Source organism: Phaethon aethereus, assembly GCF_964289735.1.
Source record: "Phaethon aethereus genome assembly, chromosome: Z".
NCBI classification, from domain to species: domain Eukaryota; kingdom Metazoa; phylum Chordata; class Aves; order Phaethontiformes; family Phaethontidae; genus Phaethon; species Phaethon aethereus.
The window spans coordinates 51500200-51572288 of record NC_138577.1 but is presented as its reverse complement, the minus strand read 5'-3'; the positions used below and the strand labels follow the sequence as shown (position 1 = coordinate 51572288).

Here is a 72089-nt window from a genome sequence, read left to right as displayed (position 1 = left end):
CAAAAGATGTTCTTGGCTCCCACTTTTCAGCTATTAAATAGGTATAAGAGAACAACCTCACAGTTGTAGCTGGTCCCAGATACATTCTTCCTTAATGCATACAGCTTCAGGTGTTTGGTTTTCTGTGTTACCTACCAGCATTTCTTCAGGTTTCTACTCAGCTTAGCTGGCTGTTGCGGTTTGGTTTTACTAGCGGCTTGGTTTTCCTTTGTTTGTTAGACTTTTAACAATGTGGGTTTTCTCATTCAATATATGAAGGATTATTTTAATATATCTTAATATCTGGCTACAAAAGGTCAGAAATGATACAAACTGGTTCATTCGTAGCTGATGCCCAAGTAAGTCCTTGTTGTTTTTTTTCTTAATACGAAATCTTGCACTCATTACAACTTGCTAGAAGAAACATCACCTGTGAACAAGTAAATGAACCAAAAAGCAGATCATTGGGTACAATTTAGCAGAGTAGAAAGCCACGGAATAACTCTCAAAATGAAATGGCCAGTATGTTTTTGGTCCTGGAACAAACTATGGTTACTTCAGGTTTTATTTAATTAAGTAACACAGGAATATCTTGATATCGTGACCCTATTCTCCCATGTAATTATACCTTTATACATCTTTGTATTTGTCAAATTGTTTGCTTTTTAAAAAATCAAGTAGTATATGGTTTCTATTACACAGAATTATGTTAAAATGTAAAAAAAATTTAAAATAATTATGTGACACAGTGTTTCTGTCCTCAAACAACAAAAAAATTTCCATTTTAAACTAATAGCAACAACAACAATTACTTACAATGTTTATTTGGTTGAGAACAGCTTTACTAACACCATGCTAATTGATGCTTAATCCAACTCCTTTGAAGTATTTCAGATAAAGGCATTTGGAATGGACTCTGAAATACTAGTTCACATGTAGGAAGATGGTTATTTGACTTCTTTTTACCCTAAGGTTGATTGGACCTCCCTTTGACTGTAGGGTAAAAGAAGTTGGCATTCTTCAAAGAGTAGTTTCCATTTATTAAAATCTTCTGCAGTCAAAGAAACACAGCTTTCATTGTGCTTTATGCTATCTGACTCATGTGCTCAATGGATGATTGATCAACACTTAGTCAAGCCTGGACACGGTAAACTACAAAAGCAACATGATGAATGGAAGCTAAAATGTGTTTCAAAATATAGTTCCTTCCTTATGATCAAAACAAAGGAAAATATTCCACCAGCATCTCAAATCCAGGATAAAACTACCAAGGTAAACATGACAAAGTTTAATTTAAGATTGTGTTCTGACTGCCATGAAGACATTGAAGAGAAAAGTCAAACAGAAACAAGAGATCACCAAGTGGACAGATCTCAGTGTTACTCAAGCATCTTGGAAAACCAAAATACAAGTGACAGTATCTGACCACATTCCTGCACTAAACTAACTCTTCTCCTACCATCTACCTCAGTTCAGATCTTTAGGGACAGAAGAAGGAAGGAAGAAGGAAGGAGGGACATTCTGACTCCTTGAATGTCAAGTTCTCCACTGCTGTGATTTCCTCCTATCTCCAGCCTTCTTCTGCTTCAATTATTTTTTCCTTTAATTTTTATTTTAATTTTAATAATTGCTATTTCTTACAGCACCTGGAGATATGACCATATTCTTCTTCCTTTAGACTTTTTTTTTCCCAACTACTAACTTCATATCTCATACTCCTTTACAAGGTGACTACCTGCATTTACACGTAGAAATAGGATCAATTTATAGTGACCACACTTGTATAATTCATTATCTTTCCTTCAGTCCCATGTGTCTCCTTGTAGTTTTAGACTATAGGCTCTGTGGGATAATTCCTTTCCCAGAAAGTTAGGCAACATGATCTTGACTAGGTTGTTAAACATAATGACACAATAAATAATGAATAGCTTTGCTCCTATAGTAGCAAAGGTGCATTTCAGTGATGACAATTACCTGAAGTAGGGACAACAATATTTGGCAGTTACAATCGGGTAGCTACCAGTAAGTATCTATCTGCCTGATAGTAACAGCTTGTGATCAATGTCCCCAGGAGATGGCAGTTTCAAAATGTACCCAAGGCAGAAACCCCTTGGTTTCTTTAAAATATTTCTTCTGATCGATGAGTGCTACTAGCTTAGCACTGAGATGTGTGCTTCTTACCATCCATCATGTAAAACTTGGATGTACTTGTTGTTAGGTTGTGTGATTAATTGTGTGATTATGTGTGGCTCCTCAGCCTGACAGAGGAACCCAGCATGTCCTGGAGGGGGAGGAAACCCCAACAACCCTGTGAGAGACCTCAGCCCATCTCCCCTGGGCTGCTCCAGGAGCCAGCTACTGGAGGGATCCATATGGTGCATATATTTCCCACTAACAGACCATCATCCTGACCAGCCAGCGAGGGAACAAGACAAGGCTGTTGATAGTGTTTGTGTTTGTGCGAGGGCTGAGCGTGCCTGTATGTGTGGTTGTCCATGTGGGCATATATCTGTGCTCAGCCTCGCTACTGGTTGGACCAGGGAACGCGGAGTGGTGGCAGCTGGACCTCTATCAGGCCACCGGGTGTGTCAACCCCCAACTTTCGTAAATCCTCTACGCATCATTAGGATGCTGTTAACAATGAAAGTGACACAATGCAGCAATTACAAGCTGCTTCAGATGTTTTCAAAATAGCATGTCTGAAGGCTTAAAAAGCATATCATGTCCTTTTACTTGTTTGGTCAGAAATTATATTTTACTTTGCATGCATACAGTTACTGGAAGTATATACTCTTGTATCTTGATTAATAATAACTTCCTAAGTAACTGTGGTTTTAAATGAATAGCAATTGTTTCCCTTGGTGTGCGCTCACAGGAGACTTGTCAGAGTTTGTATAGGCTAACTTACCTTTCCTGTAACCCAAGATACATTTTAATGCAAGAAAATCCTTTGGTAGAGTTTAGGCGTGCATTATTTTGTTTGGTGGATACTGTTGCCCCCTGGAGGCCATTTCTCAATTATCACAACATTAGATTGGAACTTAAATTAAAACTTAGGAATGTTTGCTATTATAAACTAAATATTCCCTTTAGCAATTAAAAATATGGTGATTTTAATTAAAAGGGTTTATGAGCTTATCAGAGAAATAACTGATTTCTTACTATGCTAATTATTTTTCTACATTTGCTGTTTAGATTTGCAAATTACTAGACAGTAAAATTTAATTGCTTTTTAAGGGAGATGAATATTTAATTTGAATACAGTACTTGGGAAAAATAAGTATTTTGTCAATATGTGTGTTTGTGTGTTTTAAGAAGTACAGATAATCAAACTAGGCAGTGCAAGTGTCTCCACCTGCACAGTTTATATGCAGTGCTGCTATTGCTCATGTAAGTGCAAGAAAAAAGAAGGTGCAAGGCTGTGAGTAGAGGCAGCCCTGGATCATGTTCATGCTTTGTAGCTGCTCTATTGCCCCCAGTTGGAAACAGTGCTAAGGTCAAAGGCAGCTCACAGAGCTGAGTTTTCTTGGCTGTTGATAACAAGGGTTAAGGCGATGGCCAAGTAGGCAGGTGACTCGAACCTCACATCCAGCTCCTTTGCCACTGCATGGCCTTCTGGCCAGGGAGCCCCGCTGGGCTCCCTGCAGGGGCCATGCAGTCAGGGTCACACATGCAGGATGTCTCATAGGTATCCCAAAGTGGAAACTTGATTTCTGCACCTTTTCCTTCATTTCTGGATCTGCTAGAGACTCTGAGCTCATTACAACAGTTTGGTGGATGACTGTGTGCAACTGACATCCAACCTAGATAGCAATGACTGTTAGTCCTTGGCCATTGGCGTCAAATCTGAACTACAGAGACAATTGCATTGGTAATAATTAATTGAGCTTCCCCCACAGAAAGATATTTCTCTGTTTGCATAAGAATCTATTTCTAAATATTTAGTTCTTACAGGCATTGGTAATCACTATCACTACTGGTATAAATTAAGTATTAATTTATACATGTCTACTTGTTTAGCTTTTGGAATTAGTCCCTTGTCTACACTTGTAATTAGGCTGTTTTTTCTTCACAAACACTGTACCTCCCAGCCTTTTTCCTCTGTTGGTGCTCTGATTTCTGCTGCGTCCCCAGCCCCGTGAGGTGCTGGAGTCAGCTCTTGCTATTCTTCACTGACCTTCCTGCCCCAGCAAGCGCCAGTGTTTCGGGAGATGATAGCCATGCCGGCAAAGCAGCAACCCGGTACTAATGCAGGGAGGAACAGGGCTGTCTCTGAGGGAAACGGGACTGGGGCAATGCTTGGTACCACTTCTCATACGTATTGCCCAACACCACCAATGTTGCCGGTGGTTAATGAGCTGTGCACCATGACAGGCGTTCAGTTCTAGACCCATTCTCTGGATCTGGCTGGTGCTTCCCATCCTCACATCAACCCTGTGCTGCAGGAAGGCCAGCAGCTTTCTGGACAGGCGTACAGAGAGCATTCATTTCTCCTTGCAAACTCTTCTTTGTCTGAAGGCTGTAAGCGTCCCTTCTTCTCCAGGTCTTCATTTTCTTCTTCTCCCCACCACAGGTTTAGTGCTCCGTCTCGGAGTGCAATTCACCTTATGCCTTGTAACCTTTATGCAAAATGTGATCCAGCCTGTTGCACTGAGCTTCTTCAGTGCTTCAGGTAAGCTGAATGACAGTCTTAAAGCTGCTGAAAAGCACAGGGAAGGTGCCTGTTAAGGAATGCAACAACTGGGCTTGCACATGTTATTTTCTGTTAGTGATACCAGTACCACATGCGGTATGTTCAAGTGTTATAATACAGCAGGGTAATATCAGTTCAAATTATTATTGCTTTTTCTGGCTCGGGCATGAATAAAGATTTCATACAAGACGAGGTGCCAGGAATTTGTGGTTGAAGCTCGCTCGATATGCTCCCTAACTAATTAAAAGAATTAAAATTTCCTCCAGAGGAAATATTCAGTCCGTGACATAGCTCAACAGTGTTGATATACTGAAAAATACCTAAATTTTGAGGACAAACTGGTGGTCTGAGTCTCATCATATGAGATTATGTACATATACCTCTACCCGGTTTTCACCTATCTCCTGCATACATTAATGATAATGTTTAAACAGTTACATGTAAACCAACAGAAATAGTCTATTATGATTCCTTCCACAATTCTAGCTTTAGAAATAAAGACATGCACAGACAGAAAGCATTGAGGACACCCAGAAAAGTCCTTGTTCTCCTGCCTCTCTGCACGTTCCCTCCATTTCTTTCTGTAAGTTCCCTCCATAACTAATCCTCCAGCCAGGCTCCTCCTTATGTACTTTCAGCAAACTTTTTTTTTTTTCCTTCCTTATTCCAGTGTCTGAGTGGCCACACTTATGAAGAAAATATGGCTTACCCCCCCAGCTGCCTCCTGCCCTCCCGCTGGCACAGCCTGGGCAGACGGGGGTCCCGGCAGTACCCCCAGCCCGTGGGCTCTGAGTAGCTGCTTTCCAGGCAGAGGCAGGGGAGGAGACCGGTGGAGCAGAAGGACATGGTAGGGGAGGAAGGAGAGCACTGCAGAGATCTTCACCCTGTAAACAAACCAGCTCAGAGGCAGGCAGGATGTGCAGCTCATCCTTCAGGGAAGATCTGGCACAGTCCTGCCAAAATTGCCAGAGTAGGTCTGGTTGGTGGACCTTAGATCAGGGTGAAAAGGGGTTTTTGGGGCAGGGAAAGTTTCATTAGATTGAAAGTGGGTGAAATATCCATCTTCTATAATTTTGGAAAGGAAAAAACCCACTATCTGTGGATTATTCGGATTAAAATGGTGACAGAAAAATCAGTATTTTGCTTTTAAGATGTAGTTTTTTCCCTTGGTATGCTTGAGACTTTGCTTATGACAACACTTGAGAAGAAAAGCCTGCATGTGAAAGGAGGCCTGCTGTGAAAGGAAAGCGGCTCAGACTTAGGACTGAAGTTGGAGGAGGGTGACTAAGGTCAAGGCGGATCAACAGCACTGACTGTGAGAGTCTTCACCGTAATATCTAACACAACAGAGTGTTTTCCTATGCAACGCTTTGAGAAAACTGAACAGCCATTATGGGGAGGCTGAGGCACTGAAGAAAAATGAGGTGTCTCCCTACAAGGCAAAGGTGGTCTCCGAGATAAGTAAACCCGGTGTGCTGACTTCTGCTATATGTTACTTCTATTGGTTAAAAAGCAGGGGGGAAAAGGTAGATCTTGAAGCCATATTGCTTTGGAGAGCACAGGAAGTTAAAATGTCCACTTCTGTTTAAAATGTACCTCTTTTTCCTGTTAAAACCTCACTTTTAGGAATGGGGCTTTAATGGTGACCACAGGGAAGGTTTAGGCTAACCGTGGTAGTACTGACAGATAACACCACCTTCTGTTTCTGCTCTGACCACAAAATGCAAAACCTAACAGGCCCAAAGGCAGTGATGAGGTGAGGGGTGCCCTGTGCGCGTGCTGGGTGGTATTTACAGTTACAGGAATATGAATAAAGCATGCTCCAGAAAGGCGTTAATTGCCGTCAGTTACAAATACCACGGCAGGAAGGAGAACTAAACCCGGCACGCTGTTTCTCATGTTGGTGATGGAGGGCAACTATAGCCACAAACGGAAGATCTGAGAGAGAAAAAGGTATTTGTAAATAACAGTGAGGAAGAATTCTAAATTGGAGCAACCACATACCGACCGTAGCGTTGGCCCCGGGGCCATCCACACTGCCGGTGGGGCTGCGGCTTGGCTTTGTCGGCCACTGTGATCGGGTGGATGGATGGAGAATGTCACTGCTGCGAGAGTGTGCACGGAGCAGCTGGCCAAGGAGTTACAAAAATCGGCAGGACTTCCAGCACTTTTCTCCAAAGCAAAAGGGAAGGGGAAAAAACGAAAAATCAAAAGGACTTGCTGACAAAAAAACTTGTTGTGCATTGTGGTGCACCAATAACCCCATCCTTAAAACCCCTGAGAATCACTAGCTCAACTCAGGAGTATTGCTCTTGCTGGGCCTAAGTTACTCAGCCTGGCAGCCCTCAAGCCTCTGCACAGGTGTTCTGGTCTAAGTCAGTGTGACTGACTGGGGAAGAAAAACACACAAGACCTTTGGAAGGTCCCTTCCCATAAATTACTACCCGTGCATTATTTACAGTTTACATTATTGGCCACACCCTACACAATACTACTAAACTTTATGAGGGTTTGAATGAACAGCTGCATCTTACACAATATTTTTTCATCTTTACACGTAAAAGACTGGTTCTTTCCAGGCTGTTCACTAGACAAATAACATTATTTTTCTATTCAATCACAGGGCAAACTGCCATTACTTGTTTGAAAAATTGTGCCTCTCTTTATAGTGAAGTATTAACAGTGTTTCTTAAAAGCTAGCTTATTTTGGACTTAAGGTAAGGTGTGCGGGGGGCGGGAAATAGCTCTCTCAATAATTTAGAAAATTAGTTTATTTCACAGTTGTGGTTACAGCTACAACGCTACTGACTCATGCTATAGAAATATTTTCTGTGATACCTGTGATGGAGGAAACTCCCTATCTTCATTCTCATGCAAACATGAGGACTTTTGCAGCTGTTAGCGCAAAGGCTCCAGGAGCTGTCCCTGCTTAGGGGTTGGAGATGTTTTCAGCTTGGGCAAGTTTAGTCTGGTGGGGATATGGTGTTGAGGCTGAGTTTTGCTTATATGCAAACTGACACAACCCAAGGAGAGTTGGTACCTGGGGTGTGATAGGACTTAACAGGGCTTTTCATGTAGGACCTAAAGTAAGCAAAGGTCTTCTGCAAGGGATTTGGAAGGAGTCCTGTATCCCATAGCCACAGCTAGCTGAATGCAAAGACCGGTGAGGACAAAAGTAACTTCATATTCTTCTGTAATGCAAAGTGTGAGGATGTTAACCTGAATCCGTACGCATGGGTGCCCATGACGGGATGAAGTTGTCATGGCAGATGTACCTGGAACAGCTGTGTAGCAGCCACACTTGGGCATCTGCCAGGCTCTTAACCTCTCCCATCTTTCAAACCAAGAGACAGAGCCTGGCTGTTCCTTCACATCTCAAAACAGCTTCACAGCAGGAGGGATATGTCTATGTTCCACACCCTGGTCCCCTCCTTTTCCCTGAAGAGACTTGAGGCAAGGATTTCCAAACCAGAGGGTGGATCAAAAAAGGTGGTGATTCACTTGGGAGTGAGTGATGGACAGGGAGAGATGTGCATCCAGAACTAGGGCACTGTTAGCTGGCTTTTCCTGGACTGTCTTTCACATTTGTTGTTTGTTTTGAACTTATACGAAGGAGCAGCATCCAACTGTGTTTAGTAAATTGACAAATGACAAGAAATTGGGTGACTGTTCTGACTTCTGTTCCTTATAAGCAAGGCCTTCCCTCTCCCCTGCTGCTCAGCAGAAGTAAACAATATTCCCTGGGCCAAAATTTACCTTTCTTCTAGTTCATCATAATATCTAGCTTATGGCAGTTAATGCCATTAGTCAGATATCTCCAACTTAAGTGTCATAAAATACTAATTATAATAAGGCGTTTGATGTCTCTCCCCAGGTGTACCAGCTCAGAATGCTGCTGAAGTCGTATTGGGCAGGAGTTACTGGGACAGAATGAGAAAGATGTTTTGTCATGCTATGGAGGAGGTTAATTAGAAAACTTCTCAAAATATTGGTGAACCTAATTAATTTAATTACTTTAGAAGAGAGTCCTGATTACAACTGGAAAATAGCTGAAAACCCCAATAGCAAATTATGGGTAATTTGATACACCACCACTCAAGTTCATGGTTACATGGCAACAGCACATATTGCTGACTTTTGAGTATGAGTAATGACTAGGACCCGAGCAGAGAGAGCAGCACAGAATATCCACAGGGCAGAAAGAGCCTTCTTCTGGTTTCCTGGGAGGAAGTCCTGATGATTTCAGGGAGTAAAAGAGGATATTGCCTTGGAAGGAGAGTTACTGGTTGTTCCTCATTTCCACTAAGAAAATTATGTCTGGAGACCGTCTTCCCAAGGATACTATTTGTCAAAGCTTACTTGCTTGCCCTGTGTTTAAGCTCCACTACACAGCACTAACGGGCTACATTATTTATTCTCTCTGTGGGTTTATAAATACATAGTTCTTATCAGAGACGTTACACACGTAGACTTACGTGAACTCAAAGTTAATGTGGCTTTCAGCCACCCCTCTACACCTGCCCTTTGTGAAGATGTATTTCAAAAGCCCTTTTCCCGACAGCTGCTGAGCTGGTGATAGATGGGATTTCATTAGTCAGGCAGATAGATGCAAGCTGACATCCTGGTTGAATCAGTTATTGGAGCTGGGGGCTGCAGAAAACTCTTAGGGATGCATGTACAGGCATGTAAAACCACCAAGGGAAAGAGCAATATAAAGAAAGTCTTTATCTTTGTTATTGCTCAGAGCTGTAACTGTTGTCCCAAAGGTTAGGCTGGCTTTGGAACTAATGGCTGAATGTAGGAGAGAAACCCTCTTGAGTTAAATACATGCCTTTTATTTTGTTGTATCTCCTTCCTTATAACACATTTATTAACCTTTGCATATTAACATAATACATACACTCTTACATCTGGCTTGCTGCAGCCTGTTGCTAAGAGTGACTGGGAGGCTGGCAGAGGTTCCCAGGGATTTGCCAATGCTGGGAAGTCCCACTGAGGTTTTTGGGGTGTTACTCTGAGATGCTAAGCCCAGCCTGGGTTCTGGTAGCACCTCCCGACCTGGGGGAGCAGAGCCTCCTGGCCATGTGTTGCCCCATGCTGCTGGGACATGCAGCAGGGTGGTGGGCAGAAGGCTTGGGACTCCATATGTAACCGTGAGGTTGTATATGATCTTCTTAGCTGTCTCAAATGGTCATACAGGGGCGCTGAAATGAAAGGAAGGAAAAATGAAGATGAAGTCTTGCCCTCACTGGGGAGGGTTTTCTAGCACAGATTTCCAAGGGACTTCTGTTAAAACAACAGAGGAATTTTTTGTGTAAAGTAGTTCCTTTTGGCTGTGTTGGTGATTGTGACATTTTTGCCGAATGGATCTTGCATCTAGAGCTTTTGCCGTTGTAAGAGCATCAGGCAGGGAATGAAAAAGAAATCATAGCTGCACTGACAGTATCTTTCAACACTGATGAGGAATGCCTATGATCACACACAGAGATGGGAGATGAGTAAGAGACTCGAGGCCACGTTCTGCTCCAGCTATGCAGAGATGCTGAAGAACAATAAAGTGGAGCAGTTTGCTTAGGGAAGTCTCTCAGGGCTGTGGGATGTTGGATATGTGCCCCTATTCTTTTGGAAAGTAATAGCATTAAGTCATGGAGAAGAGAAAGGAAGACACATACCCTTCTGAAAAATGGCCTATTACATCTTTGTTTTTTCCCCTTTCAGTCCAGGGAAAATATTGTGTAATGCAGGTGTTGGATGTGTTGCATTTACAAAATCAAAAGATGAAAAGTCAGTTCTTGCAAAACTCAGACTCAAGATGGGATGCATAAGAGAACAGAACTGGCACTGCACGTGCTCTGATCATTAGTGGAAAGCTGTACATGTGCTTCTGCATTTCTATAGATCAGGAATTTGTAGCAGATTGTGTCCTGCCCCATCAAACTTTCATGCTGTTGGTAGAGTTAGGTGGTGTGAGATAATTTCTGTCAGGAGGCTTTGGCAAGCAGAGTGTGCCCAGCTGCTCCGGGCCTTACAGCATCAGCCTGAATGTTTGTGACAGGTATAAATTTGATCTACAGAATTGGAAGTGTTCAGGTTTGCACACAGGCTATGTCTACTTGGAGTTTTCCATGCCCTTTCTCACCAAAATATGAAAATTCTGATGCTGAAATCTTGCTTGTTATTGCCTTGCTGACAGAAATGTTTTTGTTTGCTCTCTCACACCAGATACTTGAAGAAAAAGGTATTAATCTTTTCAGAAGAGGCTTAAAACCATTTACCTGACTTATTTTCATCATTTAAGCCATTGTAATCAGTTTATGTCTGGGTATGATTTTTTTTTCTTCTCTGTAATTAGACCAGACTGCAAGTCTTATCTTTATGCCATAGTTTAAATCTTACGAGTAAAAGGGCAATAAAAGACAAATACCAAACCTTTTAATAATCATTATTACTATTTGTTGGGTATGTAATGTAAGTATTGTATAAATAAAGTCTGAAAAGGTTCTGCCCTGCTATCAAATCCATTTCTGTGGCAAAACTTATGGCACACTAATAACTGTCTCACATATATTGTAGTAATGCCATCTTAGACACAGTCTTTTCAATGCAGAACTAACACAACTGTAAAGCATAGGTTTTTTTCATTCAATTTCTAAAAACTCTGGCTGTTTTGTACCTACTGGCAAGCACTGAAGTGTTCATAATCATGCTGAGCTGAAGGCCTGCTTTCACAACTGTAATACGTTCATGAACGCATCCAAAAGAAGCTGAGCTCAGCGCGCATATGAATGGTTCACTTTCCCTTTAATGTGTAGCCAATGGAGAGTATTTCTGTAAACACAGAAGGAAACTAAGTATATAGATGTTTGGGGACAAGGCACTCAATTTATGGAAATCACTGCTACCCAGCAGAAGTCAGTGAAGCTACGGCAACTCATTCCTTGCAGCGGATCTGCCCTTTGGCTTCTGCAAATGTGTGTTTGTGTGGGTAATGTGGGACAAGCTGAATATGGCCATCCACGCTGAATATAGCCTTCCATGGGAATAGGACACCACTCTCAAAAACATTACTTTTGCAAACTCTGTGCTGCATTAGGAACCGGTTTCTTTCTGGCAATGCAACACAATGATGCTGCAGCCTGCACTCAGAAAGACTCTATTCCTTACTAATTATTACAAGCTCTCAAATTACATCAATGGTAAAACTCCTATTGCCTGAGAGGAACTATCTGGCCAAACCAGAACCCATCTAAAAACTTCAGCATATATTCTTACAGGTAAGAATATAAAATCTGCTCCTACCTTTCTAGGTGTCAGGACTGAAGACCCCAGCAGGTCTGCAGGTCTTGCTGATCCAGACCTCTAATACTATTAAATTGGTTCAGGAAAGATTTCAGTATTCCTGCCCATCTCCACATCTTTGCGATCTCTTTGCAGGGATTTAGTTACTGGTGGGTTTTCTGCAGCAGATCATTTTTCCAGCAATGAGCACGTGGAAATGAATTTGGCCCTAAAAAATGAAAAAGATAAGAAAAACAGTCCATAGTTGTAAGCCAGGACAAATTATGATGAACTTGTAAAGAAAAAACATTTGCCATCCCTTCTTCAAAATACAGTGTAATTTCTCTAAATTGATTCCTACTCATTTTCTTGTCCCTGGTGGATATGACATGAAGAAACAGACCCAAAGTAAGGGAAGAAACACTTAGGCAAGGTATTAAAAACAGAGATAGTGAAGCTCTGGGACTAATTGCCTGGAGAGGATGTGGAATCCCCATTACTTGTGTTTGATGTTTGTCTTACCTCGTCTAAGATAAGACAAGCATTTGTAGGGAATGACAGAGATGATAGTGTTTTTACCCTAAGAAAAAGAGTGGATGGCCTCTTGAAGTCTCTTCCAGATTCCTGCCATCCTCCCCTCTCGTTTCCCTGTGATTCATGTTTCCTTGAGGTTTCTGCCTGCCCTCTCCTATTTTCTTAACTGCGTATTATGGAGGACTTGCATATAATTCTTGGGTATTTGAGTGTAATAAGCCGTTTTTAGTTTTCTTTGATTTTCCAGCTACATTTTGTTTGTTACATATCTGAAATAGCATATGACCTCGTTAAACCACACTTCAGTAAAACGTAGTTCAGAGCAAAGAATGCAGTTTTGGATTTGGAGTCTGGCAGAGAACAAACAAATCTCATGCTGCCATCCTGACGAAGAAAGACATGGTACGCTTGAGGTGAAGATCCTCAGAGGCCAGTAAGCCATCTCCTCAGCCACAAACTATATGGATTGGATCATAGGGAGGGTATTAACCATATGATCATCTGGATGGTCTTCATCCCTCAGCCTGGCTGATTTGCAGACTATGCAAATCCTTACTCAGCAGATGAGCAAGGAAAGAGATGGAAGGGTGCTTCTTTCCATGGAAGGTAAACCACACATTTCACTCTGCCCTTCAGTCATGTTGTTTGAAGCCAAGCTTCTGTTGAGTCATAAAATCATAGAATCATTTAGGTTGGAAAAGACCTTTAAGATCATGAAGCCAAAGGGACCATCATGTCCCCCTGTGATGTTAAAAAGGTAAGACACATTCTCCAAAAAAATTGCTTTGCATGGAGACATTAAGATGCTTTTTCCTGAAGAATTTTACAAACTCCAGAGTAGAATTTGAGGGTTATTCTCTCTTTAATGTGTATATGCATTCATATGTGGGAATATGCCCACAGGTAAGTAATTCTCCAGGCCAGGGCTGGAGCTCTTACGCAGGTAGTTCTCTGACTTTGTTTTGAATATTTGCCACAGATAAAGCAAGAAGGCCTCAGGAAGACTTATAAATCTTGACCCTTGAGAGGGTCATGCTACCTTCTCATAGCCTCAAACAGCATTACTTCTGAATACAAAACATCTGTGTGTTTTATCTCACTGCAGGCACAAGTGGCAAGTGTTTTTGCTGCAAGCAGAAGAGAGGTTAGGCCATGACAAGTTTTATTTCTCTCAGCAAAGGTTGAGTGGGTCAGTCTAAAAAACCTTCTACTATTCGATCACCCAGCCTTGGTACCTGGAGCACCTGTTGCTACTGACAGATTCTGGTTTAACAGGATGAGTACCTGGGTTTAAGATAGCAAATGGCCCTAAGTATTGGATTTCATTTAAAAAAGTTGACCTTAAAAATCAGCTATGGAAATAATATATCGGTTAAAGTGAAGGAGGGGGGGAAAAAAAAAAAAGAGAGACTTTGGGGCCACCAAGGTCTATATTTATATCCTATTGCCTTGAAGGAACCAGTGCCTGAAGTTAGCGGTTGAACGGTTGTATTCGATGAGAGTGAGAGTGAATGTGTGTGAAAGGGGGGGATGTTTTTCTGCTAATACAGACCAGGACTCCCCTATAATTAGAGGTGGCAGGTGGTGAGGTCCTGCCACAACCATGCATTCACTCTGGGTCCTCACTCTAAAATAGGATTTGGGGAAGCGGGGAGCCGTGCAGGGAGATGTCGCAGGTTCTTGGTTTTGCACAAGGCATACCTAACATGGTAACGCCAAGCATGATTGATATCAGTTTGAAGCAAGCTGGGTTTTATTTTTTGTTTCTGCCCTTAACCAGACCTGAAAAGCAGTCCCAGGCTGTGGCTTCAGCAACCGGCAGTGTGAGGCCAGCTGAGTTGTGTAGACTCCCACAAAGGGTGTCTTGCTTCCGGCAGATGTCCCAGATACCAAGCCGTTTGATCCCACCACAAAAATAGTTGCGTAAAATATTGTGCATTGGCGCTGGCCTGACAGCGATGGGATTGTTCCGCTTCACTGGGTATGTGGAAACATCCCGCTGGGGCTGTGGCTTGTGTCCAGCCATGGGGCAGTGAGGTGCCTCTGTGCGAGAACGAGAAGGGGAAGAGATACGGGTGAGTTTTCCCTGTCCTTTTACAGTCGTGCTTTTAAAAACTGACATGACTTTCTAACAGATGGCTGGCACCTACTTTGCTGCCAGGAGGGATGGGAGAAGGAATGCAGCAGGACTTAAGGCTTCTCACACATTTCAGGAGTGTTGCTGTGGCTTCAGGAAAATAAGGACCTACAGCCAAACCCTCAGCTGGTGTCAACTGGCAGAGTCCAGTGACCACAGTGCCGGGAAGCTGATTTACACCTGCTGGGGATCTGACCCCCGCAAAGAAGCATGAAGGAAGCAGAGCGTTTTGCATTGCACAACACGAGATGGAGAGGAGCCCACATGCTCAGAGGCGTCGTTAGTGTCAAGACTGCTGTTGGTCTTCTTAACGCTGCTTTCTCTTTCCAGTGTTATATGCTTCCCACCCGTGGCCCTTCCCAGCCTTGCTGGGAGCAGAGCTATGTTGTTGCAGAATTTGAAGCTGGTAACTGCTACTGACCACTGCATACATATGTTTTTCAGAAAATCGTACCATAAAAATCATGCCACAAGTTATCCCAATTCCACAAAACAGTCCCATGTGGATCGGTCAGTGAAATCATGCAAGAATGCTGCTTTTGAAAAAAAAATGTCCTTAGCCAGAAGAGGTCTTCTGTTTTCTTCAGTGGGTTTCAGACCTGGCTGAAAACCAGCTCTGCCCCCCCTTGTCCTTCCTCCTGGTTTTATGGGATGAGCCATGATTTTTTATGAGCCATGAAAGTGGGCCAGGCACCACACCCAGAGAAGCAGTAACCTGGTGCCATCATCAGCAAGGTGACACCAGCGCAGACCAGCGGCCCCAGGACTTCTTCTGGGCCACTGCACGTGACAAAGCCTGTGCTGCCTGACTTCCAGGCAGAGTAAACTAAGCTATTCCCCCTGGGAAGTTCAAATACGTTGCAGCCCCACGTGTGGCCCCAAGTCTCTGCCTCCAGTGGCTTGTACTGCTTGAGTAATGCAGAGTGTGCAAAACAGGTGTCAGCTCTTCTGATGCAGGCTGGAAAATGTCACTGCTGCTTACGTCAAATGTAAGTTATTTTACAAGCTGTCAGACAGTGGAAAACGAGCACTGGCACCCTCCTGCTTTTCATGAGTTGTCCTCTCTCAGTTCCTGGTGCCCAGGACTCTGGTAATCCCATTCAGTGTGGTTGCAAGTATGAGCTGCTCTGGCTCCCGTCTGCAGCAGCACATGGCTTTTACAACCTTACCAGCCTGAAAGAAGCAGTATTTCGTGGTGCATTGGCAGTTTGTTTGTTTATTTATTTGTTGTAGAAGAATCTCCAACCACAGCAGATTTTTCCATTTTCTAGGAGAAACACTGTAGGCCAAAGGTGGAAGAATGAGAACTGGTAGAAAATACAATAGGTTAATGTGTCCCTAGGTCTGGAAAGCAGGAAAACTAGATTGACTGCCAGTATGAAAATAACCATATAGAATCAGAAGAAGAGTTCATCCGCTCACAAGTCCTGTCTCTGGAGTGTGCTTAGACTAGAACAAGCATGTGCTCCTAGATCATCCTCCGGCATAAAACTCCCTGGCTACCAGCTAGCCTCAGAGACTTGCCATGCTGGAGGTTGTTGCCTCTCTATCTTCAGTGGCCATTTTAAGGACCTTTCCTCCCTGGCTTTTCCTAATTGCTTTTTGAACCTCTATGTTTCTGTTACACAAAGCATCTTGTGGTGATGAGTTTCATCATTTCGCACTGTGAGGACAGAGTGAGGGGCTATCATTTCTCAGCCTGCCACAAGAGCATGGAAGCACACAAAAACAGTAATCCCACCGGTCTGTGTCAGCACCCAACACTGATGTGAAAATCAGAGATGCCAGGTGGAGTGGAATTTGTCTGTGCCATGGAGCAGCAGCATCTAGTACTAAATAAACTTTCTTGCTAGCCTCCATCCAGGTTAGAGAGGTACAAAGGGCTGTTTCCAGGTCCTGGTCTAGCTAGGTGAGTCCCTCACTGCTAGGATATCAGTAATATCCATCAGTTTTATTGCAGCAGTACCTATAGGTCCTAACTTGGATTCGATCTGCATTTTCAAAATCCTGTAAACATGCAGCAAAAAGACAGCTCCGCTCCTGAGACCTGGCCATTGAAATATTTAGTGAGCAACAGCAGGAGGATTCAGGTGGGTGCACAAGGCTGTAGATAGCCACTACCTTTCTTTTGCCATTTCTAGATTTGCTGTATGCCTACTTAGTGCTAGACAGTGCAGGTTTTGGGAACACCTATCAGACCATAACCAGAAAAATGAGAAGGCCTGGTTGGTTTCTTGGCTCTTTAGTGTTTAAGGAGCACCCTCTGCCCCAGGATGGAGCACAGGGCTGTCCCCAACAAATCCACCAAATTAATCCCTGCTTTTGATATGCCTGGAAGGTGTTAATTCAGTCAAAACTGAAATTCTTTTCTTGTCAACACTAGACACTCAGAAAGGCAACATAAGTGTGTATCTGTGTGCTAGCCAACACAATGCTTCCCTGCAGAGGTGTTTAAGGGGGAGAATGCTCAGCTCCCTCTCTTTGCTCTTTGCCTTCACCAAGATGTTAGAAGTCTGAATCATTGCCTGACAGTGAAGAAAAAACAGCGTCTTCCTCTGCAAGCTGCAGTGTGTTTTGAAATAGGTTGTCAATTTCCTTAGTAGCAATAAAAACATAAGTATTTTATTTTTTCATTGATAGATCAGAATAGGAACAGGTCTGTATCTTTAGAAGTCTGGTGTCCTAGACCATCCTTACATCTGCTCTTAGACTTTACAACCTGCTGTTGACACAACAATTTTATTTACTAAACAGGATGCAGAAAAACTAAGCAATCAAGCAGGAAGCTCTAAAACATAATGTAAATCCTCCTGTGTTGTTTAAGCCTGGTTGTGCTCAGGGCTTTTAGCTGGGGTATGTTCTATAAGTGATTTTTTTGCTTTTATGGAAGTCAAGGTAGAAGAGAAGGTAAAAGTATAGTGTAAGAACAGTGTAATACTAAGACTGCAGTTTGTGAAATCGCCCATTTTATTGCTTAGTATCTCAGCAAATAAGGTCAAGTATGTGCTTTTAAATACCAGGTAAGCTATGCCTTCATGGACTGATGTTGAAGAATATTGGTATTTGATAAAACAAGGCACAAAAATAACACTGGTAGTTAGTTATCAATATTTTTTTCTTCTTTTGCTTGAAACTCATTTTTAAAAGCTTGAAATAGCATTCTCTGGTTGAAACAGGCCTGTGCAGCTGGTCGGAAAAGGACAGAAGACATCAACTATCATAGGAAAATGATGGGCCAACATCAGCTATGGTATAAATGAGAATATCTCAAGACACTCATTAAATTTGTTCATAAAGGTGTTAAGTGATAAGTGATGAGGAAGTCTGCTTGTCCTACTTGATGCACGTCAGCATCTGAGTTTTCTGTCGGTCTGAACTGATGGCTTGCAAATACCTGTCTATAAGGATTGAAAAAATGTAGGAGCTTAAGTTACAGTAGATATCTAGAGGTATGTTTCTCACAAGCATCTAAAATGTGATCTGACATACATACATATACATATATTTTTAAAATATGTATGATACATTTGCTTTTTATATGCAAGTATATTAGCCCTAAAAAATGCTTTAACTTAATATTTCCTGTACCTCCACCCCCAAGAATGCTTTGACATATTGTGGAAAAAAATAAGCAGCAATAATTGTGTTTGTACAGTAAGTACATACAAAGGATCTGGACCTTTTCAGATAGACTTCTAGATCAGAGTTGAAGAACTGCCAAGAGACTTCTTCAGGCAGAAGGATGTTTTTGGAACAGTGCACAAAAGGCTCAACTTGTTGAAAGAAGACAAAACAAGATCATTTATTCCTAGGTAATTGCATAAAATCAAGGTTGAGGTAAATGCAATTTTGGCTGTGGAGGGAGATGATATAATGTAGTTAATACAGAAGAGGGAAACAGACTTCAGGAGCAAAAGGAGTTCCTAATATAGCTTCAGCGGAATCAGTAAGTGTTACACTGGCAATGAATATGACTCATATTATCATATAGAAATGTTATATATATGAACATGAACTTTTCAATATATCTAAAAATTACCTTCTTAATATGTTAGTAATCAATTTTAATAATGTAATTGTTAAATGCCATATTTCCTAGTGAGTTAGCTAGAGTGTTGTAAAAGCATTTATCTAAGATTTTTTTTTGTAAGTCCTGGGTGAGGTTCAGCAAAGTGTCACACCTGCTTAGTACTCCAGCATTTTCATGCAATACCATGAGCCATAGTCTGCTCTCTTATGCCAAGAAACCCCCAATGTAATAGGAAAGCAGGACTTCTGGCCAAGGGAAACACATATTTGTCCTAGATGAATTAATCTGAGAGAAGATGGTTGTTCTTCCAATATTCCTATAACAAACAATAGCTTCAAAATACAGCTGTAGTGTCCCTAAAATTAAGTTTTATGCTTTGATGATAGTACATTAACTATGCCTACCATTTTATTTTCCTCTGCGGTTGATATCTTTAAAAGGCTTTTTCGTCTCTCTTTTTTTTCCCCCCCCTGATATTGAGATGATTCTTGAAAGAAACTGTGCCAACTGTGGGGAAAAAATGCTCACAAATTTTCATGAGAATAAGCCAACATTGTGTAAAACTGCTCAATTTAAAGCAACAAACTTCATAGAAGTCAAGATCATGAGGTGCATCTAGCCCATCAGAAGATTTCACACTGATTTTACTGACTAAAGAGAAAAGCGAAGGAATGAGGCATGGGAAGACCAATAATCAAGACAGGGCTGAGCTGGAGCCCTCATGTGGGAATGGTGCTGGGGAGCAAAATTTATCAGCTCTCCTGCTAAAATCAGTTCCAGCCAACACTGTGATCCAAAAGGCACTGAAGGAGAGAAGAAAGCTGTGGCTGAAATTTGCTAAGAGAGCTGGCTTAACCTTCAGTTCATCTCTCTCTGCACCTTTTTCAGTCCATGTCCTCCTACACAGAGCTTGAGGAGAACATTGAAGTTAAACTATAGAATAACATTTGTATACCATAAGGAACTGTACAAAGCTCTGAAGGACAATGTTGACACAGGTTATATTTACCATATGTCTGTACCAAGCACTGAACATGGTCTTGCTTTGTGCGTCCATGAGCTATCAGACCTGCAGCATGACTACTAGGTAGACTAGTAGCAGCACTGACAAAAAATGAAAGATGTGTAAGTACTCAGAATTTGAAGGGAGGGTAGTGAGAACCGGTTATTGTTTCATTTCTGCCTCAGCCCCCTCTAAACACATAAAGATGCACAGTGTGTGTGGGGGTTCTATTAAGGCAATACTGCAGGAAAGAAATGCAGTCTGATGCTGCTTCGTGCCCACTATAATCTTCATCCCTGCATGGCAGCTCTACACAGCCCAAGTTTTGGGCTCAGTTTACATCCTCCTCAGCCTTGCTGTGGCCAAAGCAGCCACAGGAGCTGCAGAATGTCACATCTGGGGCAGCCAAGGGAGGCAAGGGTCAGTAGCCACAGTGGCAACCTGCCCCAGGTTGTGGCTAGCATTTTCCCATGTGATTCCTGGGCATCAGTGCCGTGGGCTTTGGTGCCTGTCCTGTGTCATCTACACCATCACTGCTGGGGAACATCTCAGCTCCTCCTGCACCAGCACAGACAGCCATGCAGAGAGCCTGGATCAGAGAGGACGGGGCATTTCCCATTGCATTGACTGCAAAACGTCACACACCGTAGACAAATCCCCATGAGAAGGACTGTCCTGTGGGTGTCCCAATACAGCAGATTTCCTGGACAGATGCTGATTCAGACTGATCACAGGTCAAAAGTGAAATCGTCAACTCTTCTTGTGCTTGGCCTCTGAAATGAGAGGCAGGTGATTTCCATAGATAGAGAGGGAATATGTGGGGTTTTTTTTGTAATTATCCATTTTTACTAGAGGGATCTACTCAGTAAGGTCAGTAGTTCAGCACAGGGGTAAGGGTGGATAATTTCTTGATTTACTTCTGTGGGCTCACTGTGGGGTCTGCAGCTTGCCAGAGACCTGAGGACGATGCAGAAACACAGTTTTCCACGTTAGATTTCCACATGTGGGTTTTCAAGTAAAGGACAACACCCTTGAGTTCACTTGGGCTAGATTGAGGCATAGAAAAGGTCACTTCAGTGCAGGATTATTAAACTTGTCCTAATTTACTCCTTTGAACAACAGTTTGATCTACATGTCCATAAACGGTTTCCTGATTGTGTATGTGTGCATGCCTGACATAAATAAAAGATGTACTGAAGAACTGAAGATATTGAAAAGAAATCCCATAAAATATTTTTACACAGAACAGCTGCATGTCTGGTCTCTTTAGCTTTATGTTAATTTCTGACAAGTAGCTTCAAATTTCTCAATGCAAAGTTCTTGTTCTTTCAGCTATCCTGTAAAACTTCTCTTTTAAGCCCAGGCACCAACGCATTGCTCTCTTTCAACGCATTGCTCTCTTTCCTCCTCTTTCCCCATACATTGCATCAGACAGATTATATTTGTTCAGCAAGACAGCAAAAGTCACTGCCTTTCAAACTTGTGCATTACATTCTCCTACTTGAATCTTGTTTTTAAAAAAACTTTGTTCTTCATCTAAGACCATCAAAGACCAGGAAAGGGACAATTTGGCTGCAAAAGGACGTGCTCTGGGATCAAAAGGAGGGGGGCTTGTGGAATGGGTACAAGCTCCATATCTGAGTTTCTATTCACCTTCATCTCCATCGTTTAGGGTTTTCTGGGTCCAGCAGTAATCCAAGCAGCTCATTTTGACAGATTTAGAGTGTTTCACACGGTAATTGGAATCTCACTGCTTTAATGTCTTCATTCAAACAGTTTCTCTGATCATGGCACTGAAAGGGAAGTCTTATGCTATACATAGCTTTATGTGAAAAAAAAGGAGGTTTATGTGATTATGGTAATAGTTCACAAAATCTAGCAGACAAAGAATAATTTAGAATTCATTTATTCATAACAGCAGAAGTTAATATGCTTCTTGACTACAAAAGAGTTTCAGACATTGATCTTTTCTCCTGGATTTCTGCTATTCTGCAGAGCTAGTTTGGATTACTTCAGTATTACAGATGCCCTAACTTCTTTTTTTTTTCCTTTTTAGTCTCTTCAAAATACCATTTTTCCTTAAATAAATAATGCTGATTCCATGAAGATGGTATCAAAGCTGTCTTCCAGCTTTCCTGTAGATTTATGTAAGTATTTCAACAGAACTCTGAATTCCAGTCTCTGTTTTGCAAGTAAGCATTTTACTGATACAGAATAAATCACTTCCCTAGAACTGCAGATTTAAGATTTAAACAACTTAGCATATTCTTTCATAATTGGAGAATTTCTTAATAGCATTTGCTTTGGGAACAGGGAAACAGCGTGTGTGCATGTCTGCTTATATGTTATTTGTATTATTTCAGTAGGATACTCCTTTTTTCTTTTTTTTTCTCTTTTTTTTTTTTTCCCCGATGATATTCCTCTATTTCTTCAGCATCTGTCTTATCTAAGATGCTTCAAACCTCCCTAAATATAATTTTAAACTGAGCTCATAAAAGGCTGGCAACAGCTTCAAATACTTAACTAGTTACTTGGGACCAAATTTTGTACTCTCTTGGCCTGCCTTTGTTGAAAGCCTTGAAGTTGAAAGCAGAAAAAATTTGGCATGTAGCCATGACAGAATTGAAGAGCGAAGACCATAAGCATAGTGATTCAGATTAATCTCTCTATTAACTTCACTGAAGCAATACGTCTGGAACATATTAAACCAATTTTGCTGGGTGATCTGTCAGTTACGTGCTATCATTCTAGAGAGCGGCTCTTTAAAGCCCCGTCTTCCAGGTTAAATGAATTTAGCAACAGCAAACTGATGGATCACAGGAGATGCTTTTCCTTAGAGGTGTCTGTGGGGGAAATCTGGAACTTTTGGTGTTAGGCCCAATGCCTTTTCATGTTTTTATCAGGGAGGTGGATATACAGGAAAAATTCCTGTTAAAAAATCTTGCAGCTGGCAACAGGAATAGAGATCTGCTAGAGACGTATGAGTGTAGAGAAGGCAGGAAATTTCAGAACATCAACAATCTGACCATTCACCTTTTTCTTAATATGGCGTGTTGGCTAGTACGAATCTCTGACCAACCATGCCTCTGTGTGTGTGTGCCTGGCATTTTTTATTTTCTCCCCTCAAGAACTGGAACACAAGGATGGAAATAACATAGTTCTTTTTTTTTTTGTTAAACATTAGTGACCTCTGGTGAGCTTCTTGCATGCTCTCTCTACCTGTGAGGTGCATAGCTGGAGAGGGGGCTTTGTCCTTTGGGTCAGACGAGGGCTGGATGAGACCATACATTCGGGACATCCAGACCCACAGGCGTGTGCCACACCTTCCCTGGCAATCTCTGCAGGTTTGGAAACTTGGCTGGGTTGAGCTGTTTTTGTTTACAACTTTGTTGAGTTTATGGCTGGGGAACATTGCCCTGAGAGCTTTTAGGGAAGTGACGTTTTGGTTTAGTCATCACATAGAGACTGTTAGGACTGGAAATGTATTTGTTTTTTTCTGCTGGCACCTCAGAACCGATCTGAAGCGGTTTTCAGTTACAGGCCAAAAAAAAAAAGAAGCGAACCTCAGACGTTGAAATTTATTGGCACCTGGCATATTGCCTTCTTTCTGGGTCCTTCAGCTCCACCTGACCATGTAAAGCCAGGTATGTATTTCTCAATTAAAAACACAAGTCACATGCTGTAACTAAAAGGGAGAAAAATGTTCAGTTTCAAAAATACAGCCTGCCACAGAAAAGAGACACCTTTCCAGAATTGTAAGAGAAATCCCCACCAACAGCATGCACGCCTGCCCCGCACATCATCATTCCTGTGATGGCATCTAGTGCCTCATTTCTCCCCTGCTTGGCGTGCGCCGGCAGGAGGACTGGCGTTCCTGCTGGGGCAGCCCCATTACAGGCCGCCTGTGACCGGGAAAGAGGAAACAGTTCCTTGGGGTGACCAGCACTTGCCGGGAAGGCAGAGAGAGCGCTGCTGCCAGTCGTTGGTCTGAGGCTGACGTCAGTGGCCTCAGCCTCTGCCCCGGCTCACCAGCAGCGAGCGGCTCTGCAGAACCAGCGCGTTGCACGGCTGTGCCAGGCCTGCGCCACTGCTGTTGCCCCGGCGGGGCGGGATGCCAGGCCACGCGCCCCAGCAGCGGCGGGAGGTGGCACCGGGCGCTTTTTTGCCATTTCACCCTTGCCCGGACCACCCCCCGCAGAGGCCTCTCAAGACTGACAGACCTGCCCAAGGGGGCAAACAAGTTTCTTTGGGTGGCAATGGAATTGGTGAAGAATTACGGTCAGCCCAACAGGAAGGCCGAAAGCCGTGCAGAAGTGCAGGGGCAGTGAGAACGCGGCCTCACGTATCTGTGAGGTTTTCCTCCCAGAATGGGTAGAGCTTGGCCAAGCTCACCCCGCTGTGCGACCAACAGCAAGGCAGGGAAGCACATGCCTTTAAGTTAATTAGCGGCAAGAATAAACCATTTCTGAAAGAAGATGCATTTATACATGGTTCCACATTGCTAAGCGTAGCTTAAGGAAAACAAATAAATCAACCAATGAAGGCACATTAATTTAATCTTACCTGGGCCACAAAGAGGAAACGCCTTTTTTAACTGCGTTATCACCATGCCCCAACAAACATGGTACGACTGCCAGGGTGTGAACCGAGCCTTTTTGCTGGCCTGAACACCCCAGGCTAACTTTGTTAGCTTATGAGTGGAAAACTGTGTTTCTCAAAGCTTTTTCACAGGTGATGTGTGTTGCGTTTCTCCGCCTTCCCACCCCACCCCGCCTTTTGGAGTTACTGATTTCCTGGTGACCCCAGAGGCATGCGGGCACATCCCCTAGCCAGGACATGAGCGCGTTGGCAGCAGATCAGCTCCTCAGGGAAGGAGGAGCAAGGACTGGCTGCATTTACTGGTTATAGGGATAAACAACCCCTCCCTTTGGAGCACCCGTACCCGGATGGATGACACCTCCAGTGTGTGATGCTTGTGTTAGGTGAAGAGGGTACAGTATTTGGGTTTTTTTGTCCCACAGTGGGCTAAAGGTCCAATAACCGCCCTTGAGGTGTTTGGAACATCATGTCTGCAGTGGCACAGGGTTGTCCCCCCCGACTATGACATGCATGGTTGCTAAGGTGACAACTGGCCAGCGAGGCACAAGGGGTGGCTTAGAGTGCTCACTGCCTCCAGGACAGCAGGGACCGTGCCAGCACCATCACCATCGCCACCACCATCACCACTGGCTCCAGCAGGTGAGCTGGGTGCACACCTCCCAGGGAGGGGAGGGAAGGGTCCTGGGAGGCCCTCAGTAAGGCCACCCAGAGCCCCCCACTACGCCCTTCATGCTCTCAGTGCAGAGCCTCCCTGCTACAAGCCTGCCTGGTTTTTGCTCGAGAGAGGTGCAGATCCACATAAGATTTATGTTAAACGGCAGCCTGCAAACAACCTTGAGACCCAGAACCCCTGAGGGAAGCACGAGGCTGTAGGAGAGGTTGGGTGTTTCAAAAAGGTTCGAGGGCATCTTACAAGCGGCAGGGATGGTCTGCTCAAGTCATGGTGGACTGATTTACAATCTGAGCAATGGCTTTTGTGTTCTGTGAGATCCCTGATACCTGGCTGCAATGGTCTAAGTTGATCAGTACTGGAAAACTCACCAGTGGTGGGAGGAAGACAGCCTAATTCAGGGAGCAATTCAAGGGGTGAAGTGTGATGGGGAAAGATGGGCACAACTCCTTGGTGACCACTTGCAAGAGGTCTGTGATATTTAGGCACTTATTTGGGGCCTGGAAGACAAATCTCGACTCTTCACCTTGAAACAACAGGCAAAACATAAGTCAGCTTACAAATGCATTTGTTATTGAGACTGTTTAACTGAAACTTGTATTTCAAAAAGTTTCAGAAGCTTTGGATGCCTCATTCCTCCACACGCAGCAGTCATTAATTCACCCCAGAGCCACATATCCAGCCCCTCCTTTGCCTTGCCCAGGGTCCCAACCCGGCCCTGCCCCGATCCTGCCTGGGTCGTGGGTGTTCTGTGCCAATACCTGTGTGGTTGTCACGGTTGTCTCATGGTGGAGAGATACCTATGGGTGGTGCCCCTTGCCCTGCTAGAGATGAGGTGTGTGGAACATGACTGTGTGTCCAGCAGCTGCAGATGGTCCTCAGCTCCTTCCCTGATTGATAACTTCTTTTCTCCACAGCAACAAGATGTCGGAGGTAGAAAACACTTTCCATAAATTTGCAGTATACGGTGACACATCTGCCAGTGGCAACGACATGACTGGGAAAAACTTCTCCAAGATGTGCAAAGAGTGTGGGGTGATGGATGGGAAAGCTGTGACCAGCACTGATGTTGACATCATATTCAACAAAGTCAAGTGAGTGTCACAGGGAGGCACGGTGGGCAGCACAGCTGGGCGGGAGGAGGGAACAGCAGGAAGCAGGCAGCCTCTTGTGCGAGGGGCTTCCCATCCCACTTCCACCCACCGATGAGGTAACTTTCCTCTTGTTCTCCTGTCACCACAGGACCAAAGGTGCTCGCACCATCACCTTTGTTGAGTTCCAGCAGGCCATGAAGGAGCTCTGCATAAAGCGCTTCAAAGGCAAATCGCCAGAGGAAGCGCTGCAGGCTGTGTATGGCCTCATCGAGGGGAAGGAGCCCAGCAGCGTGGGCGCCACAGTGAGTATGAGTTTCCTCACCCACTGTGCACCTCGAGGTGCTGTGGGACCATTTGTCTCTGCTGTAGGGATGTGTGCTGTTCTTGTTCCTAATGCTATCTGCCTCTTGCTGGCCTTTTTCTTGCAGAAAGCCACGAAGGTTGGTGGGGTCGAGAGGTTGACAGACACTAGCAAATACACCGGCAGCCACAAAGAGCGTTTTGATGAGAGTGGCAAAGGGAAGGGTCTTGCTGGCCGCCAGGATCTAGCGGACAACAGTGGCTACGTTGGAGCCTACAAGGGAGCTGGCACATACGATCAGACACACTAGGACTGAAACTGCTTAAGAAAACAAGGACTTTTCTCCTATAACATGGGAGGAGAGGCAAATAAACATCTCATGCAACCAGCCTTCTGTGTCTGTACACCCCAAATCCATCAGGGTGGGAATGCATGGGGTGGGCACTGGATGACCCTGAAGAGCGGTGCAGGTTGCCCATCCAACCACACTTTGATTGCAGTGTAGTGAGGTTAAATCCAAGTGCAAGACAACCTTCTGGAGGGAAATTCTGTGGGCCAGCTAGTCCGCTGCCATCAAGCTGCTTTGCGTTTCCAATCAAGTGAACAGTTGGTTAGTGTCTGAATAGGCACACATTTTTATTCTCCCCTTTCAACATGCTCTTTGCTGTGCTTTTTGGGTTGGGGAGCAGTGTGTGCATGTTCTTCTACAGCTACAATGGGTTACATTTCAGTTGACAGTTTCTGGTGGCAGACAGCCCACCAGTGGTGCCGGACCACACCTTGAAGTGCGCTCTTACAGGGCATAGGATGCAACATGTACCACACTGTGGAGAGGGAAGGGGTACCAGTGACACCAGTTCCTGCTTTTTGCTTTCCCCTTCCCCCAGGTTAAACCATCTCAAGCATATGGCATGGTCACTCATTACTATTTCCCCAGGCTTCAGGATGCTGGCAGCTGGGGAAGAGTTTGTTAGCAAATAAAGAGTTGTGGTGCAGGGGATCAGGAAGGAGGAAAGACCAGTGTGGAGCAGCAGGCCCTCTGTATTTGGGAGGACGGTTTGCAAGTTCTGCCTGAACCCCAGTCCTTTTCCCATCTGCTCTCTCTTTCCCCTTCTGCCTCCCAGCCCCACCGCTGTGGTTGCTTATGAGACCTCTAGTGCTGGCAAGACCTAAAATTACATGTGCACTTGTTCTTTGCCCCTGGCATTTCAGCACATTCATAGGACTAGCAAGTCACGTGTCCCTACTGCTGGATCGGTGGCTGTGTCACCAGTTTTGGTGATCCAGGACACACTGCTGGGCAGCAAAAGGCTGTGGGGACCTCCTTGGGCATGTGGCTGGTTCTCAGCCCACCAGGGCTGCCTTCCCTGCCGAGCACTTTCAGTCTCCTGGATTTAACATAACTGAGCTTTTAGGGATAACTAAAACAGCATCCTTGGGGCAGTTTCCCCTGACGTTATGGAGAATTACTTAGCTGTGCTATTCCAGTCCTACAAGCCCTCATCATGGGCCATGACATGGCTGCTCAAGGCACAACGCTTGCTCAGAGCACATTGTTCTTTGCCCCATAGCACTCATGAATGTCCTCCTTGCTGCCCTAACCCCAGATAACATAGCAGTTGGTGGATCTAGGAATTAACAAATGCCCCTCAGTCACTCGCTCCCTCTTATGCTGTCCTTATGTACCGATGACCTTTTAAACCACTTTAAAAATGATCCATTGTGCCCCTAGGTAGCTCATGTGTGTAAAGTGGTTTGGTGACTCTGGGATATGTGGCAGAAAGTCCTACAGAAAAGTGATCAGGTGCACTGGGCATAACCGGCAGGGTCTTGGTAGCTGGGAACTGCAGGGCTGAGCTGGGAGGAGGCGGTCACAGACATTCCCCTCCCCGTACTGGCCCACAGCCCCCAGGGCTGGAGCAAAGAGATGCCACCAGCAAGTGCTGGAGCAAAGAAACCCCCTGAGCAGTGGCAGGCGCACAGAAGACACTGGAGGTATGAGTCTAGAGCAACTGTGGCTGGTAGAGAAGGCCACACCAGAGCACCGCAGTGAGAAACAAGGACCAACAAAAGAAGAGGAACCACAGTGGCTGACTCCAATCTCCTGTGCCATCCATGGCCTCCTTGAAGGCACAGAGGGGATGGGAAACCAGGACCAGGGCGGGAGAAGTGTCTGGAGGGAAGCTGATGTATTTCCCCTAAGTGTTTGTTTAATTGCTTGTCTTTATTTCTCAATACCAGAATTGATAATTTAAAGTTTATGTTAATTAGCAATAAAATAAACCGTAAAATTCAGCCTCAAGACTGCTGCTTTGCCCAAGACAGTAGGAATGGAAAGAACAGCACTGGCATATATTTAAAAAAATATAGGCCTTATGCTGCTTTTTGATTTTTTGTGTAAGTCAGATATTTAAAACACATACTCAAGGTGGCTGTCCTCAGCAATGCTGTCTTGGTACATCATGTCCTGTACAACAGTTTAAGCAAAATACCTCTAAATTAAGAGATGTTAACAACAGGATGTTGTACAAAAAAGAAAAGCTAATGCATTCAATACAACAATGACACAAGATTCTCACATAGCTCTGCTTTTGGTAGCATAGCATTCCTTATTTAAATACTGTCATTAGGTATTTGCAACAAATATTAATTCAGAGCTATGAGTGCTATTCCTGATGCTTTCTCTTATTAGTTCCTGAAGTGGCTCTATTCATCCTGTTTCTCTTGAGATGCGCATGCAAAAACATGGCTGAGAGGCTGCAGGACTGTATGGTGGTGCCCCATGCTGGACACAGCTCTTTAACAGTCTTCTGTGCTTTGGTGTGCAAGTCATAGCCCCCAGGTCTTCCCAGCATGACAGTCTGGTTGATGTCTTCCCCACAACATGATACTGTGTGGGGAGCATAGCTGGGGGTGTGTTACAGTGTCTGATATCAAAGATACACGTTTGAGGTTGTCTCAGTATTTTCCACACTCCCTCACCCCCAAACGCTTATTAACGCATGTAGTAATCATCAGGGTCCTACTGATGCTTGGTGGCCAAGCAGCAAGGCATACCATCTTCATGGGCCCAGCAGCGTACTACCACGAAACAATTGCAGTTTTCAAGCAAAAGATGTAGGTACCAGCAGACTCACAGCTGTATCAGTGTGCAGGTTTGGTGTGGCCTCTGATGTCTCCATTCCTTCCAGCTGCACTTCAAACACCTCAGGACCTTTTCATTTTGGGGGAAAGGAAGACAAGAACTGACCTCAAAAACCAAGCAAACCTTGAGTGCATTTCTTTGTTCAGGCCTCAGCTTCCTTGTAATTAAGTGACTCAAGAAATTGCCCACATGCAGTTCTGCAAACACAAGAATGTGTTTAGATTCTTTTTTTTTTCTTTTTTTTTTTTTAATATATATATCTGGCATGCAAAAAGCTGTGGGAACTTTGGGAACAAACTGAGAGCTTTGTACTTGTGTAGTGTGAGTTCTGGTTTGCATTAACTCGGGTACAATGTGACACTGGAGGGTGAATTTCTGAGACATGATTCAATCTGTACTTCATCCTGTAATCTAACTTGTGTAGTACTCCAGCACCAACAAGAATCACTACTTGTCCTGCCTATTCCTTATAAGTAGAAACCACAAAAAGATGAGGAATGCCATGCTCACTCCCTACGGCAGCTACAGAGTGCACAGATAAAAAGGAAGTCATGGCTGACTGAGGAGTTTAAAAATAGTACCTGATTACTGTATACCCCTGGGAAAACAGTAATGCCAGTGGATATAAGATTTTAAAATAGCCAAAGACATGCTTGTATCAATGACAGAGTCAACACCACATTTGCAAAAGGAAAAAAAAAAAAAAAAGAGTTTATTCTCTAGTGCATTGGGAGCCTACAAAAATTGAGGTGGCTCCTCAGTGCAAGGTGTGTGTGTGGAGTCCTGTTACACCACTGCTATCTGATACTAAATATCTGTACCATTTTGTATTTGATCTCTTAAAGAGGCCATATTATCTAGAAAATGAGCCATGCTGAGCGAAATTAGGAGCCTTCCTTTTGGCCATGGCTGAAGTTTATTGTGCATCACTTCTCCGCACTGTCCTTTGACCATCAGAGGGAGCGTGAGGGCTTTGGGAAAGGGCTGGCTGCTGGTGCTCCTGTTGTAATTTAAGCATGTGTTTGCATAGTAGTCAGAAGAATGAGGCCCATGGAAGCTGCCAGAAGAGAAATGTAGCTGCACACATATAAATGGCCCAGTCCGGGGGATTTACCAGCAACAGTGGAAATCTTGCTGCAACAAAATGACATTGATAATCTAGGTGTTTATACCCAGCTATAGCTAAGATGTGTCATTACTGTGGAAAAATAGGGAAACGTTGGCTCCAAATTACGCATCTGTTGGGAACAGAAATATCAAACCAAGCCAAACATTGATTTTACAACTGCTCCAAAGTAGAGTGGAAAAAGTACCCCTAAGTCCTGCTCTTTGGCAAGCGCAGTGAACTTGTTTCTCTTGTGCATCTCTTGACATATCCCTGCCCCCTGCAGCCATTCCCTTCCATGCTGTTTCCTTGCTATCTTCTAGAAATAAGACTCAAGACCAACATTTGCAATTCTTTGCCAGCTGGTCATTGCTTCAGGATACTGGAGGTGGGACCTGATACACCAGTCAAATAGAAATCATTTGATAACACTGATGAAATCTGCATATAAAATTAGAACAAAAGCTGAACATAGAGCCACAGTGGCTGTGTAGTAAGAACTGAGGCACTAGGACAGGGCGTGATTGAACAGAAGTAGGAAAAACTGATGAGAAACTACATATGTGTGTGTACATGTGCATGCGTGTAATATTTTTAAAGCAAAGCCTTTGAACTGTGCAAGAGACAGCTACAAATGGCCTCTGCTACCTGTTCTGCCACTCAGGCATGCGGTTACAGTCTTGGCACTCTTTGCTGTTGCTGAAACCCGCACAATTTCACTTTAAGAAAGCAGGAAGAAGAAAGAACAGATGTTGACATCAATGCAGCTGCTGGTGGGTGGCAATGCGGCAGAACAGGCAAGTGAGTATACATGCAAAGAAACGCTCGCACCGCGGCATGGACTGATGGCTCACGCTATTTTCTGTGGTATTGAACACTTCTTGGCAAAGTTGTTTCTTTTTTTCTTTTTTTTTTTTATGCAGGTTTTATTCCTAACATGACAGAGGCATGGGGAGCCGGGCATTCAGCTTACCAACCGGCTGTCCCACACGGTGTGCCGGGTGGGCAGCTGTAGCTGCACTTGCATAGCAGTGGGACTTCTCCACGAGCACCTTGCTACAGTTCAGCAAGGCTTGGACCTAACAGGCTCTTACCCTGGCAGTTCAAGGCATTTGTAACGGCAGACAGACGTGGGGAGGTCATGATCTGTGTGCACATTTATACTGGACTGGTCATCCAGGTGCTATTTACATTCAAAGTTATGAATTTTAACAAACAGCAGTGTAATTCTTTCCCCAGGTGCCTCTTGTTTCATCTGCTTCTCTCATTATGGAGGAACGTGCACATCTCCACTGCTGCAGGGAAGCAGTGGTTGTACTCAGTGCAGAATTAATTATATGCCAAGGAACCTAGTGGGTATTCACCTCAGCTAGCACATATATGACAGCAAAGAAAAAATACCCATTTGGAGACTGATGCACAATACTAGCCTGGCTTCAGAGAGCTCTGGGTAGTTGGAGGATTGCTGTTTTCTGTCAGGTTTGTGCTACATCACTCTGACTGTTGTTTCACAGGGATCCATGGTGTAATACAAACCTGAGGGAAGACCTGTATGCCATAGGTTTGTCTCTTTTTTCTAGCGCTATTAATTGATCTAATAGGATACAACTTCTTTCCCTACACACTTTGTCTTTCTGATAGTCGTAGGATCCTAGAATCATTTAGGTTGGAAAAGATGCTTAAGATCATTGAGTACCACCATTAATTATTCTAACAGTACCAAGTCCACCACTAAACCATGTCCCTAAGAGCCACATCTACACGGTTCCCTCTGCTGCTCCTCATGAGACTTGTTCTCTAGACACTTCACCAGCTTCATTGCTCTTCTCTGGAGATGCTCCAGCACCTCAAGGTGTTCCGTGCAGTGAAGGGCCCAAAACTGAGCACTGTATTAGAAGTGCAGCCTCACCAGTGCCGAGCACAGGGGGACGATCACTTCCCCAGTCCTGTTGGCCACACTATTTCTGATAGTGTTGCTGCATGCTCCACCCTCATCACTCCCCTCCTTTTCCAGCTGCAAACCTTCACAGGTTGCCTGGCTGCCCCAGTAAAGGCGTTTGCGTCTCAGCTCCCAGCTGCAGGAGGCCTTCGGCTGTTGAGTCTTGCCCATCAGCCCTACAACCACTCCCTGCTACCACCAGGCCTGCAAGCGTAGCCCTGGGGCACACTGCTGGGGAACGGTGACACTGATTCCTGAAGCGGCTCTTTTCCATCCGTGTCTGGGATCACTTTAAGTCCAATAGTGCTTTTATTCGCTGCTGTTTCTCTTCACTGTCAAGAATCAGATGGTGTATTTTTGTTTCTCCTTTTTTCCTTCTTCTTTTTCTTCATGACTTACAGGCTTTCTGTCCTTGCTAAACTTAGGGCTGGTAATTACAATTGCTGGCCTAATGTTCTCCCGTACTATTCAACACAGATGCCAACCCTCACTCCCTTCTATGCATGTGTGGGACATGTCTCGGAAGTCTTCATTAATCATCCACAACTCACCATTCACGACATAAATCATTGACGATCTGTCCTCACATGGAACTCTCCTTCACAGCAAGTAGCAGACGGATGCACGAGTCCCTCCGCACTGTGCTGGCGCGGGGTGGAAGGCAGAGTGCCAGCAATGCTGGGACAAGTGCACCAGTCTGACAGCGAGGGACACCCCATGCCGCTGCTGCAGCCCGCAACTCCGCTGCACCGGCCCCTCTCAGGTACACACTTGATCAAACCTGCCATTCCAACTGTGACAATTCCAGGTGTGAAAACTACGGGTATTCTTCATGGTCTGGTTAGAAGTGCCCTTTTGGCGTAGTGTTTGAAGCAGGCAGAGATTGTGCTGGGGTTTTAAAGAAGTTTGGGTGGGTCTTTATGGATGTATGGCCTCCCACACTCCCAAAAAAATCTTGATCTTGTAGATTTAAGCCCCAACCAAAGCTGTAATTACAGTGTGTTTTACTTCACCAAAAAACCTGTTTAACATGTTCACACCTGCTCCTTCTTCTCTGAGTTACTGCCACCAGCCTCCCTTCCTCCATGCTGCAGTTTGCTACCCCTTAACTATGCTGTGACAATTACTTTTGGGGCTACACTGCCGAATGGCATTTCTGATATGAGTCAATCCAAAGATAAAGGCAACCAAATCCAGGAAGCCAAAAGACAGAAGCTCCTTCACATCAGTTGATGGTGCAGTCCCCTAGGTGGGAAAGTAGAATAATTAAGCCAGATTTGCTACACAGGAGAACAATCACAGCAGTACAGCATCAGTCAGTCACTGACTGATCCCTCCACAAAGGTAAGTACCTTCTTGAAGAGTTGTCTACCTTTCAGCCTTTGTCGTTTATCATTCAGATTCACACTTGGTCCCATCCAGCATTTGCCTTCCTGAGGACCTCAGCTTGCACCAAAAGCTAAATGAAAGACTAAGATCTCTCTGTCATTATTTCAGAATACCTAGAACAGTTGCCTGCACATTTGAGGGAGGCTCCATATGGTATAATGTGACTTAAATCCTGCACAGCTGATACTTGTAATCCTCGGATAGCTGCGCCAACTCCCGATACCTCTAACCTTCTGGATCCAGCATGGTGTCATTGAAAAGCAGTGTCCTGGAAAGGCTTAGGTGTAATAACAACATGCATATTTTGTTATATACTCCCGCTAGTCCTGAATAGCTCCAAAAGCAGCTCAGGCTTCAGTGGGCTTATCTGTTGTGTCAGGTACCTTTCAGTGTCAATAAGGGAATCTCAATCTTCCACAACACATCACAGTAATTCAGTAAATATACACGTCTGCACAGCATCAGCATTTTTTAGAAAGCATTTAAAGCGTTCTTGTTAAAACAACGTATTTTGTAAAACAGTGTCTTTAATTTCCATTTTAAAACCTAAGCCATTTATTTCACAATATTTTATATTCTCATTGTAAACTTTTATTACATAATAGTGAAGTTAAAAATAATCAAGTAACACCAGAAAGTGACATTCACTCAGAAGAGAGGGGAAGAAATATTCCTGCAGTTTTGTTGTATCAGGTAGCACTTTTAAAGATAGATAGAGATATATAAAGAGAGAGATACGTATCTCTCTCAGGGAAATTGAGTATTGTCACTTGCTGGCTAGTAGAGATTTGTGCAATTTGTTTATAATTAATATCCCCATGAATGTACTAATTGCACATGTAGCGCTAACAATTTCTCTGTAACAGGATTAAGCGACAAAACACCTACATATAACTATGGCTAACTTCTACACAAGCTGTTCTTGTAGAAAAATGTTTCTTAAAAATAAAACAAAAAATAAATCTTCAATATAAGCCACGCTTGGTCACATTTGAAACATGGTCTATTGCACTCAGTATCTTTCAGTAGCATGCGCTTTTTGAAGTGTCTTGCACTGGACACACAAAATTAAACTACCAAAACTCACCAAGTATTTTTTGAAAAATAGACCATAAATTTAGTAAAAAGAAAAAAAAATTACAGTAATTCCTACATTTGCTTATAGTCACCTCTTATGAACATTGTTTCACACTTTCTCCCCGTAATTGCCCACAGTTTCTTTGCTAGAGAAAAAGGTATCACTGCATCTATAAGAATAAGCCTGTTCACACAATTAAACACGTATGTTCTAACCAGCCATATGCAATAAATACTAACTCTAAATCTTATTCTTCATATTCTTCTAAAATCTCTGCGTCTAGTAGATGCAATATATGTAGACTCCTGAGATATAAGTAAATGCCAGTAAAGTAGCTGCTTGTGAGGAATAAGTTATAGAAATTTTGATATCTATAATATTTAAAATGAGACTGGACAAAAAACGCATAAGGGTAAAAACAGAATCAGAAGTTGATTACATTATTTGTTATTACCATTGGTAAACTTGCACATTAAGGAAGATGCACGATGCATTACAAAAGAGTGATAAGACAAACACTATTTCCTGAGATGATTACAGGGATTAATAAAAGGACAAATACTAACGTTTAGAAGCAGACCAAAGTAAACTCAATGTTCATAAGTCTGTTTTAAAATATTTGAGCTAGGGGTGAATTTAGGTTTAGAAGCGATAAGGTGTGGTGAATTCTCCAAATGCTTTTCAAGAAAGGTTTGAAAAAAGATAGAAATGATTGCTGCTCAAAACACAACACAAGCAGCTTTGGTACACCCCCTAAAGAGATACATGGGAAAAATATCTCTGGAGAAAGTTGAAACAGCACAGAGAAAGGTGCTGCTCCGTCACCTCTCGCTGTACGGCTGTCTTTTTAGGAATGCCATGATGGAGTTTATGTTAAAACCCAGAACCATTGTCTTAGGTGCTGATATGTTTTGTTCCAAGATGAGAGCAAGCCCCTGAGTTCCCAGGTTTCATTAGTGAAAAAAATAACTCCCTGAGGGACAGCTGGGCTTCCACATGAGATGAGGGACGAAAGAAGTTATTCACATTTAAAGGAAATGATGATGTTATAAATTCACATCTCCCAGTTCCCCTCTGCCTACATTACTACTGAGAAGAATATGATTTGGTTTTAAAGGGACCTGGGGGTAAAATCAAACGTGCTGTCAGTCAAAGCCACTGACACTTTCACAGTGAATTTCCTTCACAGTGAGAAATGTTTATGCTATTCTTCCTTGGGGAGGGGGAAGGCTGGAACAGCTCTTAATGAATTTGAGGGCTAAAAATATTAATAACAAGAATCTAAATTCCAATCTGCATTCAAATACAAGAGAGGAAGAAGGCTGAAAGACATTAAATAGGTTTTACATGACCACAAAATGTAATGCAAATAAAGCTGTAAATAAAATGAAATGGAATGCAGCAAAAGTATAAGCATCTGCTCTGACGTCCTCGCTGCTCACTCTAGGGCCTCTCCACTTTCAAAACTCTTGTTTTGGGGCTGGATATTGTGCAGAAGGCAAGAAAAGGCAGCCCTACAGACACAAGGCTTAGCTCTGGGCTTTGCGGGGTGAAAGCTGCAGTACAAAAATCAGTTGCTTGGTTTTGGAAACTGAACTGCTTCTCAGAGAGTGCTGGCGGGAGGCAAGGAAGCTGATGTTCTTCATGCTGTTAGTGGGAAATATCGTAATAGTAGTTACGTAATCTCAGCTCAACCGCAACAAATCCTGGCCGGTCATCAACACTGTGGAAAGACGACAAGCATCACTGCATAGGAAGCAGAAAGCTATAAAGTGTGGGCCTTGTAATGCTTGGGACTTTAGTTCAGTGATAGCTCATTTCAAGCTGCTCACAATATTTCAAGGCTACCAAAATGATGCTACAAAATGAACACCACGTGGCAAATATCTCTACAGAGCATCCATTCAGTGGATTTACTATTATGCCTGTTACTTTGTGGTTGGTGAAGGTATGACAAGAAAGAAATGGTAAATCATCTCCATTTCATTTTCAACTTCATTTACTTCAGTAATAATCTAGAGAAAAGGCAGATGTTGCACTGTAAATATTCTTATAATGGGTGTTACAGTCATACAGAGTGGCCTAGCACCACTGAGAGGAGCATACGCATGCACTGCATGGCTGTACTGTCTGTCTTTCCTCTGCATCTGCAACTCTATTGATTTGGGACAGCACAGGTAAACTGACAACAAGCCCTTACAATAATACATTACATATTGAGATAGTTATACTGCCTGACTTGAACATTCTTTGAGTACAAACAAATAAAAAGCAGCATGCTTTATGGTATGCTTATTGATTATAAGAAAAAATGTTCCCTTTCACTCTAGAACTGTTACAGCATTCTCTGAGTCAATCCAAAAGGCAAAAATTATTTTATGGCTCCACATTCTTTCTAGAGTACTAAGTGTAATAAAACTAACAAAGAAGCAAGGTACCTAAAAGTGAAGTACCACAGCTCCTTAAATGGAATCCAGAGACCTTTGCTGGACACACATATTTTCCAGATGGTGAACTGGAAGAATAAATGATATTACAGTAGACTTTGTACGCTTTATGGAGACCTTCCTCCAGCTAAAAGTAACTTCAACAAAATAATTTAAAAAGATAAAACAATTTTTTTGCAATATAATATTTAAAAAAGAAGCTAAGATTTTTTTTCTCTATATTTTATAATTCTAACTTCTGAATCATTTTTGATCAGAAAAAATGTTTATGACGTATTAAGTATGATCTGAAAAGATGTTTTGCCTCTCACTAACAGGAAGTCAATGTGGGATCCAATCTGAGTATACTCAGAAATGAGAGAAGATAAAAATAGGTCAAAACAATTAATTATTGAGGAATGGAATGAATAATTTGGCAATATGACTTTGAAATTTCAGTAAAATGTCTTGAAAATTAAAATTAAAGAAAGTACAATCCAAAATGAAACAAAAATATTTGCTTAACTTCAAACTTTAGGTTTGAAATACGTCAAAACAATTGACCTAATTTGACCAAAAAAAAAGGTCAAAACAATTACTTATTGAGGAATGGAATGAATAATTTGGCAATATGACTTTGAATTTCACTAAAAAAAAGTCTTGGAAGTGACGATTAAACAAAATACAATCCAAAATGAAAGAAAAATACTTGCTTAATTTCAAACTTACTTTTCAAAATACATCAGACTGACCTTTTTGTGGAATTACTTGGGTTTTATGATACCCTCATTTTTTAATATAGCTGTTCCAGAAAAATCAGCTGTGCAAAATCAGCTTCTTGTAGTACATTCAATAACTCAAATAATTTTCATTTGAAAGTGCAACTGACTTCTTAGTTTGGAGGTCGTTTGTAAGCCGAACATCAGCTGAAATGATGTATTATGAAATCCCCTTTCCCCTAGCCCTTTTTGGCTATTAACTAAGTAGATTAAAATATCCTTCTATTAAAAGAGAGAGCATCACATCACACTCACTTGTATGTCCAACACAATTTCATTAGATCATAGACTTCTGTTGGACAGACTTCAGGACGTTCCATTCGTTCTCCTCTCTCAATCATCTGTGCAACTTCACCACCTTTCATTCCCTGGAACAGGGTGACCAGAACAGTCATCCAAAATGCAAATGATAACAGCACACATGCTAGTATAAAACAAACAGAGGCCTGGAGTTGATTTTTGGGCTATCCTTTGACTCATTCATTGTGACAGATGGGACGCTAAGGCCTGCTTTGGCCTGCAATAATCCTTTTTAGGCAGGAAAAGACATTGGTTCAAATTTGCTGTGAATTTTCACAGAAAAAAAATTGCCAGATAGAACTACTCACCTTATATGGTTTTTGCCCATAAGAGAAAGCTTCCCACATTAAAACTCCAAAGCTCCAGACATCACTCTTGCTAGAAAATTTGTAGAAATTCATGCATTCTGGAGCATACCACTTGACTGGCCATTTTCCATGACTTTGTGCCTAAAATAAGTCATGACAGGAAGGAGAAAAAGTAGGCTAGAGACAGTGGTAAGTAGTAAACAACATCAGAATTCATATAATCCCAGTTAACTTAGAAATGTATACATTTTTACTAAGTACCACAACATTGTTGATGCAGTTAGCATTAGAAAGAATGGGTAGCAGCTTCTTAAAAAGAGTTACAAAATTGTTCCTAATCTTCCACTTCGAAAATAAGGCACTGAAATGAAATCTATGGTAAAGCAAAGCTTAGCTAAATGACCTGCAGTCATGTTTTTAGTGGCATTTAATTTAAAGCTGCTCTTTAAAAGTAAGATTTTTCATCTAGGCTCTTCACAGAGGGTAAGAGATACACACCCAGCTGTACTGAGTCTCATTATTACTTGAAGTTGATGCTCCATTTCAAAGCACAGCAACCGCCTCGTGGCAAACAGCAGTTTGATTAAGTTATGCCATAACACTGTGTTACGACAATGCAAGTGTCAAGCTATCCCAGCACAGTGCTCGATCTAGTGAAAAATCCCCCCTGCATTTAGTGGAGTTGTAAAGGGAATGGGCCTTTGATACCAATTCTAAATCCTCTGACAGGCAGCTCTGGCTAGGCTAGTGGCAGTGATTTAAGATGCTACTGCCTCTTCTGGCAGCAGTTACTATTCCCATAGGAAGGTCATCAGAAGAGGGTATGTGTTTGTTCCTCCTCTGCAGCGTTTCATGGTCCGGCATATTAGTTTTAAACAGTTGATGAAAGGGAATAGGCAGAAGGAAGAAATAATTTGAACTGCAAGAGCAATATATCAGAAAAAAAAGATGCAGACATGATTAAAGCCTTTGTCTCCCATGAATGTTTTTACCTTATTAAATGTGGCAGTTATTTCAGTCCCTTTAACTGTAGAGAGATCCACTGAATTTAAAACCAAGCTAAACAAACTTTGCTTAGATCAAGTGATTATTTACCAATGGTATTCTTTCAAAAACTTCCCTGAATTCAGTTCTGTTAGTCAATAATACAGTGTGCTAGCTTAAATTTTCCTTGGAAATGGTGAAAACCTTAAGTGCCCAAAAGTTCGTATCTGCAATAAAGACATTCTCCCCCTTTTATATAAGGAGGTATCTCATTTCCACAATAAATCTCAACCTTCTAATGACAAGGTTTCCAAAAGTAAATGAAAGAAGTAAGCAAATGAAAGAAGGGACTAGTTTTTTCCTCCCTACACATCTCTTTATGTTGATCATGCATTTTGAAAACCAGTGACCTACTAACAGGCTATAAAATAATAGATGATATATATTATTTCTGATTTTCAACTTTTAAAAACAAATTCACTTAAACTGAAAATAACCTTATTAAGCTATACTACTATATAGCTTTCATGTCTTGTGCAACCCTTACCTTATAATAATTTTCATCAGCACTAAGAGCTTTAGAAAGTCCAAAGTCACTAATTTTGGCATAATGTTGGGTGACTAATAGCACGTTCCTTGCAGCGAGATCCCTATGAACAAAGTTATTCTCCTCCAGGTATTTCATCCCCATGGAAACCTGATGTACCAGCTCTGTTATATTCTTCTCTGTGACATGTCTGAAAATCATAATTGAATTTTTAAGAGGTCAGGAGTTCATTTTCATGACTTTTCATGGAGTTCAAATATAAATCTTTACTATGTACTTACCCACATCATACTAGGAACCTGATCCACTTACGTTTAGCTAAGCTTTATTTAGAACAGGCAGCATAAGAATGTCCTGAGCAAGATGATGTGTGATCATATCAATAAGCAATTGAAGGACATGTGAAAATTCTTTCATTTATTCAAAATGCACTATTTTACCAGAAATATTAGACAGTTAGGAGACATGTACAAGATAATCATGTCCCAATGAAGAGTAACTGCAATAATTAATTTTTACATTAACAACATGTCAATTTGAAGTTGCCCTTAAAAGAAAAAAAACCAGTAGGACCTGTATCTTTTTTCTGCTTTGGATAAATCCTATGAAATAGAATCAGAGTTTACTTACCTATTTTTTTGCAAAAATTTGTTCAATGGCCCAAGTTCAGCCATTTCCATTACTAGCATCCAGGCCTCAGCTTCACATATGCCTATCATTCGGACAATATATGGGTTATCCAGTTGCTGCATTACATTTGCTTCTCTCAGTAATTCATCCTTTATGGCTGGATCATTACTCTCATTCTTAAGAATTTTTACAGCCACTGGCTTGGCACCCCTACAAAAAAGAATCCAGTTCCAGGATTAGGTGCTGAAAAATCTATGTGCAAATGCACACAACCTTTATCCGATGTTTCTATGCACGTAGTACCAACTGTGACAAAAGACAGAATGGACATTCAGAGGGGATAAAACCTGACTGTAACAGGAACATCTCTCTGTAAAATGCTCAGAAGACAGCTAAGCAAAGGAGAGAGAATGGAAAGAACCTGAGAAAATTATAAATAATCATAAAGACACCTTAACAAGGCTGAAAAAAAATGTACTAGACAAAATTTTCTTGACCATTCTGGCAAGAATGACACAAAGCTTTCCTGGCAAGAAAAGCTATAAAGGTCTTTCTAAGCACTGAGGTGTTTTAGGGGTGAGACCAGAACATGCAGCATCGCAAGGCCCCAAGGCAGTGTTCTGAAATCCTGAGAAACTAAGCCTACTCCTGCAACCTTCAGCTCATGCAACTAAGTGAAAGAGTGACTGATGAGATCAACAGAGCTCAAGTGTGAAATAAGATTAGCAAATACAAAAGCTGGGGCCAGAGCCCTTCAAATCCCCTCAGACTGTACTGGAAAAAGAAAAATCCTTCCTGGCTCTGAAAACTTTGGTTAAAGAATTTCCTCCAGCTTCAAGTGGTAAAAGTGTATACATAATCAGCCCATGCACTTAAACAATGTACTGATAATGTTTTACTATGAAAAGGCATGCACAGTCAGGTGCTCCCACTTCTCCCAGTATAAACAGGGTCTGTTCCTACTGCATTTACATTATAAAAGAGGTCACAACATGTTCTGTCTTCTTGAAAATCAACATGCCAGCTTCATGAAACAGGTATTTAGCATACTTATTTTAGGTGAAAATCTCTTTGCTACAGGTAAGATCTCCATGGGACTGTACACAATTTCTCAAAGACAGGCTGTGCAGATGGGAAATACTGAGTAGCATGACTGCCCATACAAACTATGGAGGAAGACAGCAGACTTTGTACTCTATTATCCCTGAGAGGAGAGAAAATAGTCATAATATTCCCCACCTTACAGACAAAAAAAATGGCTGGGAGGTGACTATGCTGCTGGCAAAGAGGTGTCTGCAAACAGAGGAGAAGAAAATGAGAGTATAGAAAATGAGTGTACAAGTGTATGTACAAAGAGAGAAACTAGTGAATGTTAGTCCGAATTACTTATATACAGTCTGTTACCTCAACTGATGTGCAAAGATTACTGCTGCTCTGAAAAATAAAGACTAGAGCTTTTACATATTAGACTCCATGAAAATAGAAGGAACCACTTACTTTTTCATCTTATAGAATCCTTTCTTTACAGTACCAAAGTTGCCAGAGCCAAGTTCTCCTTCCTCCAATGTTAACAAATTCCTGTCAAGAGTGACATTTTTTGGTTTCATTTCATCTGGGTCAGCATATGGACTTTCATAAACCTCAGTATCCATGGGTAAGGCCTCTCTCTGATCACCTGCAGTTCAACCAATGAAAAAATTAGACATTACGTGAGACATTTTTGCTGCCACAGCTGCTATGTTCACCCTTTCTATTTTCAGGATCATCAGTGTGTTTGACTTTTGAGGGCATTATAAAGAACATGCAGTCCAGCCACAGACACTTTAGAACACCCCAAAAAAGAGTGACCTCCACCTGGTCACATGCTCTAATGATTGAGCATCTGCATAATGTGAAACCAGGAGTTCCTTGGCAGGAGAAGGACTGAAGGCTGGCCCTTTTCCTTAGTAGTTCCCATCAGTTGCCTCAGACAATTCTTCACTCAAAATGCTGCCTGATATGTAGTTCACTCTTAGGGCACCCATCTTGCATTTTACAGAAAGCTTTAGCACCAACTTGGCACTGTGAATGCAACTGGGCTTAATTCTTTTTATGAAGTGCAAGGATGCAGCTCTTAGAGTCAAGGAAGTAATAATCTTTCACTTCAACATGGAAAAAGGGATTTCTGCTAAATGACTTTTATTACAGATGGTGACATCTGGCAGTTTCAGCTACCAGGCTTGAGCAATGATAGTGGCTATACCAATAGACAACATGGTGCGAAATATATGCAAGAAAAAAAAAATTAGTTGAGGAGAGATCTCTGGCATAAAAAAGGAAATTGAATTAGTGATATAAATTACTCTGCCTACCTTTTTCTGCTCCTGTAAGACCTCTCTTCCTTTGCAGCACATAAGGATTAAAAGGTGCTTCATCAGGTGGGTGGCCAATAGTTGGCTGAAACTGTAGCACACAAATAGAGTTTTTACATTTAGCAATGAATAGGTAAGTAAAAACATTTTTTCCCCAGGGATTACGGCATAATGATTGCAAGAGACACATAGGTGAGAATCAGAAAGTAAGAAAAAGATCCAACAAAGTTTATTTAATTCTGAAGGCTATTGCTTGAGTAAAGATGCAGGCCAAATGAAACAAACACTGCTAAAGCATAAAATGTTACTGCAAATATTTCAGAGCATTTGATCTGAGAGAATTAACTGGACTTGGTCATGCACAAATCTTATTCTGCAGATATTAAATTTACATGCTCTTTTCAAATATGCCTTGTAACACAAGTAGTCATAAGGAATTCTCTTTAATCTGTCCATCCTCCCCCTCCAAGTTACCTCTCTCCGTATCTACACCATAGAGAAATTCCTAGCACAAATAAAATCAAAAAATTCTTCCCTATTTCTCTTGTGGATATTATAGAGTGACTCCACTTGGAAGAAACTGGGGTAAAAAGTAATTATTTTAATAGCCTTGTGTAACATCATGGACAAATGTCACGGACCAGATACTAGGCCAGTCTGTCTGCTCTGAGGAGGGAGCAAATGACCTAATTCTTACTGTACTTGAACATCTGGTTAAAATACAATCCCTCTGCCTTTACTCTTTATCAGAGGAATACAATGGAGCGCACAAACCACCCCAGCAGAAACACGTATTCTGGAGCTCCTCGGCTGAAGGATGAGCCTGGCATAATCAAGTATAGATGAGAGAAATTTATAATCTGCTCTCTTATGTCTGTGAAGTGTCAGGAGCAGGGAATTACAGAACTTATTTCTGCAGTTTATTCCCTTTTCTTTCTCAATGTAGAAATTTTACTCCACTCATGAGTGACCTCACCCTCCTAAGAGAGTGTTTAAAAACCAGAAATTCAAACATGAACACAAGTTTGCTCAGTTCAAATAGGAAACAAAGTTATACTGTAGTTGCAAAACACTGGCTAGGGCTATTTTTCAAATATTTGACTATATAATTCTTCTTTTTAATAACTGAAGCTTTCAGTGGCACAAGTTCCTGTCTGAAACAGTTACGGTTTTCAAGTAGAGAGAAAGAGAGCTTGAGAAATGTCCATGAGTGAATTATTTGGTGCAACAAAAGTTTTATCACTCAGAAGTTGCATTTTATAGGGAAAATGCCTGACTCAGGTGGTACAGACCTTTACATCATAATGAGTGATCTGTCCAGTTGAACGAAGCAGAAAAGGTTTCACTACATAGATTTTATAGGAAACCCCGAGTTCCTACTCTCAGCAAGATTCTGTCCTAGTGGAATGAGCGTGGTGGCATCAGGAATGGTAAGGTTAATGTTTATTGCTCAGTCTTGTGGAACAGTGTTGAAAGGCCATTTGCTGTCAAGGCAAGCCACAAGACCCTTGAGATGGTTCTGAGATAGGTCAGGGACCAAACTGGCCTGCCAATCTCAAGAACAAGGAGGCAAATGAAGATCTTCAGCTCTAGTTTTGTTTCTCTAGCCTGATACACCTTGCCAGGTCTGCAAGACTGTATTTCCAACACCTGTATGATTCTTATTTCACATACAGGCCATTCACTAACCCCCGAAAAACCCATTAAGATTGGAACTCAATCCTAAACCTCTCAAGTGGTGGGCTAGCAGTTTCACTGTGAACACTTAGGACAGTCTTTCCGTACACTATGCCAGGCAGTACAGGGAAATGCTTATATTCAGTTAAAAATATTAACCTTCTTTTGCAAAGCAAAACCAAATCAGATGCAATTATACTTACTGAGACCACAATGACTTTAGTTTGTGCATTTCATATAGCCTATATAGCTTCAGAACACATCAAGAATACTTAGGGGGTTTTATCCTATTGCTAGTTACTATGACCCATTCAGTATTACTACTAAGAAGTGATTAGAGTTCCACCGGATAGCCTTCTGGATGTATTCTTGCTTCCTACGTTAACTATATTTATACTTTTAAAGGGAGATAATTTTACATTCCAAGAGGTAGTTGGAATCATTCACTGAGTGGATCCAAAGCAATATGGACCAACATGAACACCTGTTGCTAGACAGATACAAGTACAAAGGAAGCAGGTGCAAATTGCTACATTGCATGGATTTTATGGAAGCCTCTGCTTAACACTTCTTGGCCAAGGGGTCCAAAAGTAGAGAAGATAAAAAAGGATAAAAATATGGTGACTCCAGAAGAAAGGGACTGAGATGAGTCTTCACTGGCAGTTTCCAGGATACTGGAAGCAAAGTTCTGAAATACTTAGGAATGATAGAATCACAGTTTCAAAAGATAACTTTTGCGTACTTGACTTTTAAAATGATATTTCTGATAGAAATGCAAAGTGTTCAGAAAATGACATCTAGAAGAGACTGCATTACTCTGGGACTCCTTCGCGTTTTGGAAGCTGTGACAGGACTATCAGTTGTCCTCTGTTCATTGTGGGGAGTTCCTCAACTGTGCACCAAAAAGTGTGACAGGAATATCTGAACCTGAGCCCTCAAGTGTCCCACAGCACACCCCTCAGATGGAACAGTGAAACCTCTTCTGTAGTCACAATTAGGTAAAGTCACATGGAGGCAGCTGTAGCTCCAAGCTAACTGGTGAAGCATGGCAGCTGTTTTCTTTCTTTCCGCAAACAGACAAGTGCTAGATAGAGTTTGTGTAGCTGCTGTTTCATAACAAGGAATATAAATTCATCCCACAGAAGGGTACAACTTCAGCAGATCTTCCTTACTTTTACATGAGTAAAAAGATTGTGTAGTGCTTTTCCTCATTGTAACCCAAGCTTATGAGAAATGAGATACAAGCACTTTGGGAAAGGCCTTTGAAAATTATAAGCTCAAGATTTCAAATGGACTTGAACTTACTGTTTAAAGAAGTGATGCTTTTTTGATGGCAACATAACCCTGCAGGCTGAAGCATAATGACAGAAATTACCAATTCCACTGCAACATCTTGTATAGGTCTGATAAGTAATTTTCATCTGATTGCTGCTGAACAACAGGGCAGAAACACTTAACAAGTACTCAGCCAGTACCGGATAACCCCACAAATTTAAAAAAAAACTTGGAGGTCATAAGGTCTCACGTGCAGACTAGACAGATAGTTAAATACCCCTGATCCTAGGACTCAGTGTATGAACTGGCATACTTTGGACTGGCCAAACGGGATTCATGTACACCAAATTCATACATCTGAAGAATTCATTCACCAGTGCAGAATAGCTGATAAAAATATAGCTCTGGCGATGACACAGCTGACTCCTCAAGTGGGACATATAGAGACGTTTCTGCTCTTTGCAATTCAAGAACAAAATAAAAGAATCAGAAAGAATTGGATGTTCTTGTTCAGCAACTGAATTAAAAAAAAAAGAAAAAAGTGCATCACTCCTGTGCTTGTGAATAAAACTCTGCACCTGTGAACTGGAAATGACACAGTGATACCAAATCTAACAAAGCTGGTTCGCTTTCTAAAGAGCTGCTCAAGTTTAAGATGAGTGATAATGTCTTACATATCATTAGTGTTAGTTTAGTTAACTAATATACATGTATGTGTGGAGTGATATTGCCCATTGTTGCAGATTGATTAAACAGCTTAACAATGGCTTTTTCATTAATATTTCTGGTTGAACTGCAATTTGATGTTTCACAGGCACCTCTTCAGCTCATATTAGTAACTTGGGAATATTGTGCAGCATTCAGAAAACCTCAAACATTTTTCTTTTGTTCTGCCAGTTATGTATTCATGGCATATAGCACCCTGCATGCTTTTGAATGATTTTCTAGCAGAAAGGTTGGAATTTTTCTCTTGAAGTCAAGCAAGGCTGACTAGAAATGGTGCGGGAGGTATGTATCATTGCATGTACAGTAGTCTTGGTAATAGTACAGTAAAATTTCCTTTTTATGTAACTGTCATTTAAATCCAGAGTCCTTTCTGCCCTACACTTTAAAAACAGCAAGTTTAATTCTGCAGATCTTTTTTCTGATAAAAAACTTTTTCTGACAAAAATACAACCAAGCTATAGGGTCCTTGCATTCTTACAAGAAGTAGAGAATGGGCAAAATGACCACGGATTTGCTCATCCAGTAAAAAGAAACAGAAGAAAAGAGACCGCTACAGGAGCTTGTTAAAAATGGCACATACTATGTGTCAACCTGTGGTACATACACTTGTAAACTGTGAGGCAGGCTGTCATTTTATGCTGTCATACTAGAAAGTGGTAGTGATCCTGTCCTGTTTTCACATCAACATATCTTTTTTTCTTCTGCTACAGTTTAGTTTTCATTGGTTAAACTTCTCAGGTATCCATAGTTAAGCTAATCTAAATGTGCCATTTTTTGCCTTATTAGGGACTGGCTATACCACTGTGGCACTTTCATAGTAATATAGCCACATCCACAATGAGAGGAAAGCATTGACTCAAAAATATCTTTCTTGTAAAAGGAATACCACTTTCTAGACATGGATAAGACCTTAGTAGGATAACCCCTAAGCAGGTTTCAGAGCATCTAGTTGATGCAATGAGAACAAGACCCACTTACTGTCTGCTTTAAAATATGAATGAAACCGCTCTAACTATTCTAAGTCTGATTTTTATAGTAAAGATTGTAATTTAATAGTAAAGAATATATTTATGCAGGCAATCAGTACAGCAAGTGTGATTTCTTTTTAGGTTAACAAATCTGATTTGCAAAAATGCAAACGTATCTGTAGGATTATAAAGTCGTCTTATTTTGCTAAACCAAACCGAATAGCAAGATACTGCATGACAAAGACCTTATTAGCCAAATCCTCCATCAGCTTTGGCTAAGACATCTTAGTCTCCACTAGGTGGCACGAGTTCATTTAAATTGTTGTCTAAGTTGCCATTTTCACATTACTGAGTAAAACAGCTTGAAAAATTTTGATTTGGGTGCTAAAATTATATACAAATAACCAGTTTGTAAAAAAAACCTCACATAATTTTCAAAACTAAATAAATATAACAGCATAAATTTTCTGGTTTACTGTCTGAAAGTTTTTGATATAAGTGAAGCAAGTGCCTAATTAATGAGGTCTAAAGCAAACTCTGCATGTTGGGGTTAATGGATGGTAAAATCTTGGGAATGTTCAGAGCAGGACTTTTGTTTACAGTCTAAAATTTAGCAGTATGATGAAATCCATTGTTTTGAGTATTCACGGTTATGGTGATCAAATCACATGTAAAAGGTGATCAAATCAGACTTCTGAAATTATTTTCTTAAATGATTGGTCTTTCTCTGCCAATACCCTTCAGTCTGTACTCTGTGTATGGTCCCCAGAAGGCAGGAAATAGGTATTTGACTGCAGAAAGCAATCAGAGAGAAGCACGGGTTTTACCAGGTGAACAGACAGCAGAGTGACCAAAGCCATGTCTGAGAATTCAGACGCCACATTCACTTTTCTGAACAAAAACCAAAATACGTGGTGTGGCAATTACTGTATATGTATTTGTACAACATGACAGCACATTAAAAATGAGACATGGGTCCTGTATGGGTATACAGATGACAACAGCTATTGGTACTTCAGGATAAAAGTCAACTGAAGTTATAAAAACAGAATAATTGTTATTTACCAGGATTATCAAATACAGTGTATGTCAAGCATAGTTTTTCACTCTGAACAGCAGTGTACCTGTAGGGCTTTTTATGCCTGCTCATTTTTGTTGAAGAGTAACTGGAAATAAATAAATAAACAAAAAGAGAGACTCATGGGTGGAACAGGGACACACATGTTATTCTCAGCACGCAAACAAAGCTCTTAACTACATGCTTCACAACTACATCAATTACTGGACAGCATAATTTTCTGGCCATGCAGCAGCTTTTTCATTAGTACAGGGATGGCTTCCCCTTGACTCCCTAACATCTTACCACCTTTCCAATTCTGCTTGGTCTTCTGACATCTTACATTTGCCCAAATCAACATCAATTAATTAACATCAATGCATAACAAGATTTGTGCACACGGGTTCTGCAAGAATATATTCTGTGGTTGCTGTTAACAACTTTCTCCCTAAACGTGATCAGTAATGGCGTTGTGTAAGCAAGCCAATTTTCTGATAGTTCAGACTAGAAATATAATTTTGTTCTGCTATAAGTGACTGGTTTTTGAAAAACATTTTATCACATTTTATTTGCAGACATGTTGAGATCTGCACTAATATTTTGGGATGTGAGAAATCACTTAAAAATAGTCCCTCAATTTTTAAAACTTCTTTAAAACCATTGCTTTAGTTATAAAATCAAGGCCATAATTATGCAGATGATTAGGAAAGAAGCAGAAAACTTACAAAATCTTCACAATCTGATTGTTAGTAGCCAAGACACACATTTATTAACAGCAAGCCAAAAGAGGAGGAAAAAAGTAAAATTAGTCAAGTGTAAGTCCTTTTAACTCAAGCAAAAACCTACAAAGACTATATAAAGCACCTTTTTGCTGCCAGCCTTGGGAAAGGTGTACGATTTGATTCTTGAGATAATTCCACCTCCTGCCCAACTCTAGAAACCACAATGTCAAAGAGGAACAGTAAACGTGTCAGGAAAATAGCTAAAGATATTTTAGAAAACAGACATAGTGTACAAGAACAAAACACTCCCAACTTTTCTCTTTTGTGTGCCTGCAAGTACACATATGATGCATCAAATGCAGTAGAAAAAAATCTTAATACTAAATTTTCTTTCAACTATTTTACTCTTAAACTACCTTGAATCTGTAGATTGTATTTAAACACCTTAACGCAGTGTTTAAATTGAAACATGTTGCCCTGTCCCCAGATCTTTTGCACAGTATGTTTCTCCTCCCTCTGTTGTTGAACTTTAGCCACCCCCCAACATATTTAGCAATGTAAATCAGTTGATAACTTTAGTGTCTTTAAGTATGACTAATGTATCAAGCAAGATTTGATGCACATCTTGGCCTTCGAATAAACAATGTGGTTATTGAAGCAAAAAGCACACAAACTGATATCAACTCCAGACAAAAATGAACAGGTTTTAGATTTTACATGTGTACTTACGATCAGTCTAACAATGATTTTAAAAGAAATTCAAATATGTTTTACAATAATACATTAATTTAATTAAGTTTCACTAATTAGCATTTCTAGGGGTTATTAATTAGCACTGAGAGATTATACCTGCCTAATTACAACTGCGATGCAGTACTTCTTGACCAAGCACTTAGGCTGATGCTGAGGTTGAAATAATAATGTGAGCCATGTTCTCAGCCACTTTAAACAGTCTTTGAACTGACTTACAGTTAGATGTACTGAACTTTTAAATAACCAATGCGGACTTTTTGTTTTCTGAAAAGAAAGCTTTTCTAATGGGTTGGTATTTTTCCTAGCTCTCTTTTAAAAAAAAATTTCACATAAAAAAGGTATCTTTTGTTTCAAAATAGCATGAATAGCCATGCAGTGCCTACTCCTGCTGGAAGAACAGTAACTTTTTTGATGCTTGACAGTCTTCATAGCTGTGATACATAAAAATTCAGTTACTGCGTGTTGAAAAAGCATACTGAATCTGCTACTTTCTTTTACCTCACAAAATTCTCTTTCCATATTGAGAATAAATGAAACCTGAAAGCACTTCTTAGCTATAGTTTTGCAACGGATAAATTCTCTAAGACGTTAAAAGCTCTTTTGCACTTGGTGAGCATGATTCGTTTTACTTTTCTCATAAGAGTAGATCCCAGCATTTGAGCAAGCAGCCACCTGTGCTGCCTTGATGGTAATACTGCTTAATTCAAATATTTGCATTAGACATACAAATGCATGCTAAGACGAATACTTAAACAAAGACAGCAATGGTACTAGTCAAAAGTTAGGCTGTACTCACAAGTTTTAGGTATATTATTACTATCTGATAAACTGTGGTTATACAAATAAAATACTGAAAAATGTTAAGTGGAGAATCTGGGAAGCGGCCAGAAGTTGGCAGGTTCACTGTAGTATCAACAACTGATTTTAGGCTCATATCAAAAGCTCCTCTGCAGGTTTAAATACATATTGGGATGATGTGCAGGGAGAAAAATTTAATTTACAAAGTCAAAGGGGATCAAAATCACCTTAAATGTAGTTGTGGAGCCTCTGGTAAAAGGCAAGAAAAGTCCTAGTCCAAACATGTGCTGAGAGAAATAAGGAGTAAGCCTCCATATTCTGCATGGAAAAATTATCTCCAATACAGAGTTTCAGCTGAAAGTCCTTCCTTTTGCAGAGGAAGCGTATTAGTATCACTAAAAACAAGATACCCAGAATACAGAAAAAGGGACAAGAAACAGTTGAATTTTGTTACCCTAAATTTGTTCTTGGAGCATTAGCAAATAGTTCCATGATGTAAATTTTACTCCAAGCCTTTACACACCAACAGTTTGCTGTTAAATTAGTTGGACAGTCTCCCTTGAATATCATCCAGCAGATCTTCCTTACAGTGGTCATACACTCTCTTAGATCCAAAGCAACTTCAGATTTGGGCATGCTCGCCACTAAGGCGTTGGAATCTTACCAGTGTACTTCTCACATTAATATAAATAAAAACAGAAAATTATTGAAAAATTCATCTGGATGGGAACATCAACATTAGACTATCCATGAGAACAGGTCATTCGCCTCCTTTCTTCAGCTGCTAATCACGTTCTGTCCCTCTCTCTCTTTTGCTAATCAACCTTTTCTCACAGGTCATGATCATTCGTGTTGTCTCGCTCTCAATTACGTTCAGTTGGACAACATTCTTTGGTGCAGTGCCAAAAACTAGTGAAAGAACTCCAGCTGAGACCTTACCAGCATTGAACAATCTGAAAACACTCTTGATGTTTCCCTTTCTCCTACCAGTATGATGGTTGCTGGTCCTTGTTCCTGTGCTGATTGATTACAGGCATCACATCCTTTGAAAAACTGTCACTGCTCCCCATCCTGTGTTCTACAGCTGACTAATAGAAGTGCAATATCTAGTACGAGTTTCTACTGAACTTCACCCTCTTTCTTCTAGGACATTTCTCCAATTCGTCACAATTATTTTCAGACCTAATTCAAACATTCACAATCGCAATTGACATATTTTGGCAATCCATTTTGTAAAATAAAAAAGATGCAGTACTTCAGAAATGTCAGAAACTCTTAAACCTTAATTATGATAGTGTAAATAATGTGAAGATAGATAGCACATCTTCTACATAAGACTTGTATTTGTTCTTTTCAGGATGCATTTTTGTTTTTGCAATCTGAATTCATTGTATTTCAGGCTCTGCATAGAACAAAAGCTACATGAGTGGTCTTTAGTAAGTTACTGCTTTTGCACAAAGATATTAATGTATGAGAACCCAGCAATATTAACTGAAGTTTTTGAGCTCCATAAATAGTAATATTAATATAAAATTTCCCCCTTTCTATTTTTATGTTTATACTACTGGAAAGGAACTTAGCCGGCTTGTTTTATAAAATTCCTAAAGAAAACACAAAATTCAGATTTCAGTTTTAAGTTCAGAATGTCAAACACATTGTAGCTTTAAACAATATTCTAGGAGATTATTTGCAAACTATGCACTCAAACATCTCCCTCCTATCTTCCGTGCTTTTCCTTCTATCTGTCACAACGAGCCTTAATTGTAACTACTACTGACCAATCCTGAAAATGTTCATGGTTGTATGTAAACTACGCTTGCTTCAAAATTCCTCAAAAGCAAGCCTTTGTGATTTGCTGAATGACTGGCTCTTCATTTGAGTTCATTAATGTTAGGCAAGGTTAATCATTCCCTGTTAGCATGATCAAGTCTTTCACCTGTAAAGCATCATGAACAACCAGGGTGGTATTACTGCAATGTGCTGATGAAAACAAAAGTTGGCCCATTTACTTTCATTGCATGGTCCTAAGCATCAGTCAGCTTAGTCAGATAAGGCAGGGGGTGTGTGTGTTACTACATCTTTGATAAGTTAAATACATAAAGCAAGATTTTTTGAATTTACTTTCATCTACACTTAAACTGTAAAATTTTCTATGGATAATCTAAAACTTATGTAGTATTCACACACTGAATGTGCTTGCTCCATCTGCATATATACCAGATGATATACATGTGGTCTCATGTGCTTAAACTTCATGTTCATCCTTGTAAATGGCATAGATCCAGACCTCAGGACAACATTTAAAAAAAAAAAAAAAGGCATCGATTTTGGTTGTGTAACTTCCAATGATTTAAAAAGGCACCTTATTTTCAGAAGGTGGTGCTATGAGAATGGTTGTTCAGACCCACAGGGACTCAACAGTACTGAAATAAACACAATTGCCTATTTGAACAAGAATTTTTTTCTATAATGTGGGACTGCATCAAGATATTCACCTAGATGTTTAGGCTCTCCAGGGAGTGGTGAACCAACTAAATTAAACTCCCTATTTCAGATGAGATCAACTACAGCTGAATGAGATGGTGTCATGGATCACACCTCAGGTGGTTCCTCTAATCAATGGACTCTAAGAACTTAGGCAATTATAATCACAGATGGGCTTGCTCACTCGTCATGGAGTTGATGAAAGAAGTCCCCCAAATTTCACAGCACAAGGAATCAAACCCTTGTGCGAAGCCTGGTGTTAACTGCACGCACCAAATATGAAAATAAATTGAATTTGCAGTTCTGCTTCAGTCAGCAGATTCTCAAAATGGATGATGTAAACAAAGCAGCGTCTCTCCTCCTAGTGTTGATACAGCCACTGTAGAACATGACCAGCAATGAGGCATTTTGTGTATGAAAAATACCAATCTTCACATACATTTTATGTATAAAAGAAGTTCACAAAATTAAATGATTAATAGCTCATGCAAAACACTGATGAAAGCAATAACCATACTAGAATATGTTAAGCTTTTTCTTTTCAATTTACTGCTTATACCCCTAGAAACACAAACCCACTGCTCCAATAATACCCAAGCATTAGGATTCGTAGAGCAGTATGTGACTGTAATCCTTCTCAAATGACTGCTACCGCTATGTCACCACCTGCTCTTACCTTAGAAGGGATTCCAGGAAGAGGAGGACGAGTGTTAAAAACAATGTTATCTGCAAAAGAATCAAATGCAGAAGGATACTGAGCAAGGTGAGAAATGAACCGTAAGACAAAATTTTACACAGGGGACAAACTTCCTAGTTTTTTAATCACATTACAGTGTTTCACCTGTCCCATCTTCTTTGCTTTTATCTCTAACGTGCAGCAGACTCCAGTACTTGCTGCCACAGAAAGTATGTGCAGTGCCTAAATGATTCAAAGAAGCAGAAAATGTACAGGAATATCCTCTCACCATGGTACTGGTATTCAGTCAGAAGGACAGAAGAAGCCCTTAGAGAGAGAACACCACTTCTGGAATAGCACAAGTTAGACAAGAATCAGACAGAAGCACCTTTTTTCCCGTGGCAGTCAGGGCAGGAGAGAGGATAAGGTCTCATCGGTATTTAACATGCTGTTAAAGATGAAACAGGCCAAAGAGCATACTGGAGCTTAGGACACTCTCCCCCCCTTCCCCAAGTTACCAAGGAATGCCTCTCTGACCCCCATTTTCAGCATCAAGTACAGCCAAACCATCGTTCTGCCCTGCTCTCCCCGACATGGGAAATAACTCATCTACCAGCAACTCACCTATTGGGTGCATCTCTCACTGCACCCAACCTGAATGCCCACAGCAGTGCTGCTGATGAGCCGGCCTCAGCTTGGCGCAAGGACTGCTGGAGGACTGGTGTGTCTGGGCCAAGTAACACACACCGCCACTTTGAGCAGCGAAGCACGTTTTGGGTCTGCCATTATTTTAGAGCCAGCAGTAATTGGAGTTGGTTGCCTCCCTTAAGCTACAGGGTCTGCCTCCATCCTGCATGGACTGGAAGATCTTAACTCATTTGAAAAGTTGGAAATTTAACATTTACATTTTTTAATCCAATTTTAACCTATCGTAATCTGCACCCACCCAAATGGCAAGTGGAAAAAATGCACAAGTCTTGATCATCATTAGCATGGCTATTTATAAATATCAAAATAACAGGAATAACTTACCATTTTCTGAGCCAAGCTGTGGACAGGGAATGGTAAGAACCCTTAATAATCCATCTGGTTTGTATGAATAATGCTCAACTAACTACCAAAAGGAGAGAGGGGAAAAAAAAAAAAGAGAGAAGGAGAGAAAAAGATATGAAAAGGTAAGGGAGGTATAATTAAATATATTGTCCTTTGAAATTGTGTGCATGTGTACAATAATTGGTATATATTACAGCAAATGAACTGGGCACGCAGATCTTTACTGCACATTTTCTTACTTCATCTTTACTTCTGTTTACACAAGGGTGCATGTTTCTGAAGTAACCTTGTGGATGAATCTGGAACCTGATTCAGGAACTGGATTTGTACATCGCAGCATTCCCACCAGGTTCTGTTACTAACCAGCCTTGTAACTGAGCAAATCACTTATTTTTATACCTCTGAGTTACCCCCTCCCCCTTTTTTTTTCCCCCCCAAGATGGGTGTAACTCCAGTGCAGGAATTGTCCTAACACATAATGTTTTATTTGGACCTTAAAGTTGCAATGGGCTGTAAGCAGTTAATAAACTTGTAGTGACAGTAGTAGTGACCATTTGTGTTCCTGGGTTGTCCTCACCATGCCGTTCTATTACAGGTTCATCAATGCTACTTTGGCTTTGGTGCATTTGGGTAGAAAGAAGGGGGTCTGTGAGTAAAAGACTTGCAGACATATTAAAAAAACTTGTAAGATAGCATAGCTGCTTTTAAATTTCCAGTCACTTCAGGAAAGAAATAAGATGGGCATTTTCCAGGAAAGGCTAAAAATTAATAAATGCAAGTAAAGACTCATATTTTAGATTTGTGACTCACTTTACTTGTTTTAATAGAATTTTAAGCAAAAGGATATAGGACATTTCTGCAGGGGTTTCAATTCCCTTAGAATTTTCAATTTACACAGTCATTTCTCCAGTATTCACTTTTATTATTGATTATGGCATAGTCAACTATGCATTCCCTAATTGCTTTATCTTCACGAGGGTTCAGATATATTTTGGTGGTTACCCTCAGCAAACTATGCTTTTCCAGCCTTGAAGGTAGAGAATTTCAAAGCTAAAGTATGCAGTATGTGTACACCATTGTAAACCATCCCCTCTGTGCTTCCTAGAATTCTGTTTATTGCTGTCATTAAGGACATTAGAAAAAGACTATACCTAGCATAGCTATTATTGAATATAATCACTTGCAAATGCAAATGGTCTTCCATTCCAGAGAATGTTCAGCTAACTGCATAACAATTACAGCAACTTTGAACTCGGCCAAGCTGCAACATCACATTTAAAAATTATTAAACTCTTCACACTTACATAGCTTTCTACATTAACATATATTTTCTTCATGTATAGAAACCACATAAAGTTGGAAACATATGACAAATAACCTGCCAAAACATGTTGCTGTTTAGCTAAAGGCTGTTGTGCCGCGAAATATAACAAGCTGCCTTAGTCAGTTATATGGAAACATGATGACAGATATCCAAGTGATTCAAATTTAACAGACCTGCCAGAGGGTGTCAAATCTTTTTCCATCCGGTATGGAGAGCTTTCCTGTCTTATCTCTGTCAATACGGTAATGCAGTACTTTTCCATCATTCAGCAGACACAGGGCATAGGAACCATTGATGTCCCTTTCTCGGATACTGTAGGAATAAGAGAGATTTTCAGGGTTACGCTTTACTAGGAATGAGCACCTGGGTTGAAATTCTTTTTTTAAAAAACAAAAATTTAAACAAATTTTAATTAAAAACACAGCAAGTCAGCACTGCAATGTCTAAAGACATTTTGTTAAGCCCTTCATTTATTTCTTAGTGTCATTTATTTTCAGATAGAATTCCCTAAAGTTTCTTTCGCTCCCCCCTGCAAAAGGCAACAGATGACAACAGCAAATCCACAATGTGGAGCTCTTTGCTAGGCAGCTACAGACCACTGTGCAGTGTAAAAAGCCGCATCTGAGCAAGGAAGTGTTTGAAGGCTTGTGCACTGTGGGCCTACAAACCCCATGGATGTCTGAGGCCAGGATCCAACATATACAAGCAACTACACTTCAATCTCCTTTGCAGCTGACCTAAAATTAAAAACAACAGATAAGTGCCTTGATTAAAGCAAGATTTCTCTCTGATATCTTTTATTCTGAAACAATGAGATGACAGTAAGGGCAGAATATAAAATACTAAAACAATATGATGTGAAATACAAATAAAGGGAAAATATTTGTGCACTGAAACTGCTTGTTTCTTGGCTGGTAAGGTAAATCATACATTTCTGTAATGGTCAATTCTTATAATTTCTGTAAAGACATTAATGCTTTGTTGCAGATTCACATAAGTCACATGAAATTTCACATGGTCGAAACTTCACCAGGGAGAGATCATCGAATGTAATATAAAAACATTGTCTGAAATTCATAGGTAGCCAGGTTGATCTCCTTCTTCCAGGAGATCCTTGTGCCAGCAACATCTGAGATGTCTGTGAAGCGTTGCAGAGTTGTTTTACGTGTACGTGAGTGTAGCTCACACTGAGACCAGCGTCTTCTAGTGACTGGACCCAGAGTAGATAGGAATTTGCTACTAGCTCCATCACAGCTGGTGTAGAATTTCTGAGTTTAGAAAGTAAGCTTTTTCTTTTCATTTGAGATACCTCTGTTCACCTGCTGCTGACAGCAACACAGCAATAGAGCTAGATTACAATTTTCTGGAAAAATGGGGTTTTCTTACCAAAAACACAAATTCAGCAACATTGAAACATTACTTGTTCTAGTGTGCACAGAAATCTACCCACTCTCCCTTGAATTCTTCAAAAGTCCTGAAAAGAAATATAGCAGGATATGCTCACTAATGTGTTAGGAAGATTCACTGATGCAACACTAGTACTTGCTATCACATCTCAGACGACTGCAGAGCCAAGCATTAAATTCTGCCACTCAGCTGACTCACTCAACTAACACTGTGTTTTGTTTGAACTACTCATGCAACTATTTTTTTAAGCAGAGTGATTCTTGTTGCCTAAGATGTGAACAGGACACTGGCTAAAGGAAAAGGGAAGTAGGGTCAGATTTTTTTCTGAAACCAAAGAAACTTGCCTAGTATCTCTAAAGCAACTTGAAACAGTGTGGTTTTTCATGACACATAGGTATTTTCTCAGCATGCTGATTTCCTGTGCTGACTGACCAGTGGAAAGCAACAGGTTCTGCTAAAATGAATGATGAATTTTACTTTGTCTTCCTCTGACTTGCTCTTAGCAAATAAGGATTGGAAAAATATTTTCAGAATAGAGGGCATTCTTTTTAAAAGACAAATGAATGGCATTTCATTGCATTCAGACTTCTGTTCAGAATACGACACAGTAAGTTTATAAAAATGCAATGGATTGTTTCTCAGGTGCAAATGTCCATCATGTTTCGCATGAGGAAATGGTGGCTCCAATACAATTACCTCTACTGAAACTGATTCTCATTCGCAAGAGTTGTTGCTATCACAAGAGGCATCGTAAACATTTCTTGAGAGCGCAGGCATCAATGGGAGAAGACAGTCCTGATTTCTAAGGACCATGGCACACATCCAAACAGCCCTATCAGTACCCAGTGCAGGATTTAGGCAGAGTTCAGGTTTATAAGGTTGTAGTTCCATTCCTGAGCTCTTCCCTCCCCCAACCCAACAGCTACATAAGACTGAAGACATCTGAAGTCATAGCAACTTCTGTCGAACAGCTCTACCACTGCACATGCAAGAAGTCTTTTTCTAACACTTATGATTGATCAGGGTCCAGAGGGAGTCTCATTCTCTTGGGTTTATGGTCCAGGTGTTTTTTTTAAACTGTAGCCAGTCAACTCCAGCACAATTTGGATCCCTACAAAACACAATAGGAGGTATTGCTATCTTCCAAAACATGTCTGAACAGCAGAAGTATCGAAAGCATTGAAGCGACAGCCAAATGATGGCCTAAGTCATAGTTTGGCAGCTAGATCCCTTGCTGGTCCAAAGAGTGCTCTCACAGAACTTATCATCACAGTCCAAACCAAAAACTTCTAATGTCTCTGGTGACAATGACTGTCACAGGACATGTTTCACAATTTCATTTTGGTTTTATAGACTGTGATAATGGCTACCTAGGTTAGGCTAAGCCTCCAGAACTCCAGCTGGGTACACAGTATCCAGTACCTTGCAGCTACTGTAAAAAAATGGAACCAAAGAAAAAGGCTGCTGAAACAGAAAGGTTATAAACTGAAAGCTCTACAAATGGAAATAAAGGTTTTCACATCTTCTTGATGGTGCTGCCTGTACTGCTCAGGGTCATCACATGAGATTTGGGGGATCTCTTCATAGGTGGAATTTTCCTTCTATGAAAAATAGCAATTTTCAGAATGTTGAGAAAAAAATCCAAAATTCCAAATGTACTACCTGCTTTAATGGGCTCTGAAATTACACATAATATTCACTATTCTTCAATATAAACTGATACAAAAAAAAATCTTAACTTTAAAAACATGTATTTTTTTAAAAAAGCATTTTGGCAAGGAAGGAAGCCAGCAGTGAAATATCACCTGATCTTCCACTTCATGCCACTGCAGAGAATTACAGATCTACAGAAGAAAACCATAAAGATAATAAACGTCTATAAATAAACAATATGGTCCTTTCACCCTCTGAGATTAATGAGAAACATGAACAACTTCACTGAGAGCAAATTTGAATACATAGGTATGTTAGAGAAGCACCAAAGTATCTACATTTTCTATGACATACCTTTTAAAACAGCAATTTTAGAAGGAACTGAGAAACTCAAATTTTTACGTGATGCAATGCAAAGAAGGTCTAGTTATTTATTTTAATTTTCATGCAATCTGTGTTTGAGTATTTTTTATGTTTTTGTGAACATAACCCAAATAGCAACAAATAACTATATGGAGAATCATTACAGAATGTGTAAATAGCTATCCATTCTCTCCTTTGGTAAACTCTCTATTTTTGCTTGGAAGCAAAAAGAAAATATCCCATTTTTTTCTGCTCCCAAGTGAAAACCCAAATGATCCCTTTCTTTCTAAAGGAAAAAATCCCTGAGGGTAAAAAAAATAAATTGCTATTACAACATGCCTCATTGACTGTGTAGACAAAAAGAAGTCACAGCATTCTACAGTGGAGAATAATGAAGGAAATAAACTAGCAAAATGCTTAGTTTAGGAATGGTGTGAAATTATTCTCACTCCTGAATCCAAGGACATTAGTTAAAGTTTGTTCTTGGCCTTGCTTTGCCTTCTCAGCGGTAACAGCTGCCTTGATGCCAGAGATACTGACATTCCCCACTGCTGATCAAGCTCCAGCCATTCCCTGCTTGTCTGCCCTTACGACCATCTCTCTTGCAGTTATTAACAACACGGATATTCATTATCACTTCAAATATCTGCAGCACACTGCACATATTCCAAGTTTGAGGGCAATATGGAATGAACTTGGTACCATCTGTAAAAGGATCACACACACACAAAAAAAAAAGATTGACTGCAGTCTTCATTTACATCACTTCTTCTCCCCTGTTTAGTAACACATTCAAAGCTGTTTCGGGAATGTCAACACACTACAGAATTTAGGAGATAACTCAGCCACACACTACTGCAATCTACAATAGAACCTAAAACTTACCTCCTGATAAGGCTACAGTGGTGTACTGCATAGTGACAAAACACCTTTGTGAAAAGGATTACATCACTGTAGTTATTTTGCTGACATTACCCTGCCGGCAAAATACACTATGCTCCACTAAAACCCTAACAAATAGGTTTGCTGTATAACTGCACCTGCAACAGGGGATCTTCTCAGTACAGCTGTCTCAGTCAGGGATTGCATCTTTTCTTCACACCTCTGATCCACTCTTCTGCTGAAGCGCACAGTGTAGAGCTAGCCTTGAGAAGCCACAGCCCTGCTGCAAGTGGCACCGAACTATGTACTCAACTGAAGGTCAGTAAACAGCTCGCTCAAAGAGCTGTGGGCATCATCCAGGCTGCTGTGGAGGGGAATACAGCACCTCCAGAAACATGGTTCACTGTCTGTATTTTATCGTGCATCTTGGAAAATGTTTATGGTCATCTAAGCTTAGCAACCGCTTGGCATTTTGAAGAGGAACTTCATTATTAATCAATATCCCTGAATTAAGGTCATATTTAGTAGGATTGTTTTCACCTTGTCTGATGTCAACAACGCCCAGTTCCATTTATGGGTACAAACATAACACTGACAGATTTGTTTAAAGAATATCCTACAAGATAGATAAATCACCCAGCTCAGTGTGCACTCCAATAGTACATACTCCTAGAGGAAGACTATAAGATTAATGTAAATATAGACTGCTACGTGTATCAGCCTATGTACAAAGGTATACCACGTACATATTTATATATATGTATATATCATGTACATATTTATATATATTTGCATATATCATGTACAAATCTATATCATGTACAAGTTTTTGTTCAGACAAAAGACAAGAAAACTCTTACAGACAGCTGCACTTCAAAACTTGTTATTTTGAAATGGTGTTACTAGTGTTAGCTATTGGGCCATATAAGAGACAGTCAAGTCTCTACATGTCATGAGGTTCCATGATGAGTAGTGCTGTAAGTCATTCTAATAATCTAAACTAGTTTTGTCCTCTTTAGTGTATCTTGTTGCACATTAAAGACATTCTTATGATACTAAAATTATTTTTACTTTCATTTTACACAACTGTTCATATTTTATGTGAACTACATATGGCTATGAACCCATATAAAAGGTTTCTAGAGACTAAACTGCTAATTTTGCAATGCCTTCACTCACAAGTTCCTTAACGTTGAATTTTTAACTTTAACAGCGTTTCTGAATATTGTTTATTGCCCTTCAGCTTCAGAATTTCTGGTTCTTAAACACTTATGCAAGATCACATGTTCATACAACTGAAGTGGTCACTACTAATGACAAACCAAGATGTGCCAAGAGCTACCACATGCTTACCAGAGTTGTTTCCTATGTGAAACTGCAGAGAAAACTAACATTTCTTATACTGCTGGTCTGTCACTGTTAGCAAATTTTAAATGTATTTTACACATGCATGCACTCAAACAGATAACATTATCAATAGTATTATTATACATTATTAATATAAATATTATTACCATATTAATAACACTATAAATAATAGTAACAGTATTATCTATTATCATCCAGATAATATTGATCATCATATTCTACAATTATGCCTACCAGGCAAAGCACAACGAAAAACCTGAAGTCTGGTAAGAACCAGCATCCTATACAGCATGCAAAGTAGTGCTAATAAAGCTAACAGGGGATTGAGATTTAAATAAAGTTCTCTATTTCCAGTTGCTCTTCAGGTCATTTTAGAGATACCATGTTTTCCTTCTATTCCGTTGCTAAAGTTTTTTTCCCCAAATTTTGTGGCTAGAGTGGCAATCTTTCATGACTGTTCTTCCCGGAAGAGGTGGGAATTGCTTCCTATTTCACATCATTTCTATATTTGGCTTTGAAAACAAACTGTATAGCACCCACATACATACTTATTTCACTGACTTTTCAGTCATGACAAAACCTTTAAAAAGATCTTTGAAAATCCCCTAGTAAAACACCTGCAGTTAGCTCAGAACTCTTCGAGCAGCTTGGATGAGCTGCAGTGTTAGATTTATGAGGCTATTCATGACATTTTGAACTGCAATCAGGAAGCTTTTCAACTATTTCCATATTTATTATAAAAAAAAATCTAGATTTGATAATCTTGTCATGCTGCAAAGGCGTTAGATGCGTTCTCACAGAGACTGCTATACTGGACTTTGTTTCAAGGTAGGTAGGTCAGACACCAGACTTCTGGCGTAATGAAGTTTTAGAAACTCTTGTAAAATAATATACAGAAATATTCTAGCTTTCTAAAATTTATTATTTTTTTCTGTAATAAACAAGATGATTTTTGTCATATACCAGCACCTGCTTGTGGACTTGTTGAATAGCCGTCGAGTACCAATTTTATTGAAAATCTAGCTTCTCTATATATTCCCAGGCTCTGATTCCTACCTCAACAAGTTAACTTCTCTTAGACACTGAATGTTGCTAAGTTTTATCTTTCAGTCAGCTACGAGGCTTGAGTGTCTCGACCAATGTGAGAAAAAAGTCCCTGGGTAGCTACATTCACAACCACAAATTCACAGTCTTCAGTCCACAGATGTACGGAAGATTCTGACACGGGCTGCTGCTGGGTAAAGAAAATGCATGCAATGCCTGAAATGTAAAACAATGCACTTCTGTAGCACTCAATTTTGCTGCTACTGCTTCAGTTAGCTAACGAATGAGTGATTTATTTCTCAACACCTGCTGATTAAGTCCTTGTTAGGCAAACCATTGATAAATATATAAATATAAAACCAAAACAACTGATTTCTGATGCAAATGAACAACAGATTATTTCTCTTGCTGTTCTGGCTGCTGAAATATGGGGCAGATGAAGATCTTACTCTGTTTCTTCCCTGGGAGCATAAGAGTAAATGGCAGGTAAGTGGTTACTGAGCTCTAAACCTGAGACATAGGCAGTCTGTGCAAGAACAATTAATGCACTGGAAAGCACCCTATAGATGCAGAAGTAAACAGTGTTGTCCTTAATAAAAGAGACCCAAGAGGGTCTCCATAAGAGGGACTCAACATACTATCAGTTATATTTTCATATTATTTAAGCTCCAGTGGCACTTCTCATGGTTCAAGCAGATCCTTAAAGTTAACATTTTTCCCACTACTGGTTCATCTACCTGATGTGAAAGCAGCTGCCTGAGTTCCAGCAAAACTATCTCAGATACGCACCCACCACCATAACCGGTCCCACAGGAGAAAGTCTGACTGCTCCCTCCACAGCTCATCGAGTATGTCACTGCAAACAGGACCAGAAATGCTTCCTAGGCCATCTAAGGGAAACGGGAAAATGCTGGGCAAGTACTTCTTTTTAAAGCTGGAGGAATGCTTATGGAAGATTGAAAAGAGACCAGGGTCTATAATAGAGGCTGAGAACGTCAAGTCTGCTAAAAAATTATACTTTCACTCCAAAGCCCACCCCTGTTGTTAAGAAATGTTAGCTAAGGGATCTACTTCTGTGAAGAAAAATTCGCTTCCTTTTTTTTCCCCAAAAGAGAAGCACTTTCACCACATAGAAACCAACGTGTGCAAAGAGGTAAGCTAGAAAAGCTGCAAGTTTTAATACACGATCAACATCATGACTCAGCTGATACAACATTGATTTGGTAAGACGTTAATACAGAAAGTAATAATGTTTTAGAAAAAACAAGTCATTAAAAGAAAGGGTTGCTGCTTTGTCTCAGATTACATATCCACCTGCCCCTATGTCTAAAAAGTAGGAAAAGAAATTAGCAAAGTTACAGGGCAATGAAAAGGAGAGGTGGAATGGTCATGCTGTGCTAGTAATCTGTGACAGAGATTACATTAATCAAATTGATGAAATTACTCCTGTGCTATGGGAAGAAGCATTCACAAAAGATAAATCTGTGATAAGGGGAATCTGTGGCTTCACAAACTTTTGGAACAATTTTTTTACTACAAATGGCAACAAAAGCAACGAGCTAAGTGACCCTCTAGATATGATGCCAAGAAACAGGGAGTATGAGGCTGAAAACCTGAAGATGCATGATGACTTGGGTGACAGTGACCAGGAAACAGAAAAAATTCAAGGACTGAGGGAAGTAAAGAGATTTCAGGAAATGAGATGTTAGTACACTCAAAGTATTTGTAGGTAAGACTTGATAGGAATTAACTCTACTGGAAATAAAGATTTAGAGGACTTACTGGTTCTTCAAAATTAAGATTGAAACATGGGAACATATAAAGGTTGCATCTACATTAGCAATTAGTATTATTATGGCAAATCAGTAAAGTGAAAGAGTTGGTGCTGAAGATGCATATCCATCCTGCACTCACTCCTGTGGTTTTACTTTGGACTAGCTTTAAAATTCAAAGATAGCTGAGTACTGAAGGAGACTATATAGGCAGGCGATTAAATTTCTCTCAGGAATTACACAGTTCTAAGTGATCCTTCCTTGACCATGACCTTTAAGCTTCATCTTCTATCATTATATAAATACTTCCATTTGGGGGGGTGAGGGGGTGGTGAAAAACTTCTCAGTGAAAACATTAATTTTTCTCAAATTAGGATTTTCCAAAAGAAAAACTTTTGTTAGAAGATTTCGACAGGCTCTACTCCTCATGCAATGATGGCTGTTAGTCACTATCCCAAATGACACATTTGCACTTAGAAAACAGAAGATCATGAGGTCGAGTGAACACAGATGGCGGCAGGCACAAAATGGCGTTACCAAGGTAAAAGCAATTCCTTCTGTCGCTTAACTGCAAAACAAAGCCTCCCCGCTGCCCCCCCGCCCCGGGAAAACTGACAGTTACAGATCCCAACAGTTGTTAACATCGGCGGTTTGTTTGCATTTTTACCACTTTGCTAAGTCAGCCTGCCGGGCGCAAGTGGCCAGGCTTTGGCAGGAGGGCTGCAGGGGCTCTTGTGAGGACGCCAGGGGCTGCCCTGGGCCAGCCATGACTGGTTCCAGCTTGCCCCAGTGGACAGCCCTGCATCTCAGCCACCTACGTGGCACCTCCGCCTCCACCAAAACATCTTTAAGAAAGGGGAGAAAAACACCTGGTAGGTGGTGGCAGAGAGGTACAAACCTAAACACAGAGCAGAAGCAGTAGCGCAGACACCACGGGCAGAGGAGGAGGTGGGGAGGAGGTGCTCCAGGCACTGGAGCAGCGAGTCCCCTCCAGCCCGTGGGAAAGGCCATGGTGTAGTAGATGTCCACACTGCAGCCCTCCAAGCAGAAGGATATTTGCTGAAGGATATTTCCCATGAAGAGCGCTCAGTGCAGCAGGGAAGAGCGCGAGGAGGAGGAAGGAGCAGCAGAGAGAAGCTGTTACGGACTGACCGCAGCCCCTGTCCCCCTCTTACCCTCCCACTTGCTACTTGGTTGGGTAGTTGGGTACGAAGGAGTGAAACTGAACCTGTGAAAACTGGGGGTGTGGGTATGTGAGAGGAAGGTGGTTTTTTACCCTTTTGTCTTTGTTTCTTACTGTCCAACTCAATTTTAGTTGACGATAAATTAAATCACTCTTCCCCAAGTGGGGTCTGTTTTACCCATGAGTTTAGTGGTGCATGATCTCCCTGGTTTCATCTTGACCCATGAGCTTTTCCATCCTGTTTTCTCTCCCTGTTCTGCTGAGAAGTATGACAGCGGCTTGGTGGGCCACGGTTAACCTAGCAGAGTCACTTAGTAATGCCTATCAGTTATAGAACAGTTCAATGAATTTTTCTGGGTATTGAATTTCTCTGATGCTCCCTTTAGAATTAAACCTAATACTTGATTGAAAAACAATGACCCAATGCTTTTGTATCTTTAGTTAACTGGAAATCTAATCTTGGAGACATTTGCTTAGTACAGGAATGATTATGTCATGTATATCATGCTGGACTAGGCTCTCTTACTGTGAATGAGCCACCTCTTAGGGCATAATCTCATTTGAGATTTATTCAAGGGAACTGTGTAGTAACACCGGTGGCAAACAGCAATACTGCAGAAAAAAGCACTCACAGAAATTTTCCGTTGCTTCTTGACCCAATGAGGATACGATGTTCTGACTCTTCCCGAGAGATCCTCCCATGGAACCACGGCATCTTCTCGTGGGCTGTAGTGGCAATCAACTTCTCCAGCTGAGGCTTTTGACTAATGATAGCTTGTTCAAGAGCATGCCCCTAGGCAGCAGTAAAAAAACAGCGGGAGAGTCAAACTGTCTTCTGCAATAAAAACATGACAGGTAGACTCCCAATATTGGATTGCTTTTGGGACATCCAAAATCTGCATGTATTTGTTGTATATGAAGAAAAGATCTGGTTGCTATAAAGATATTAAAACAGAAACTAATGTCTGGTAATCTGAACATCACAAAGCTGGGATTCTTCCTTTACCTCTGAGAAACAGTGAATTAAGCCCTTAATATATCAGCATTTCAACTGAAAATTATGTCATATTCTTATTCTAATAAGACATATCTAAATATACTTAGTGTCACTCTGATATGTCATAACATACCTCCATATTACATATCCTATGGCAGTTCACTGAAATAAACTGAATATGCTTTGCATTGTTGCAGCACATCTGTTTTGAAGACATCCATGCAAATTTCCCAAAAGCAGCTAGGACAGTCCCAATTTTAGAGTGAACTATGTTAACATTTTAGGTATAACCTAAATACTTCTAAAGCCATCTACAACCTATCACTTCTAAATTTGGCTCAGAATCTGAGGGCATAAATCCCTAGTTTCATCAGTTTTCAACTTGAGTGCATGAACTTCCTTCTAGACGGGGCTCAGACTCATCAGAAAAAAACCTGTAAGCCTCAGCACTTAATGTAGTAAATGTAGCATAAATTTCAGGCTTTTCCAGTTTGGGCATTGCTCCACATACTTTACAGAGCAGAACACATAGGGCTACTTGCTAGTACCAAAAGAGATTAAAAACCTAGCACAACTCCATGAGTTTATAATGGTAACTCATGGCATCCCAAGGTGAAATAATATTCCTGTTGCAGCCTCCTACACTAGTGTTTCCATGCTAAGACTGGCTTCTTCACAGCCATTCTAAGGAAAAAAACCCAACCTGTCTTCCTCAGCATGCAGCATTCCTGCTTGGCACATCCAGTACTGAAGACATATAGATAGTGCTCTGCAGTTAAGAAAGCAAGTTCTGTTTTGGACATAATCTAAATAAGCATCACAGAAACAAGGCCAGCTAAGAGAGGAGGATGTAAAACAAGTCACCATGTCACCATCCCTGTCTGCACATCAATCCATAAAATCAGATCAAAAGCAATCAAAGAAAACATTTCTGTATCTTGTTCATTTTATCTATTAATTTTTGGTGCACGTGGAAATCCGACAACATAGGTTATTGCAGTGGTAGGTAAGGCTATGCTAGTCCAAGACATCATAGAAGTCCTAAGTTTTCTAAAAACTCAGGAAAACTACACTTATGGCCAAGTTACTGCATGTATTGGGGGGAAAAGAAACCTCACTGTTTAAAACTTAAACACCTATGATTCCATTATGAAAAATTACTACATAGCAGCAGCAACAGCTGGAAACATTGCAATCTCTTTTTTCCCCTAACTCAAAGACCACTTTTATGGGTGGAATCAGCCTGGACTTACCTGCAAATTCCAAGTTTGTTTGACATACTCTCTAATGAGGTTCTCTTTCAAATCTTCAAAGGGTCCTGTTTTGGGTTCAACGCCGGGTGGCCGGTTGAAAGGTTTTCTCAGTAGACAGATAAGGCCATCTGCTTCCTCTGAGTGATAGTTAATGAGTTCAGCAGGACTGGCATGCGACTTGCCTCCTGCAATAGCATAAGAGCCACTCAGCTCCCTCTCAATTGTATAATGATGAACCTTCCTTCCATGGGCCAAGGATAAGGCAAAGCCTCCCAGGTAATTCCGGCTTTGGCGGAGCAAGTATAGTCCATCACTCACTCCTCCTTGCATCAGATACTCCTCGGCTTCTTCACGTGTAATATTGCCAAAGAAGTATGGCAAATGGTTAGCAGGGTTCGTCGTGTTGGAAGCCATGTTTTTTCTCTTCCAAGTAGCAAACTTAGTACTCTAAATATAAAAAACAAAGACAGAAGCATCAGTTGAAAAAGAGAGGATAAACCAGTAACATGGCAGTTCACATGTGGTATGTTGGTAATGAATTTTTAAAAAGATTTTGGGATGAAGATCACATTTTTGGTTTTATCTTTTTAGAAGCTGTCTTTCTAAATCCTAATAAAAAGTCTTCCCCACTATACAGTAATACAAAAGTTTCCTGAAACTGCACAAGTTTTCTTTAATTCTTCCCCTCTGCTCCTTCACCTAGCCGTATAGACGTCCTGACGTTTTGACTTGCCTGATTGCCTCCATCCGTCCTTTTGTACTGGCCTTGAGGTGTTTCCCAATAAAAGCAAGTAACTAGGTAAGAAAGATTCAGTGAGAACAGTTTTTCATTCCAGTTTTGTGCCATTATAATTTTGCTTATAAGAGTAGCTTGTGCCAATATGTGGGCTGAGTATGGACAAAAGTCCTATACTAAAATAGTTAATGTTCCTGCCCACAGAGATTTCCCAGTGTTTTTTTAATGGGGGGAAAAAAAAGTAATGGTTTCTTTTTGAACAGTTTTAATTTCAAACAGCTTATATTTAAATAATACAAAGGCACACTACCAACAAAAGCACAGAAGAGAATCAAGTTCAGCATCTCTGAAGAATAATAGCGAATATACGAACATTAACGGCTTCAATTCTTTTATTCTTAATTTTAAAAGAAAAATAATACCATACATATTTTTAGATTTTATATATATCTTATATATATAAGTAAAATACAATATCTTTTTTTAAATATGCACAAGGACTCTATAGAACTCTAGCTACAGGAATAGTTATTCTTGTGTCCTGTCTTTCCTGATTTATCCCAGCTTCTAACCTACATTGTTAGCAGAGAAATTTATTTTCATTAAACCCCATAGCAGATTTACATTGCCTGGACAGCTAAGTATTGTCCTGGAATTACTTTTGCCTCTTTTAAGTTATTGAAGAGGAGACGTCACAGCGCAAATGCTGAATTTGGTTTATTATTCATATTAGTGAGATTTAAATTACTATCTAGAGGATACTGGGAAGAATACCCCAGCTACCTGCTGATAACATTTAAGTGGAGAGGAAGTGAATATATTGACACCAATGAGACCTGTATTTTTGCAAGAGTATTTGCAAGCTTTTTGTCAGATGAAGTGGTCCACAACTGCAAATGTAGTTGCAAGTTCACCAGTCAAGTCATTAGTTGTTTCCTGAAACATTATGAGTTTTTCATATACTTTCTCCTCCAAATGCTTCCCTATCCAATTACTGCTTAATCAGGACTGGCCACAGAATGTTACATCTAGAGTTTATGAGGCATAAGAAGGAAGGAACTCCATTGAGGAACAGTTCAACATCTTCCTTCAGTCTAGAAAGAAAAGAAAAATCCCACTAAGTATTACTGCCTGTGCATCTGTAAAATTAATCATCTGAAAAATTACTTTCGCAGAACACATGAAATGCTGACTAAAACTAGCAAACGTGCTTATATTTGTATTATTTTTGTGTGTTAGATTAAACTTTTCCTTAGGAAGTATCTCACAACTTCATTGACAAAATTTTTATTTCCTTGTATTTTAAGTTCAGTTGTGACAAGCTGATATTGAAATACTCTCAAGTATACAGAATAGGTGACAGCTTCTGTTATCTGTAGTGTATTATGCAGATTTTAGGCTAACTAGGCAACACTACAAGTATACCACAGGAAAAACACTGTTGCTTCTTTTTATATACAAGATCACTGCACGTCTTACATTCTTTTTTCCCAAAGTATATATACTAAGTAAAATGGAAGAAAACAAATTTGCTGCTAGGTTTTCAGTAAGGAAGGAGCTTAAAATCATGTTCCACCACAATTAAATCAAAAGAACAATTACTATAATTTCTATTGTATGTGAATCTTTGTGGTCCTCAGCAGGAGAGCACCTGGGACTCCGAGCGCACAGCTGCCAAATGTTAATCCCAAAACTGCAGGAGGTTTCCATTGGTGTATTAGTAGTGAGGTTAGCCTGGACAGACACATTGGATGCATGGATGGATGAATGATCCACACTGGCTCCTCACCAGCAATGTACAGCTAATTTGGAGAAAAGGCCAAAACAATCCCATACAATTCTCATGCCAAGAATGGTACTGCACCACAGTACCTGTTCAAAACACACCAGCAATGCTGTAGTGAACAAATTTCAAACAGAATACTGCCACCATGCTCTTTATCTGTGGGAAATTATTTTAATGGACGTATTTCATGGAAGTTCCTTTTCTCTGTACCTTTAGTCAGACTTTAAAAAATGTTAGGACCTTCATGTCTAAAAAGGATAAAGAACTTTAGAATGAAATTCAGAGCTAATAAAATAAAGTGGGGTACGGGGGAAACTCGCTGTGATGGTTTAGCCCCAGACAGCAACTAAGCACCCCACAGCTGCTCACTTGCATCCCCCCCAAGGTGGCATTGGGGAGAGGACTGGAAAACAACTCATGAGTTGAGAGCAAAACAGTTTAATAGGACAGCAAAAGAAGAGGAAACAATAATGGTAACAATAATAATATTACTGATAAAGGAATATAAAAGAACAAGTGATGCACAATGCAGCAGTTGCTCACCACCCAGTGATCGATAACCTGTCCCCAAGCAGCAATTCCTGCACCCTGGCCAACTCCAGGTAATATACTGGACATGATGTTATATGGTAGGGAATATCCCTTTGGCCAGTCTGGGTCAGCTCTCCTGGCTGTGCCCCCTCTGAGCTTCTTGTGCAGCTCCCCATGCTCTGCCAGAGGGAAGCTGCAAAGACCTTGACTTGGTACGAGCATGACAGCAACTTAGCAACAACCAAAACCATCAGCGTTCTCAGCATTGTTCTCATACGAAATCCAAATGCAGCACCGGACCA

General features: G+C 40.8%; 2 protein-coding genes across 3 annotated transcripts; one reads left to right on the top strand and one right to left on the bottom strand.

Annotated features, from left to right (window-relative positions):
• Window positions 1-25847: 25847 nt before the first annotated feature.
• Window positions 25848-26628, top strand: LOC309415627 (tubulin polymerization-promoting protein family member 2-like; the record flags this gene model as incomplete). The annotated part of the gene is made up of 3 exons (XM_082013218.1): window positions 25848-26017; window positions 26166-26319; window positions 26446-26628. 3 exons carry the CDS (start codon window positions 25848-25850, stop codon window positions 26626-26628), a joined length of 507 nt encoding a protein of 168 aa, XP_081869344.1.
• Window positions 26629-36624: 9996 nt separating this feature from the next.
• SYK (spleen associated tyrosine kinase) lies at window positions 36625-69165 on the bottom strand (the record flags this gene model as incomplete). 2 transcript variants are annotated; one of them, XM_082012769.1, is made up of 13 exons in its annotated part: window positions 36625-36697; window positions 38435-38547; window positions 38788-38928; window positions 40319-40508; window positions 40949-41158; window positions 42446-42623; window positions 43300-43390; window positions 49867-49935; window positions 54436-54485; window positions 55468-55549; window positions 56986-57124; window positions 67117-67277; window positions 68735-69165. In XM_082012769.1, 13 exons carry the CDS (start codon window positions 69146-69148, stop codon window positions 36625-36627), a joined length of 1911 nt encoding a protein of 636 aa, XP_081868895.1. The 2 variants fall into 2 exon arrangements, with proteins under 2 accessions (XP_081868895.1, XP_081868894.1); XM_082012768.1 differs by lacking the exon at window positions 49867-49935 and having other exon boundaries at window positions 68735-69148.
• Between the last annotated feature and the right edge of the window lie 2924 nt (window positions 69166-72089).